General features: G+C 39.5%; 3 protein-coding genes across 3 annotated transcripts in view; 1 reads left to right on the top strand and 2 right to left on the bottom strand.

Moving 5' to 3' along the window:
- The first annotated feature begins 1786 nt into the window (after positions 1-1786).
- LOC140225670 (uncharacterized) lies at positions 1787-2575 on the top strand. Its single transcript, XM_072305288.1, has one exon. It carries the CDS (start codon positions 1787-1789, stop codon positions 2573-2575), a length of 789 nt encoding a protein of 262 aa, XP_072161389.1.
- Positions 2576-10942: 8367 nt separating this feature from the next.
- LOC109038294 (uncharacterized) lies at positions 10943-33886 on the bottom strand. Its single transcript, XM_072305259.1, has 9 exons — positions 33674-33886; positions 24991-25241; positions 23192-23393; positions 21574-21908; positions 19900-20008; positions 16731-16987; positions 15642-15732; positions 13031-13077; positions 10943-12027 (listed from the first exon to the last, which is right to left on the bottom strand). The coding sequence occupies exons 1-9, from the start codon at positions 33729-33731 to the stop codon at positions 11854-11856; spliced, it is 1524 nt and encodes a 507-aa protein (XP_072161360.1). The 5' UTR covers positions 33732-33886; the 3' UTR covers positions 10943-11853.
- Positions 33887-53078: 19192 nt separating this feature from the next.
- LOC109038291 (uncharacterized) overlaps positions 53079-60948 on the bottom strand; it is a 15972-nt gene continuing 8102 nt past the window's right edge. The window contains exon 3 of the mRNA XM_072305260.1: positions 53079-55441. Within this exon, the coding sequence (XP_072161361.1) occupies positions 55090-55441 (352 nt within the window). The 3' untranslated portion in view covers positions 53079-55089. The remainder of the gene's footprint in view (positions 55442-60948) is intronic.

The raw sequence follows: 60948 nt of genomic DNA, 5'->3' as shown, positions 1-60948 counted from the left end.
AGAAACCCCTCGAAAGAAAGACCCGTTTGTATGACCTCCACAAATGCTTCGAAAATAAATATTTGAAGCTTTAAATTGTGAAATACTTGTATTTCAGGAAAGAATAGTTTTAAAGCAATGTTGTGAAAAATATACATGAAAAATGGAATGCTGAGGACAGTGATTGGTAGTGGATCCATATTAAATTTTGAAGAGAGGGGGAAACAGCGGAGAGAAAGAGAGAAAGTTGAAATCTAGTATATATACTGTTTCGTGACGCTGAGCTTTTGTCACACCTGATCACAGAATTATGAAGATTCACACACTATCTCTGCTGTCCACAGGGTAAACGCCGTAACTCCAATCAGGACTTTGCACTGTTGTTCCCCACATTCTGTTCTATTACGAGAAAACCTGATCACTATGATGCCTCCTTTTGTATTCTCAATGGTATGCCACAGTTACTCGGGAATTAAGAAGGATAATGGTCATTGGTTTCTCGTTTGTAAAAATTGGTATGAGTAAACACTGAAATAATCTAGAACGGAGTTATGGCGTTTTTACTGAAGTACGGCAAATCTAGAGTGTCACGTAATTTATGGACATAGTCTCATGAATACTACTCATTTGAGATGCATTTAAATGGGCGAACCCCACTTGCTACATAACGGCGTTGTAAGTCCCCAGCCGCGAATCTAAGTTTGCGACGTTGCAGACTTCCTATGTCATCTCTTATTTTTTAAATGGAAAACTGCTTAATGGCAATTCTTGAAGACTGCCGTGATTATTCTTCTCTGCGCGAAGAAAAATCTGCGAGAAATTCAAGAAATGGCGTTGATTTGTTCTCTTTAAAGCAAATAAAATAGGAGCGTAGATTTTCAAACATCGCCAATGAGATACGTGGTTGCGAACCTACACCGTCAATATACTGTCACCTTCTGGCCAAATTATGTAAGCGTCATGCTACGTCTAAAAAATTCCGCCCCCATTTTACTTTTATTACAGAGAAATTCTTGGCTGAATCTGTTTGAAAATTTCACTGAATTTTCTTTAAACTGCCGATAATATTCGGTGAAATTTTCGAAGAGATTCAACCGACACTTTCTCTGAAAAAATAAAATGACGGCGGAAATATGAAAAGTCACACAGTGAATCGAGTCAGTTAGCGAGGTCGGACATGCAATTTGTAACTAAATCCGCAAATGTTGATGTTTAACTCGTCACATGTTAAATTTTAAGGGGTACTTCTCGATGAAAATTTCACAAGAAAACCAATGAAACCACTTTCAGAACCTCAAAGTATCGTATAAATGGAGTTATAAGCGTCTACAGTTTCGAAATGATGTTCGATCTCCCTCATTGACTAGATCCATTGTGCGTCGCGGCATGTAGCTTGTCATACTTTCGCCGATGGGTGACGATACATGAGCTCACACGGAGAAAAAAACTTCGTACATGAGACCCGAAGTTGAGGTCATATGGATCTCTGAAGTTTTCCGATCACGCATCAGAAAACTGGAGGTTCAGCTGCCGCAGTTCGGGTCAGACATCGAGGCACTCCAGTATGTATCGGAGCACTTCAGATGTGTGACCCGAACACTTCGGTACATATCGAAGTACTTCAGATGTCTGACCCGAACTTCAGCAGCTGGACCAGGGACCTTAAGTTTTTAGATACGTGATCTGAAAACTTCAGAGATCCATATGACCTCAACTTCGGGTCCCACGCTTGAAGTTTTTTTCTCCGTGCACTGATGGCAAAAAGCCTTAAAATTCCTTCATTTCATTTTTATTTATTTCTGTCCTTATGTCCTTCCAGTTAGGATTCCACTGCGGGGAACATGGCGAATCTCCGCTCAGCGGCTCCGGCCACAATATTTGTGCTGGTGGCATGCGTTGTCATGCAGCACAGCTCAGGCGGCCGCCCACGCCCGGTCTCCCAACAAACGACATACTACACGCCGACCACCTCGGTCACTTCGACCACCTCGGTCACTCCGACCACCTCGGTCACTCGACCACCTCGGTCACTTCGACCACCTCGGTCACTTCGACAGTAACCACCACATGCCCATCAGCATCCACCGTTACATCCATAGCAACCTCAACCGTGACAATAACAGCGACGGGAACACCGACCGCCACGGACACCACAACGATTCCACAGACGACAGTAACCTCACCGACAACAGTCACAGACACGGCAACCGTCACAAGTAGCGCCACCGGGACATCGACCGTCACAGCAACCGGGACATCAACTGTGACGAGCACCGTTACGGAGACTATCTCTGATTCCACAACTCCACCTGTCGTCACGACTACTGTCACAGCAACCCCGACCACGGTAACATCAGTCAGCACTAGCACCTCAGTTTCAACATCAGTCACCACTAGGACCACAGTTTCGACATCAACCATCACTAGCACCGTAACATCAACAGCAACACCACCACCACCACCACCGAGAACAGTGACAGTGACAGTAACAAGTAGTCGAGGTGGTGGGCCTCCTTCAGGTCCACCAGGTCCACCAGGTCCACCACCAGGCATGGGAATGATGCCGAACATTGCCGATATATTGAACCCCGCATAGTCTGGTGATGCGTTTAAGGGTGGGCCACCAGAGAAGATTATGAAGTAAAGCACCATGTTATATACGTTTCTTCATGAAAATATCACGTATGAATCATACAGAACCGGAAAGCAGTATACAGGAACCGCCAGCATACTTTTCTGTACAAAAATGACAGTTTTGGTAGGAGTTAAAACTAGAAACTTTAATGGATCTGTTGCAAGCAAAAGATACAGCCAACTAAATACACTTGATGAGGGTTAATTTGCTCAGAAATTACGTTGAGCACATCCAAGGAGGTCTAAAATCTGCTCCTTAGCGCGCAATTTGCGTAGTTTGTAACACGCTTTTTCAAGTCTCCCGCTTCTGATGGCAGTTTTTCTCGGTCATCGCCGACCAGGTTTGCACAGGCAGAGGAGGAAAAAACGACATATCCAAAGTAGACAAACGATTCACTAACTTTTCCTTTCTTTATTTAGCAAAAAACAAAAGCTTTGAATCAATTGAAATCTTCCGTTGGGAGAATTCATGACAGTTTGCGAGATTGTTTGTTTATTTAGGTAAGGCCTCTCCTCCGGGCAAATCTGACTGCCAGCCACCGAGAAAAACTACGCCCGCATACACGGTTTTGAAAAAGCACGTGTCTCAAACCATACAGATTGCGGGCTAAGGAGTGGATTCCAGACTTGTTTGATGTGCCCAACGTAATTTTTGAGCAAATGCTCCCTTAAAACGTGGACTCACTTGGCTGTATCTCTTACTTGCAACAGACCCATTTGTAAAAGTAAACATTAATCGCATGATAATTCAAAAGATCATACGGATCGCATTCAGCAAAAAGTAAGCAGGGCGTTCACAGTGTTGTAAAATAGTTGCTTCCTCATGATTATCTAAAAAATCTCTCAGAATAGCAAATATTTTTTGCTTCCTACCAAAAAATTGTTTATTTTAAAGGAAAATAACTGTGTTAATTTCAATACTGTACCCATATCGAATATTTTTAGAGAGAAAAAAGAAGTTGCAAGATTTTGAAAACACTGTATTTGCACTGGTTCCTTTTTACTGAATAGGATCGTGTAATATTATTATTTTTTTTTTTTTAAAGTTTATTATTTATTACATTTTATTATTTTAATCATATTACCACATTAAGAATTTAAGGTATCTTTCGTCAGGTAGACTTTGATTGATGTACCAACAATTTTCAATGAATTTTAGGGAGTTTCCATGTGAGCAAAGTGTAGTTTAACTTAATTCAAAGAAGGTTGAAGGTGATTTCATCGTATTTGAAATATTATTCTGCATTGAATGGCCATGAAGCTGATTTTAATTTGGACCGAGTTAAGCAGAAAGGATCCAACCCACATTTTGGAAAAAATTGAGTTATGAGTGGTTTTGAACTCAACCACTGCTCTACTATCTATCGCCAAAAATTCAAAGTTTTTGTTGGAGCAAATTTTGCGGAAATTGAACTTGAAGTTTATCTTTTACATTGAGTCTTATGCAGGAGCCGCAAACTTAAAACCTCTTTCTCTCGGTTTGACCCCGATGTGGCTTGGTTCCTTTCTGTATAACTCCGTCCATTTGGCAATCAGGTATCCTCATAGTCGGTTTACATTGAGTAGTACATGGATTTTTTTTACATTTAAGACACACAAAAATCAATTCAGAATGTCTCGGAATATTTTAGTAATTTATGTGGAAAATTTAAAACATGGTTGAATACATTTTGATAAAAATTTTTCAAGAAAATAAATGTCCATGAAACAACATGTAAGACCTTTGCCAATTTCATCTCTTTGTTTCCTTTGCCTTATGCTTTCCTTACTGAGGATTGACTTATCCGTCCAAATCAATTTTCCAGTTTTAATACTAGACGCAGACAAGTAAATTGCATTTGATAACGCTGTACAGGAAACTTAACTTAATTAAAGTATATTGTCAACAGTGGCATGGCGTGCTTTGCGATATATCGATTGATCTGTCATTTAAATCTATGGAAAATAATCGATTATCAAAGTGGTCGCTGCGAACATCTTGATAATCGATTCTTCAATAGAGCTTCAAATGGAGAAATATCGATAATCGATCTTTCACGCCACGCCACTGATTGTCAATTATGCATAGTCTTAGCACAATTTGTTTGCATTATATTGTTAATTTATGTTCCTTTTATCATTTAGTTAAATTACTCCTGCCTCATAATTTTCAATTATTCGGCAAAAATTATCCATTTGCGAGATACAATCCTGGCTTTAGCGCCCTTTATTACGAATTACGACTACGAATTACGGTAACTTAATGCGGTACGAATTTACTGTCGAACCTGCAGTAGCAGCATAGGAAAACCGAAAAACCAAGGGGGGACACTACTTCAATATTAAGATTCCATCGCCTTGCAAAGGCGCAGGGATACAACTATTTGAACTCTCCAGAACGCGTGAGGTATCACGCCTCAATTGAAGGCGTTTTCGAATCATCCGTATTTACATGACGAGATTATCCAAATCGTTTTGCATTATATTGTTGATTTGAGTTCCTTTTATTATTTAGTTACATTACTCCTGCTTCTTAATTTTTAATTATTCTGCATGAATTATCCATTTGCGAAAAACAATCCTGGCTTTAGTGTCCTTTAACTACGAATTTACGGTCGAAACTGCAGTAGTGGCACAGGAAAATCGAAAAACCAAGCGGGGACGCAACTTCAATATTAAGCATCCATCGCCTTAGTAAGGCGCAGGGATACAACTATTTGAACACTCCGGAACGCGTGAGGTATTACGCCTCAATTGAAGGCGTTTTTTAATCTCCTGTAATAATTACATGACGAGATTTTCTGGTCCCATAACATTCGGAGCGTGGCAGAAAGAGAGTGACTGATCTTCCGAGCTTCTCCCACGATTACGCTCGCATTCCCTTGATTAGATTTTTGTGTCTTGCTTTTGATCCACTGAATTATGAGATCCGAATTTAATTAGACGAGCTTTGGCTCAAATTTAAGCTCTACATACACATTTTTTATCGCAGTTCTTTGAATTTTATTGTTCATTTGAGTATCTTTTATTTTGTGAAATTCCTATCGCTTCCTTGCTTTTAATTCCTTTATACAAATTATCCATTTGCGAAAGACTAGCCTACCTTGAGCGCCCTCACACTATGCGGACAAAGCAGCAGGAGCGGCAAAGGAATAACCCGAAAAGGCTAGCGGGAATGCTGCTTCAACATCAATCTTCCATCACCTTGCTAAGGCGCAAGGATACAACTATTTGAACTCTCCGGAACGTGGGAGGCATCTCGCCTCAATTGAATGCGTTTTCGAATCTTCCGCATTTACATGACGAGATTTTCCAAATTGTTTTGCATTATGTTGTTGATTTGAGTTTCCTTTATTATTTAGTTAAATTACTCCTGCTTCTTAATTTTTAATTATTCTGCAAACATTATCCCTTTGCGAAATACAATCCTGACTTTCGCGCATTTTAATTACGAATTGACAGTCGAAACTGCAGTGGCGCCACAGGAAAACCGAAAAACCAAGCGGAGACACTACTTCAATAACAAGCTTCCATCGTCTTGCTAAGGCGCAGGGATACAACTTTTTGAACTCTCCGGAACGCGTGAGGTATGACGCCTCAATTGAAGGCGTTTTTGAATCTACTGTATTTACATGACGAGATTTTCTGGTCCCATAACATTTGGAGCGTCGAAGAAAGGGAAAGACTAATCTTCCGAGCTACTGCCACGGTTACGGGCGCATCCCCTAGCTTTGATTTTTGTGTATGGCTTTTGATCCAGTTAATTAGTGGATCCAGAATTACTGGGACGATCTTTGGCTTAAATTTAAGCTCTACAAGCACATTTTTTATCGCAGTTCTTTGAATTTTATTGTTTATTTGAGTAACTTTCATTTGGTGAAATTCCTACCGCTTCCTTGTTTTTAATTCATTTATACAAATTATCCATTTCCGAAAGACTAGCCTAGCTTAAGCGCCCTTACACTATGCGGTCAAAGCTGCAGTAGCGGCAAAGGAATAATCCGAAAAGGCTAGTGGGATAGCTGCTTCAATATTAATCTTCCATCGCCTTGCTAAGGCGCAGGGATACAACTATTTGAACTCTCCGGAACGCGTGAGGTATCACGCCTCAATTGAAGGCGTTTTCGAATCTTCTGTATTTACATGACGAGATTTACTGGTTCCATAACATTCGGAGCGTGGATGAAAGGGAGTGACTGATCTTCCGAGCTGCTGCCATGGTTATGCGGGCATCTCCATGTTTAAATTCCTGTGTATTACTTTCATTCGAGTTGATAATGAGACCGAAATTCGGTTCTAATTTCAGCTTTATTTTACCATTCGTTACAGCATTTCTTTGCATTGTATTGTTGATTTTAGTTCCTTTTCTTCGTCAAAGTCCTGCCACTTCTTTATTTTTAGTTCTGCTAAGAAAATGTTCAATTAGCGAAATGCCATCCTTGCTTGGGCGCCCCTACACTATACGGTCAAAATTGCAGGATTGGCAAAGGAATAACCCGAAAAAGCTGCTTCAATATTAATCTTCCATCGCTTTGCTAAGGCGCAGGGATACAACTATTTGAACCCTCCGGAACGCGTGAGGTATCACGCCTCGATTGAAGGCGTTTTCGAATCTTCTGTATTTACATGACGAGAGTTTCCAAATTAGTGGTACTTAGTTAAATTCCTCCTTTTAACTATTCCTATATTCTGCATAAAAAAATACGTTTCTCCATTTAAAACTTGAATTTCAACGAAAGGCAAGCTTTTCCTCATTGAATGGATCATTCTCAAAAAGACTACAGTAAATGCAGTTGAAAAGCCTTTCAGTCTTAAATCTGCAGCGAACTAGTGCTTTTTAAACGGGTTTTCACTATAGTGATCAATTCAAATATGTTGGGGCTATATTTCAAAATTTTCGATTCATTTTGTGACTTTTTTAAGTCTAAATGACTATACTTCAGTCTAATTATTTCTAAAATACCTAAACTTTAACTATATTTAATTTGCAGATGAAAAAAAATTAAACACTAAGAAGTGGCCCGAACTGTATGGAACAAGGTGGAGAAATGGTGCTGGGTCCACACCATTTCGCGGGGAAACAAAGCCAAGAAGTACCAAAAATTAAAATTAGAGTCAAAAATAAATTTTTAGAACTCTAATGCGCACCAGTACGTAACTGAGGGGGGAGAGTGTTCAGCTCAGGCAATTTGCATTGGAATATTAAGTTGGAGCCACGCCGAGAGATCTATACCGGTTTGGGCCTTATTACACCTCATCAGCAGATCACACGTACTCGGCAGTGAGCTCAGGCTCATAAGTGCAATTTTTACTCTTTTCATGCATACGTGTTTGAAGTTTCAAAATCACATGGATTCTGTGGCGGAAAGAAAGTTCCACTTGACTTTTTGATGCTTAAAAATTGGAATTTGGGAGCGAATTTTTCACAGAACATGCATTAATATTATTTTTAAATGGAATCATCACTATCTCAATTTTTCAAAAACTGCACGTTTGCGCCTCACCCTCCAAGCCCCTCATATAGTTTTACGAACGATAATCTTTATGTTCACATATTTTTTCTCGACTTTGAATTCTTGTGAAGAGAGAAAAATTTATGCGCAGCTTAATCGAAAACTACCCCTACCTAATTTATTTTCTAACAGCAACTTAATGAGTTTCTGTTACACTCAGAACTAATCATCAGCTGTACAAGAGTAATCAAAGAGAAAAGGAGAAAGAGAGACCATCAATCTTAACTAATAATTAGATAATGATATCAGTGAAATAAATAGATGAAGGAGAATAGATTTGAACAAATAATTTTCTCCTTACCTCACCGCGTAAATATATTAAACACATATTCACGCTGCATTACACAGTAAACCTCGGATTAATCCGAACTAAATCGGCGGTCGATCAGTTTGGATAACGAAAAGTTTGGATAATCCGGTGTCAGTCACTACTTTTCATATTTGAATGGAAAGTCAATGAAATCAATATATACTACTTTATGTTTATAGTTCACTGAAAAAAATAATCGGTGGGATTTACCAGAGTTTGGGTGTTATTTACCATACTGTCTACTTGATTTTTTACACAGTGAAGCTGCAGCATAGTTACCAATATACCGGTATGGTAAATAACACGATACGGCTGACACTATGCGACACAGTGCCAGTGTGGCGTTCCCGACTGACTAGTATGGTAATTTCAAGCATCCAGATGCTGCGACAAACCTTGTAGATTCTAAAATCCACTCATCTTATATTATTAAATGCTTTTGATGAAAGTCGTGGATATTTTACTTATATCTTACTTTTAGAAATTCCGTTACATACACAATCAATGGCAGTTAAAGACAGTTTCAACGAGAAATAGCAGATAATTGCTTCACTGATTTCAAGTAAATGATACCAAAACCATACTTGTTATTCGCGTTAAGGTATCATTTACAGACTAAATCAGATCCACGGAAACTTTAATTGCATATAATAAATAGATAGTTCAAAATATACCCACAAAAAGACACTACATGAAAATCCAATCGCACGGTTCACGGTGGGGCAGAAGCTGCCAAATTTTGCTTAAAGTTACAGTTAAACATCAATCCCACGCACATTTGTCTCTTCATCTGAGTATGTTGAGCTTCGAAAATGTTAACAAGAATATAGATATACCTACGAACGAAGTATTCAAAAATCACTTCTAGTCGATTATTTTCAAATTACTTCCGCACTTTTATGTTTTCGAAATGACTTTACACAGAACCGATATTCACTGGATTGCAGAACAACTTTGCGAAGGTTTTCAAATTTTCAGGATTCCTTCACTTTGCAAGCCAGATTCATTGTAGCAACTCCTAACCTCCAGAAATTGGTCGATACGAATAACGAAAAAATCTCAGAAAATGTATGTGGCAGATCAATATAGATAGATTCGAAGAGAAGACGGTAGCTTTAGGGACAATTCGAACACAAATTTGGGCAAATTACGCGTGGATTCACATGGATTAATATGGATCAATAAAACACAGCCACGGACTCCGACCCTCAACGTGATAAATTTATAACTGACAAACAGACAAACGAAAAATGGCGGACCACAGACCGCAGCGCAGTCAAGCGGGAGCTCTCACCACGCTGACTATACCAGTATGGTAAATTTAACCTACCAACACCATGACCAGTCGCATACAGATGCCTACAGATATCAAACGCAAGTGTTACCATGTTATTCCATACTTTTAACTCATCGTATGGTAAAAAATACCCAGCTGATGGTGAGAAATACCTAAACGATGGACAGACACACCTAACTGATATTTACAATCCGGGTATGGTAATTTTTATATCGAGTATGATTCTCACTTTCATCTAGATGCTTAAATCGACCATTATTTGGCTTTTTATCACCATATTTTTTTTTACTATACCATTATGGTCAATCCCACTTCCACTTTTTTTTCAGTGTTCAGTATGCAAAATTACTATACAAATATCAGAGAAATTGTACAACAAAGTTGTCGGAAAATTACACTGAATTTTCTCTGTGCTGCCGATAAAATTTAGTGAAATTTTCGAACAGATTCAACCAACAGTATCTCTGTAAAAAATTAAAATAGCGGCGAAAATTTTGATACGTCTAATGGCGCATGTGATACTTCGGCCGGAAGGTGACGATATTTCAGTATACTCATTCTGCGGGGCTGAGGAAAAACGCCGTATGAGCCTTCAGACATGGCCAGATCTCCTTTTACAAATCATATATTTTCAGGAGAAGTTGTAAATATGTTTCCTCCAATTTTTCAGAAAATTTTTTCCTATTTTGATGTAAATTCTCTGAAAATTTCAAGGAAATATATTAATAACTTTTTTCAAAAATTAATGTTTTTTGAAAGTAAATTTGACAACATTTAAATGCTGAAACGACGTTTTATCTTCGCACGCTAGCAAACAAAAGTATGTTTGGTCGCCTTTTAAAATAATCCATGACTTTCCTCTGCGTACGGCCAGCCGCCTCTTTTTTAGCTGCTTTTGATTTCCAATTACTTAGTGAAAATGAGTTATTTCCTCCGACAAATGAATTTGGGTACTCCAAGTTTTACGGTTTTGTTTTTGTTCTTTTTTTTTAAATCATAATATCTTGACCCAAAGATACTACACACGCATTAGAATTCGATTCATAAATAGAAACTTCTGAGTGAACACGAGAAATATCAGCTGTACATTTAAATTGAACAATTATTAGAAATTATGACTGGATTATCCGATTTGCTCACATGAAGGGAAATGCCACCGTATGACATCCGAAAGCGGTGAACTAAAGTCAATTTTTCTTCATTTCAATCGATCAGGAATAAATTGTCAGAAACGTTGTAAACGCAGTTCATCAATCACTTTCATACGAAACTAAAATATTTTGTGTAATTGATCAAAGAAAGAGTAGGAGAAAAGTTCATAATTAATGTATAATGTATTGCATTTACTGAATTTGAAGGCGCTTCACATGAAAAAGCATACAGCTACACAGGCAAACCTTGAACTTCGTGCAAGAAAATCTTCGTCGTTACATCACACTCATATTTACGGTAGATAAGTATTTATCAACTATTTTTCTTAGAGACAATACACTTTTTTTATTTTTTCATGCGTTTACAGAAGAACTCCAACCTATCCTTCATTCGGAGTTAGTTGCGTGGCGTGCTTCATGATACATCAATTGTTCTGCCATTTAAACCTTTGAAAAAGAATCGATAAACAGGGTGTTCGCAACGAACACCTTAATAATCGACCCTTTACCAGACTTCCAAATGGGGAAATATCGATAAACGATCATTCACACCACTCTTTAGAGTGGCATAGTAAACTGGATTAATTAGTATTAATTGAACGTATTTCTGTCAAACGGAACTATGTGTATCATGACGTGAGCCCTGTTATGCATGTATTTTTATGGGTCTTGGGGCTCATGTCTTAATGCACATAATTCCGTTTGGCAGAAATACGTCCAATTGTACTGCCATGCTAAGGAAGAACGCTGTATGAGCCTTCAGATGTTGCCAAGTTCCCTTCGATAAAAACCGAATTTACTGGACAAATTGTGAATATTTATTCTCAAAATTATCAGACGGTTTTGTACGCAATTGAATCTAAAATATCAGAAAATTTCAAGAGAAATGTGCATGAATTTCGTCAAAGATACATGGTTTTTCAAGGAAAATTTGACAACTTTCGAATATTCATACGGCTACTTTGACCGTATGACATTCTCTCGTCCAATTCAATACAATCTGAATTTTTGGCTCCCCATTTTCATTGAAGGTTGCTTTTGTGGAGGGCCCATTGTTAACGTTCTCATTTTCCGCACCGGAGCAGATGTCTTCGTAGTTGCTCCGGTAATCTTAAAGTTTCGCAAACCTATGGCACAAATGCCTTTTTTCACCAACATGTGACCCTGCAAAAAATCACATATTTCGGTTGAAATTTAATTAAACTTTGAAGCGTGTGATGAGCATCCAAGATTAGAATATTGGAGAAGAGTGTGTTCTTTCATTGCAACAGTGAAAATTCGGTCAACGGTTAGTGTTACGTCAATGAACTAATGATTCTCGGTCTGTGAACCATACTTTCGTATGCACACCATATCATATGATGCATGTGAATCTAAATTTTCGTATATACACCCATTTTCCAAATTCTCTGTAAAAGACGTTAGTAGCCTGTGACGCTGAATGTCTTAAAATATATTAAATAACTAACTATTATAATACTTATTTCAAGTATGTACTCAAAGTTGGCGTTTTACACTGGGTGATGTGGAAGAAAGAAACTTGAAACCTCTTTCCTTTTGTTAAAAATTAATGAAACTAGATTCTTAGGAAAGTGGTTCAGTTATCTTCACATTAAGGGTCAGGATGATTCTTTAAAAAGAGTCCTATAAGACTCATTATGAAGATAATCATTGGAATTGTTACCATGGATACCTTTACAAGAATAGTTCAGTTCCTCAATCATACCTATTTTAACATTATTTAGAGCAGGACAATTCAATAGAGGTTTTGGTTTTTTGACACTTTGTCGGAAGACATGATGGATTTGGTAGCAACTCACATGTTTTTGTTCATGAGGATGTCCTGAAGATGAAATATTGAGCCCAAAATGGCCATCATATGAAAGAAGAAAATTCCACGTATAGCTCGGGCCCAAAACAGAAACAAGTGAGTTGCTACCAAATTCAATAGAGCTTAGCACGTTTGTCTTCTGTATACGCACTTTTACTTTTTGAAAACTTCATCTGTCTTTAGGCATGAATCGTTATATATTTGTAGCAGAAAGAAAGGTGTCAGCCTTATGAACGTAGAAGTAATTCGATAGTTTCATGTTTGAGTGATCACGAATTTTTAAACTGCTGTATTCTTAAAGTAGATTTCAGATTGATGAAATCATTACTTTCTTACCTGTAAACCCCAACTGCTTGGAGAACTGTCCCGAATAATCCATTCGCCTGAAACCAAAAAATCAAATGAATAACATTCAATTGGACGTATTTCTGCCAAATGGAACGATAGACGAATAGGAAAGATGGGGTGTTCTGTAAACATCTGCATAAGAAAGAATGTTAAACGGCCGTGATTCCCTTTGGAAAAATGGGAAAGCGAGAGAGCGAGATTCTACATTCTGTCAAACAGAACTATGTGCCAACTGAATGCGGCACTCATGAGCCATAGGTATGTAACAAGACGTTGTGGACAGGACTCATGAGTCAGACCCCGAGGTGGAGCCGCGGCGGACGCGTCGCTGACGTCACTAGCGCTTTATAATGGACCACTAGACAAGGTACGAATTTAAGCGATCTGATACATGTTTCTTAACCAGCATTTAGCGTAGAAAACGATTCACACAACGAAAATTACGGAAACCAACTCCTAACGAAGATATTAACGTTTTTATTTCACATTGGTAACGAGGAATTTGAACTGCCCGCTCACAAGAAACTCAAAACTCTACGTGAGTCAAATCGCCCACTACAACGGTTTCAGCAAGCTTCCCAATCGAGCAATGTTCATTTCCCATCATGTGTTGTTCAAACTATTAGCAATTTGCTATAACTGAGCCAAAGCGTCAAGATTGAGGTTGCCAGATTTTTATATCGCAGAGGCTGTCATGATAACGTTTAGCGCGCGTTGTGAATCACGTAGAGCATTGAGTTTTCATGAGCGGGTGGTTTGAATTCACGCATTAAGAATCATTAAATATATTTGTAAAGAGTTAATTTCGGTAATTTTCGTTGTGAGCATCGTGTTTTACGTAAAATTTTGGTTAAGAAACATGTATCAGAATGCTGAAATTCGTACCTTATCTCGTGGTCCATTTCCCTTCATTCGTACGGCCCTCGACTGACGAGCACACCCCTTCGTTCTCACATGTCTCTAGTTCCGTTTGACAGAAATACGTCCAATTAAACAAACCCTTCATAAGAATGGAAGATTTGGTCAATTGAATGTTCCACTTTGACGCAACTAGATCCATTTTCTGATAACTTCATTTTTTCTTTTCGGTAACTCGACAAAAGAGAAAAACTACATCTATTGGGCGGATTAATTTGGAATCATCCTAAATGCATCTTACGTCTCCTAATTTTCTCTCGAGTTTCATTTGCTCACAGAAAACTAAACAACATAACTGGAATTTCCTGCAAATTTCCGCTACCTTGTAAAGAATGAACTACTAAAAGAATTATTACTTTTCGGTCAAAACAGATGAAAAGTAACTTTTGGTGTCATTATGCTCATTCTACTTTCATCTGTACGATTTTCCCGAAAATGCAAGAATTTTTAATCAAGAAAATTGGCATGTAAAAGATGGATGCGGTTGCGAGCACCAAAAAGACAGTTATGAGTACAATTCTGAACATCTGAATGTGATTTCTGTAAAGTGTACGCCGTTAGGAGACCCCTCAGTTCCAACTTGAGATTTCCTCAAAATTCCAGTAAATCGCCCCCTGTCATAAGCATCTCCCAACATATTAACATAAAAAAATTTACATAGAAACACATTACAATCATATTATTCTCATTACATTTTCAGTGTTTTTGTCTAACAAAATGATCAAAGCTTATGAAATGACACTGATAATAGCAAACACCTCAAACTAATTTTTTATGTGCATGGGGAAACTAATGTTGCGTATGCTGTTTCTGAACAGAGCTACGATTTGTAGGGCCTAACAGAAAAGGGTAGTCCAATGGATCACTAGACAGGATACAAATTTTAGCATTCTGATACATGTTTCTCAACCAAATTTCCTGTAAAACGCGATTCGTGCAACGAAAATTACTGAAATAAACTCGTAAATAAGATATTTAATGTTTCTCGACGCGTGAATTCAAAATTCCCGCACATGAAAATACACTGGTTTACGTGAGTCAAATCGTTAAATTGGCGGTCTCTGCGATACGAAAATATGGCTACGTCAATCTTGCCGCTTTGGCTCATCTATATAGTTCCTTTTTTGAATAATATATAGGGTGGGAAAGGAACATTGCTCAATAATTGTGAAGCCTGCCAAAAGCGTTCGAGGTGCGATTTGACTCACGTAGGGTATTGCGTTTCTTGTGCACGGGAAAAATGAAATTGCTGATTTAACAATTTTGTCGTTATAAAAAGTGTCCGACATATTTCAATGTAGATTTTACAGTAGAAAAATGCTATTTTAACCACCCCCGAGATTGAATCAGCTTTCCACTGCTGTAAAATGTACATTTGAAACATTTCGGACATATTTTTTAACAATTCAATTGTTAAATCAGCAATCCATTTTTTTTCCGTGTGAGCGGGGAATTCAAATTTCCCGTCACCAATCTAAAATAAAAACGCTAATATCTTAGTTAGGAGTTGATTTCCGTAATTTTTGATGCAATAATCGTGCTTTATATGAAATTCTGGCCAAGAAACATGTATCAGACTGCTTAAATTCGTACCTTGTCTAGTAGTCCATTAATCTTAAGATTGGGAAACAAATTATTACTGACAAAATTTACGAAGTAAAAGAAGCAAAGCGGGGGATACCTCTGTAATGGCCAACAATAACGACAGCATGACCCCCTGTTCTCCAATTCTTAAGGCAACCGTCTGAATTGAGTACTCCCGAAACGTAGTGCTGAAACGATAAATTGAGTCGAATTAATTTAAATTAAACAATCGACCAAGTCGAATCGATAAACGATTCGACTCAGTCGAATTGAAAATAAGGGTCCGCATTGAATAGGGAAAGTGACAGGCCACCAGATCTTCCCGGGTTTTTTTCAGCCAATCAGACATCAACGACCACTTTCTCATTCCTTTTTGAAAATAACACGGAAAATTGAAAAACTTTCACCAACTGCACTCTATCGTTGGCTTTCTGGAGGTCTACGAACCCCGGATGCAACTCCTGGCCAACCATCATTTTCTCTTAGATTACTTGGGTGAGCGGAAGTAAATTATCAATCGTTGATCTCCCTGATCTGAAACTGTCTCGCTGGCTCCTAATTAGACTAGGCATTTCTGCTACACGGAACCAGAGACAGATGGGAAGAAGGGGTGTGCTCGTTAGTCGAGGACCGTAAGACTGAATAGGAATTATAAAGCGCCAGTGACGTCAGCGGCGACGAAGCCGCCACCGCGCTCGTTCGTCGTCCGATTTAACTCATGAGCCCTGTCCATGACGCTCTTTTTCCATGCCCAATGCTCATGAGTGCTTGGTAGAATGCAAAATCCCGCGTTTCCATTTCCCCAGAGGAAATCATGCCCACTTTTACATTGTCTCTTATACAGATTTCTAGAGCACATCCCATCTCTCCCACTCGTTTACAGTTTTGTGTACTGCCGCGTAATAAGGAAGAACGCCGTATGAATATTCGAGAGTTGCCGAATTTCCCTTGATAAAACATGTATTTTTGACGACATTCGTGCGTATTTTTTCTTGAAATTTTCAGATATTTTGGATTAAATTGCGTAGAAAATTGTCTGAGCATTTTGGAACGAAAATATTCGAAATTTTACCAGTAAATTCGGTTTTTATCGAAGGAAACTTGGCAGCGTCTAAAGGCTCATACGGCGTTTTTCCTTAGCACGGGAGTGTAGCAGAAATACGTTGGAATGTAATTGAATCCTTACTTGGAGCTGCGGGGGCCAGTACATATTCGTCGGGATGGGACTAATCTGCAAAGCATCCTCCACGTCTTCCTCCCTTACTTCAGCAAAACTTCGAATATTTGCGTAGACGGTCTTTGAGCGATCACACACGCCGGTTACTGCCTTGTATGGGTAATCGGCTGCTTTTGGTACTCCAAATTGTTCTAAGTAGGTCAGAGCTTGTTCCACGTCTCCGCCCAAACAGCCCTTGCTCGGCCCCGGAACGCAGTCCACCAACGCTGCAAACATTTCCAAATTTACGTCAGTCCATTCGCCACAGATGGAAAGGCAGATTTCGCAAGGCTCGAGTATATTCCACAAAATTTAAAATAAGTCTGTCGCGCGCAAGAGATACCGCCAAATTAATATTCCGTCGCCTCCCGGCCAAAGTATCACAAGTGCCATGCGACATTTAAAAATTTCCGCCGCCATTTTATTTGTTATAGAGAAATTGTTCAACGAAGCTGTCCTAAAATTTCAATGAATTTTCTTTGAGCTGCTGATGAAATTCAGTGAAATTTTCAAACACATTCAACCAACGATTGCTTTGTAAAAAAAAATGGCGGCGGGAATTTGTAAACGTCGCATGGCGCTTGTGATACTTTGTGCACCATTTTATTTTTTACAGAGAAATTGTTCAACGAAGCTGTCCTAAAATTTCAATGAATTTTCTTTGTGCTGCTGATGAAATTCAGTGAAATTTTCAAACAGATTCAACCAACAATTGCTCTGTAAAAAAAAAAATGAAATGGTGGTGGAAATTATTAATCGTCACATGGCGCTTTTGATACTTCGGCCGGAAGGTGACGGTAAACTTTTTACTGGCGAAATTGCACGAAAATCACGCTGGGCGCATGTGAAACTTCTAAAATCCACTCCTCATCGTGCAATCTACACGTAGTTTATGACACGCTTTTTAAAGTTTCTAGCGTCTGCGGGCAGTTTTTCTTAGTCACCGCTGACCACCGGTTTCCACGGGCGGAGGAGTAAGAGAAACTGACCCAAGGAAACAAACGATCTCACTAACTTTTTCCATTGCCCAAAGTTCATGAAATTTCTTAAAGTTTCACGCAAATATATTTGACATTTTTTCCATCTCTGGATCTGGCTGGAGCATGAGCTAGAACGGATAACTAGATAAGGTTTGAATGTAAGCACTATGATATTACCTCCTCATAATTTTACGTAGAAAACGAACTGTGCGACCCAAATTATTGAAGATAACTCCTAATTAGTGTATGAACGATTTTTCATGCACAAATTCAAACCTCTCGAGAGGCAGCAGGGTATGATTGAAGCCTACGTAAATATCGTCTATTTTCTTAACATGGCGTTAAAGTCTCCACGAATGTCAAGATCTACTAAAGAGTGCAAATGGACCGTCGGATAAGGTGCAAATTTAACCATTATGATATATGTTTCCTGGTCAAAATTTCACATAGAAAACGATTTATACGACGGAAATTACTGAAAGTTACTCATAACAAAAAGATTAACGTATTTCGATGCATAAATTCAAACGTCTCGCTAATTAAAAAAACACACTTCAATTGATTTAAAATACACAGTACACGATACAACGTAGCAGTCTCTGTGGTAGGAAAATGTAGTAACCTCAATCTCGACGCTACGGCTCTGCTTCTGTACGGTTTTTTAAACTTTGAACAACACAAGTTGGGAAACTTTGCTCAATTAAAATGTCTATGCCAATCCGTTGTGCGCAATTTTATTCACCTAGACTCTCGTTTTCCTCGTGACTGCCTGAGAGATGGGCACAGCGGGCTGGTTATTGAACTTGATAGACAAAGCGAGAGACAGAAAAGGCATAGAGGAGTATAGATTGATCCTATTGGTTGAAATGGGCGGTTCCTATAGACTAAGAGAGAAATAGATGGACTATAACTATAGGGTCTCTCGTAGGCATGAGTGAGTTACTCCATTACCTACCTCCTTTGTCCATTGCAACCACCCGCCTCCACCAATAGAATCTCTCCATGTCATCCCTTATGTCTTCTTTGTCTACAGCTTTGTCTATCGATTTCAATAATCGGCCTGCTGAGCTGATGTTCATCCCCGGAGGACTATTAAGTTTCATACTATTTTCTCAAATAAGAAGCTAGGCAAACAGGGTCTCGACCCTAGTCAAAGGTTAGGTCAATTAGCATCATGTACTTAAGCTATGAAAAGATCATGTGGATTGTAACAGATTTCACCATGACTGGAATTCAGCAGTATAAATATCTTTAGACATGAATTTTAAGTGTTTTAAATGATTTGGTAGAGTGAAAATCAAGAAATATAAAAGAAAAAACTCTGTGTTTTGACAATTATCTAATTCGGCACGAAGCTACCTTAATATTTTTTTAAAAAAAAAACACAGTATCTTTTCCTGTAGTGCATCCTTCCCTTTTTAAACAAAAATAATCCATGCAGAGTGCACAGAAATGTCAAAATCATAAGTTGAAAAACGCTGACTCCGCGAGTTCAAATATCAGAGCCAAGTGCAGTGCGGCCAGCGCGACACCTTTATTAGCGCCTACAGGACTGCAAGGATACTTCGTGCATTGCGCGTACACCACAAAGGATACTTCACGCAATGCGCGTACATCATGGTGCGTACGCGCAATGCGCGAAGTATCCATGCAGTCTTGTAGGCGTTATTGCGCGTTTTGCGCTAGCTGCACTGCTCTAGTATATGAACTCTTGGAGTAAGTGTTTTTCAGCTCATGATTTTGAAATTGTGTACACTCTGCATGGATTATAGTCGTTTAAAAAGATACAAATATTACGTAGGTAAAATCCAACTAATTACCTTTCCTTCCTCACATGCTTATCAAGCACGTGAATATTGGAATTATGGGACTTAGGCTCCGAGTATAATATATTTATGCACAATTAATTTAACGACGCCCAATCTATTAGAATATAGAACTATAATGTCTGGCTTGTATGAAAACTTAAATGCATAAGTGAAACTGTACATGAAATATGGCATTTACGTTGTTTTTAAATTGAGCCAGAAAATGTCGTTCCCAGTTACACAATTTAGACCAATTGATTCATGTGGAAAATGGCTCAAAATTTACGCGGAGCCCGTCGGAAAAGAATATGCGTATGTTAGGGTGTGTGTGTTTCTGTTCGGTGCACTCACCTTGCGTCGAAATCTTAATGGGCGTCTTTGCCGCTTGAGACAAAAGGATCTCAACAGCACCAGCTGCCGCAATAGCCCAACATGAATTGCATAGTTTGTTTTGCTGGTTCTGCAAGGAATCGAAAAACACTCAATTTGACACTGTATCTGCTGAAGTATATACATGTTGCACGTAAATGTTGTTCCAAAACACGAGGACTATTGTATAAGAGATATTCAGACAGTATCAACGAATTAAGCTGTGAATTCATCGACGGGTGGATGTTCTATTAATGTCTTCGACAGCCAGCCCAGTAACGTCAATAACTGTCGTCCCGATTAAAACATCAATGAGTGGCGTCATCAAAGGGTGTCCCATATTACGGCACCAGAGGGTATCCCGATAACATCGTTAACGAGTGTACCGATGACATAATTAACAAGTGTCTCAATGAAGTCATTAACGAGTCTCGGTGATGTAATTAACGGATGTTTTAAGAAATACATTTAAAATACTAAAAATAGCTAATCACAAATAATTTAATTATTAATGAATTGTGATTGAGTGGTGAATTAAATTTTTAATAAACCTTCAATTGCTCAAGCCTACGGTCAGATTGACTCGAGGTTTCCGTTTAGCAGAAATACGTCCGATTGCACGTATTTCTGCCAAACGGAATTGTGGACGAGTGGGGAAGATGAGGTGAGCTCTAGAAATCTGCATAAGAAACAATATAGATGTGGGCGTGATCCCCTTTGGAGAAATGGAAAAGTATGAAAAAGTATGTGCAAACTGAAAGCGTTATTATGTGCCGTGGGCATATGACAAGAGCATTGTGGGCAGGGTTCATGAGCGAAAGAGTCCCACCACCAATTTCCTCATCGTCACCTAGCTCGGTCGTTGCCGCTGACGTCACTGGCGCTGTATAATTCTCACTCATTCCACGGCCCACGACTAACAAGCACACCCCTTCTTTCCCACCTGTCTACAGTTCCGTTTGGCAGAAATGCGTCCAATGTGCCATCCAGTTGCGCTGGGCACGGAATCGTGTTTTAATGCTTGATTCTTGTAGATTAGCTGGAAATTAGGAGATCGGTCCAAACAGCAACTTTCTACGTTGAATATTAATCGAGATATTGTCCTTCGAAAAGTCGGGTTTTTGACGTCTTCCACCGCGGTAGTGTATAACATGCTATGTACTACCGCGGTGGATGACATCATCGAGTTTTTCAAGGCGCGATATATCGGTTAATTTTCACCGCGGAAAGTTGCTGTTCGGACAGATCTTTTTATTTTTAGTTGCTCTGCAAGGATGAAGCATCAAAGACGATTTTGTGAGCAGCGCAACTGACTCGTTTCAATAACGAGCCCGGAGATGGAGAAGTGGTCACAGAATATATGGATTTCATTTTGCAAAAAGGAACCATTAGCATTGCAATGATGCTAAGATTGTGCAACCTCATCCTTTGCAATAAAATTGCGGAAATTATGAAAAGCTATGAAATTTAGATGGTAATTTTTGTCTTAAATTTACAGTTTTTAGCGAGTGAAATAGAAACTTATGAGGGATAATCGGGTTTTTCCTCCAAGACAAAAGAAGTTGCACAATCTTAGCAACATTGCAATGCTAATGGTTCCTTTTTGCAAAATGCAATCCATATCATGTTCTGTGAGGTGGTAGAAGTGGCCCTTACTTGGGAATCTGTCGGTGGATAGCTGGCAGCTGGAACTCGCCAGTCCTTAATAGGTCTCCCTGACGGGGCATTTTGGTCGATCCAATATGTGAAGTAACTCGGCTTCCAGTTGGGCGAGAGTGAGCGGCGCCCCGGACGGGAGCGTTTTCTCGGGGACGGAGGGGCTGAACGTGAACGTCCTCTGACGTCGTCGTCAGAAGAAGACGCGGCGTCGGAGGAGGACGTGGAAGGCTGACGGAACAGCATCCGCGGTCGCAGCCGTGGGCTCTGGCTCTCGCCGGGTTCTTCGTCAGATTCTGCCTCGACTATTCCCTTAATATTCAGGTACTCCTCACCTGCACAAGATTCCAAGCATGTGGGCATGTAAGGATCAGTGGGCTGATTCTTAATTTTGATAGACAAAGGGATAGACAAAGAAGCAGTTGGAAGTATGGAGAGATGCTATTGGTTGAAATGATTAGAGTTGGCTACTTTCTCTCGGAAAAAATGAAAAAGGGCGGAGATTTGGAAACGCCGCAATGGAGATACCTGGTTTTGCACTTTAGCCATAGCAATATAACCGAGAGGAAAACTAGCCAAACATATTTAACACTATAGCAAACTGCCTGAGCTGAACACCCCCCCCCCCTCAGTTTCATACTCGTGCGCATTAGAGCTCAAAAAATTAATTTTGACTCTAATTTTAATTTTTGGAACTCCTTGGCTTTGATTTCCCCGCGAAATGGTGTGGACCCAGCACCATTTCTCTACCTTGTTACATACAGTTTCGGGCCACTTTTAAGTGTTTTTTTTCGTCATTTAACAATATATAATATTTATATTTTTTCCAGGTTTTTTTATGTTTTGGTCACTTCATTTTCTAATTTCTATATTAACAAGCAAAAGAAACTGTGTCTAATGTGGCATGAGCCCTGTCATGTACGTATTCTTGCGGATCTCAGGCCTCATATCTGATAGAATTCTATAGTTCCTTTTGATTTAAATACATCCAACTGTCGGTTACTGTTTCTTACCGTGTGCGCCCATCTGCGGGCTGATTGTTAATATTGATAGACAAAGCTGTAGACAAAGAAGAAATAGGGCGTATGGAGCGATTGTATTAGTTGAAATGGCTGGTCCCCATAGACTAAGGGCGAAAATGATGGACTAAGTATAGGGTCTCTCGTGGGTTGCTGTTAGTTAGTCTATACCTAGCTCCTTTGTCCATTGCAAAAACTTCTTCCACCAATAGGACCCCTCCATAACCCTCTTATATTAGACGTCTATAACTTTGTCTATCGATTTAGCAATCAGCCTGCAGAAGGGCATTCACGGTAAAAAACAGTAACCGACATTTGGACGTTATTGAAATCATTTATTGGTTTTAATTTTAATCGAACTATATTCGCGCCTCACTTTGTATCTTGTCTACTCGTTCAAGTTTTTTTCAACACGGAAATGACAGCGCAAAGTCTATTCAAAATTTTCCTGATTTTTGCTGACAATGCATGGAATGATGATTGAAATTTTCAATTGAAAATGCTCAATTGTTTCCGAGTACAAACAAAAATTGTGAATTTGAATGTGCGTTAACGTTCCCTCGTCCTGAAAAGGGCGTTGTAAGTGGTGTTGTACTTACGAGTAAAATCTGTGAATGGGCCGACGCCGTAAACAACAGATCCTCCCGACCCTTCAGACGCCATTAGTTCCTTGATTTCGACTAAGTTTTTCTTGAAAATTTTGAACCGTTTCTTCCTTTCCTCCTCTGAGCCGTAATTTTTATTATATGTCTCTTGAAATATTGCGAATTGTTTGTCTACACTCATTTTCGAGATTTTATTCTACAAATCAATAGAAACATATTTTTTAGAGGCCAAAAAACCACTCATATGATTAATCCTAGTAATGACGTATTAAAATAATATGGTTATTACGTCTCGTATGGGAATATTTGGATTTTTTTTATTTACTCCCAGAAATGCATAAATTGCATCTAAGGGTCATTTTATTATCATGAAAGTTACCATTTTGAATACTTTGCAGCTCAGAATTTTTAAAACTATATTGTTTTTAAAATTCAAATGGATCATTTCTTTGGAGATTGGAAGAAATATTTCACGGGTAATTCAGAAAATCGTGTTTTATCCACGAAAATTTGTCAAAAGCCGAAGATATATTCGGCGTTCCTCCTTAGCACGACAATTTACTTAAGGTGATTCGACGGACGCCATTTTTTATGTCAGAGCGACGTGCGATATATCGCATCGATTCGTCCCATAATTTCAGCTCCTCGTCATTTTTTCAAATTTTGAGATCGCTCTTTTGTTGTCATGAGACGAAGAATTATTCATGCACCAAATTTTACAAAGAAATTCAAAGTAGTAAATGCGTCGTATTTTTTGCAGTTCCGATCATGGCAGTATCAAATGCGATATTTTTCCTACATACACGCAAAACACATACATTGCGCAAAAGCGCATGCGACCAACGTTGAGCGGTCATATCTCGGAAACTAAACGTTTCCCCGGGATGATCTTGTGCTCGTTAGAAAGGTAAGAATCTGAACTTTTATTTAGACTGGTTTTTGTTTAGATTCCGTCGATTCCACGATCGTGGTAAAATAAAAACTACATTTTTGTGTCTATCAATAAGTGCTAAAACCGCGTAAGTTCCACTTAAAGCCAAGTAAACCCCAGAAAACTATATACCACTAGAAAGCTCTATTTAAGAGGAACATTTTAAAAAAAAGTTCATTGAAATCGGTTGAGATGCGGCGGAGATATGAATTTTTAAAGGTTTCCACTTTAAAAAATGGCAACGTCGCAACCCGGCGCTTCTAAGCAAAACGGCGACCGGTTTTGGGCGTCTGGGAAGCTACTGTATCACCCCAAGTGATCAAAATTCGAAAATGCCTTGAGGCATTTTTGGCCGTTTTTTCACACACCTCTTTGATACATGAATTCTTCAGTCTCATGACGACAGAAGTGCGATCTCAAAATTCGAAAAAAATGACGAGGAGCTGAAATTATGGGACGAATCGATGCGATATATAGCACGTCGTTCTGACATACAAAATGGCGTCCGTCGAATCACCTTAAGGTCTGGATACACGATGAAATTCCGAACTAATTCTGATCAAAGTAGATCAGTTGATGACTGATGGTCACCATGCAACAGTCCTGTTTGATGAAACTTGGACGGGCCTCAAATTTTGATCAGAATAGAGTGCCAGCATTCATCTTTCCTTGCCGCACGAAACATTCCTGCAAAAGTTTTCATTTTAAAATTAAGCAAACCAATGATTTTAAGATTGATGACTCCCGACGCTTTGATGGTAATTGGTTCGGGAATTTGATCGTTTATCGAGGCCTTTAAGCGGTCTCTTTCCAGAACTCTGCATAGTTATGATCTTTTTTTAAAAAAAATGGGGATTCCTACCTTAAGTTCTTGTCTGGCAATCTTTACTTTGCCTTTGAGAGATCTTGTCCAAAGAGTCCTGTAATAGTTGTAGCGACCCATGAATGGGCGCACATCCTCTAGGTTGAATTGGCAAACGCAATCGCCCTTCGAGCAGCTTGCACGAGTCCACGGGAGGTTGTACAAAGAGTCCCTGCCCCAGGCGGAGTTACACTGGACCTCACAACTAGGCAAGTCCGGAGTGCCTCGACCACACGCCCCATCAGAATATACTGAGCAACAAACACATCTAAGAACTTATCCACGGGGAATCGAACAATTTTGTCGAGAGGAAACAAATAGATCGTATTCGATACATCAAACGGGTGAGATTATTACCAAGTTGAACATGGCAATTTAATTTGTTACGACAGAACGTTCAAGTGGATTCTTTAGATAATTTAAAGAAACTAGGGGTCTGCCCCCTGGCTGCTACGCGGCCCGACCCCCGGGGCGCAGCGCCCCCCCCCCCTCCCCCCCAAAAGCCGCGGCTAGAGAAATCATCGAAATCGCCTGTTGGCGGTTAATGAACAAATCATATTAATTGAATAACAAAACGATGTTTCAAAGAAGAATTTCCCGCCAAACAATACTCTTAATGACTTTCTCCTTACTCTGAATGTTGATTCCTTTCTTGGAAGTCGACCTTGACAGGGCTAGAGTCCCTTTATTCTGAGAGTTAAGACAATGTGAATCCATTTCTGATTGCTTACCGTATTTTAGGCCTCCACAGTGTCATAAACGGGAATAAAGATTACAGTTTCACCAATTGCAAAGATTATAATCTGGAATGGACCGAGGAATTACGGGCTCGACAGTAAGGAACAAACGGAATGAGAGACTGAACGGAGAAAGGAATTTGAGAATGAGCCGATCAAACATTACAAAAAAACGTTCGATTTGTGTTGTGTAACTTTTATTCCCGTTTGTGACTCCATGAGGGGGTGTTGTTTTAGCTCTCAGTATAAAGGGACTCTGCACAGGGCCGGATATACCTGTCTATGTCTAAACAAAGGCCTTTGAAAGTAAAGACTCACTCCATTAAAACTCGGAGCTGTTTTTTTTTTAAATGACAGCTAATTTGTTATTTTTAAATCTCAAATGTGCAGAGCCCCGAAAACAGTGGCGTGGCGTACTTTGCGATATACCGATTGATATGCCATTTAAAACCATGGAAAAGGATCAATATACAGGGTGTTCTCAACGAACACCTAAATAATCGAGTCTTTACCACAGCTTCAAACGGTGAAATGTCGATGGTCGATCATTCACGCCTTGCCACTGACCATGAAGCCATTCTATAATGCAATTTGTCAACAATGACGTTTATGATACTTTGATCTAAAGGTGAAATGCCTAACAAAAGTGTTTTTAGGACATTTTCACAAAAATACGCTCCTGCTCATTTAAGTCTCCAACGTCATATCGAGAAGCATTCAAATACACATTCCGTCAGAGCAAGGCGCAGATCTAAAAATTGACTGACACGAAATGAAAAAATTGTATGGAGAAAAATATGGTGCTCATTTGCTAATGCGTAAAACAAGTATTTTTAGAACTTATTTTACAAAAATGTGCACATGCCACTTATCTTCAACATGTCATCCACATGCCATTCGACCAAACATCATGTCTGCAGAATACACGTAATAAGACTGAATAGCGGATTAAAGTTCCTGGGAAAAGCGAGTGGAGCTCATCTCCTCATGCCTGGAATTGTCTTTTTTTGAAAATTTCAACGGTGAAACTGCACAAACGCGTATCTCATTTACGATGTTGCAAAATCTTTGATCTCCGTTTATTTCAACATAGTAGAAAGAACCAACATCACTGTTTGAAACTATGTTCACAGAACCTATTGGACGTACTTCTGCCAAACGGAACCATGTGCATTATGACGTGAGCCCTGTTGTGGACATACTCTTATGGGTCGCAGGGCTCATGTCTTAATGCACATAATTCTGTTTGGGAGAAATATGTCCTACTCTTCTCTACATGTGGAGAGAAAGTCAGACAAGTTTTCAAGAGTTAACGTTGTGGATGCTTTTCCATCTGAACGATAAAGTATGATAAGAGTCTTGTACCATCGCCAACCGGGGCTCAATTTTTTGCTGTTTTATCCTCGATTCGTAAAAAAATAAGTACAGACCCTCTCAAATCACTGTATTTTTGACAGACAGGCTTACTAAAAGCTGAAACTCATCTGTCTTGCACTTCGTCAACTGATTTTTTTGTAAGATTTTAGAGAGTCTCTAATGCGTAATGGACTCATAAAAAAAATGACGTCGATATATCAGCTTTTTTTCATCAACTTCGTTCAAAAATCCCCCCTAGAAAAACGGACGAGAGGAGCGACAATTTGACAAAAAAAAAAAAAAAAAAAAACATGTACAACATGAACATTGAAAACATGTACATTGATCCACGTCAGTAAAATTCCCTGAAAAAACTTGATTTTGGGCATGTAAGTCAGTACAACTCTGTTTCATCTGCCTCTGCTAGATTTTTTCTTGTCACCAGAAAAAGAAAGAGAGGCGATTTCAAGAGCAATAAGCTATTTCCGACATTTTCTTGGCAGTTTGAATCAACATCGAGTTCAAACCTCGCGACCAAACATTAGATTCGAGAATGATAGAATTAATCGAAATCATATTAAAATCAGTGGTGTGGCGTGCTTTGGGATATATCGATTTTCATGCCATTTAAACCTATGGAAAAAGATCGATTATCAGGGTGTTCGTGCAAACACCTTAATAATCAATTATTACCATAAGTTTAAATGGCAGAATTTGTTTTTCAAAATTGGCACGTGAATTCTTTGGTCTTTCTGACGATCGAAATGGAGCCAATCGATGCAATATATCGCATGTCGCTCTGACATAAAATATGGCGTCCATCGAATCACCTCGAATAGTTACGATGATCATTTCAAACGCCAGATTTGAACCCGGTAAACGTAATGACGGCCTAAAGTTTCCCAAAACTCAATAAGCTCGAACAAAAATTTCTTTTTGATTGAGGGAAAGATAGATTGTCTCATCTCGTATACTAAAACAAAAAATAATGAGTGCTGTGATGCTGCTGCTGTCCAGCCGCCGAAATTTGCTCGAAAATGGGAGTTAATCGGAAATGACACGCAACTCGACCACAAGCACAACATATATATCACTTCTTGCACAACGGAAAGAGCAAATGTTTGCTTTTAGCATAAGATATACTAATTTTAGAGTATGTTGAAACCGTATTCCATCTCAATAGCCCATCAGTTTGAAAATATATTCATAAATTAACTGTTGAACTTGAGAACCTCGCCTGACCACAGGATACGGTACTGATAAATTCAGTATTTTACGGAAAATGCTAGTCGGAAAAATAGATAAAATCGGATGACTAATCACGGATTCGAATGCAGCGTAAAACTTCGGCTGGGAAAATAATATAAATTTTCCGCGTATACGCTCTTCAATGGGACGGGGGGAGGAGGGGTTCAGCCGCAATTCGATTGGAGTTTGCCTGCAATTGATTTGATTAACCACATGGAGCAACCGGACTAAATAATATAAGTGCTACTCTGCAGTGCTGAAAAAAAAAAACGTTGTATAAACATTCGGACATTACCAAATTTCTCCAGATAAAATACAAATTTTCAGAGAGCTTGTTTGCTGTTCGATGTGAAATATCTGATAATTTAAATGTAAAGTATTCATAATTTTCGTCGCAAATTGACATTTTGTTCGGGGAAGTTTGGCTATATTCAAATGCTCTTGCGGCGTTCTTCCTCAGCACAGTCTGCCGTGCCAAGGCAGAACGTCGTATGAGCCATCAGACGTCGACAAATTTCCTTCGATTTATACCAAATTTGCAGAGGAAATAGTGAATATTCTCCCCCCCCCCCAAAATTTTTAGACAATTTTGTACGCAATTTAATCTAAAATATCTGAAAATTTCAAAGAAAAATGTGCATGAATGTGGTCAAAAATAAATTTTTATCAAGGGAAATTTGGCAACTTTTGAATGTTTATACAGCGTTCTCCCTCAGCATAGCAGCGCGGTAGCACTGTTTGCTGAAGCATTAAAAGTGTAAGAAACCATGGTATTCATTTTCACGGTGGACTTCATCGTGAACCGTATTTTTCGATAAGCAATATCTTCGTTAATTTTGAACATGTAGACTTGGCGTTCGGACGGATCTTATTATTTGTTGATGATCATAATCGGCAAAACACGCTTCTGCGCATAGCACATTTAACCCATTATGGCGACTTGTGCACCAGTGGCGTGGCGTGAATAGTCGATTATCGATACTTCCCCAGTTGAAGCTACGGTAAAGACTCGATTATTAGTATGGTGCTCGTTGCGAGCACCCTGTATATCGATCATTTTCCATACGTTTAAATGGCAGATCAATCGATATATTGCAAAGCACGCCACGCCACTGTCGTGCACAAGGTGAAGTTTTCAACCTGTTGAGGCAGCTAATTGATGTTCTACAATTCCCAGACTTCTTGAAATTTTGCGTCAAATGCACGCGCGTAGGTTGATTTTTAAAGTGCTGTTCATGTTCTCTTTTTTTTCTATACAGCGCCTCACTTCAAACGCATAAAAAGATATAAATGCTGTTTTTGCTGTATTAGCGGGAAGCGGATTTTTTCTTCTTTCCACTGAAAACGAGACAAATTCGCAGGAAAAATGGCAAATTCCTACTAATTTATAGCATAACTGAGTGATATAAAAGTTCTTCCATTGAATTCAATTTTTTGTTTTTAGTACTAGGGGCCACCGGAGGCCAATAGAGGGAAAACATCCAAGAAGAACGCAATCTTTAGTTCTGAACCATTTGTACATCGATCTTTTAGAGTCAAATACGACCAATTTGGAGCATTTAGTTACGCGTATACCATGCTGCAGCACAGTAAAAGCACAAATTATAAAAGAAAAAATTGAAGTGCTTTGGAAATCGTTGAATTTGACACGGAACCAACTTATCAATAACAAATCACACATATTGCATTTTCCTGTAATAATTATTATTATTATTTTTTTTTCATTAATTTAAATCAGAATAATCCATGCAGATTGTGCAAACATGTCAAAATCATAAGCTGAGAAAATGCGAGTTTAAATATTAGAGCCAAACACAAAGCGGAACGGCGCGCGGCGTGCTGCCAGCGCGGAATGCGCATTGACGCCTACAAACCTAAGGGGATACTTCAAGCATTGCGCAATGCGTGAGGTGTCTCCTTAGGTTTGGAGGCGCCAATGCGCGTTTCAAGCTGGCCGCCCGCCGCGCCTCGCACTGCGGCGTGCCACTGCGCCTCATGCGACTATTTCGCAACAGAGGTGTTGCACAGTATCATACGAAATTAAAGGCGCTCCAATATATTAAGGATGGCAGGCATCCTTTAATAGCACGGAGCTTTCCTCGCAAAATAAATCAAGATACTACGGCACAAAAAGAGAGCGGTAGTCCAAAAGCTCATCAAGTCCTAGCATCCGTATTTAATAACGTTTAGCTTAATTTTTAATTTCATTAGAGAAAAAAGTGACTCGATTTAGGCAGAAACATTCTTGGGTATGCTGTCAAGAAGATTTTGTTTTAAATCAAGGTTATAATAGCTGAATAAAAGCGGGTTTCTGCTCGATGCAAGTGACATCCTTTCTATATAAACATTTTTTCCTCTTTAAACAAGCATTATTTTCTCTATTGATGCATAAGGGAATCATCTCGGTGGTAAAAGTGAGCATATTCCCGCTTAAACCAAGTCACTATTTCCTCTAATGAAATTTAAAAGTCATGCGAAACGTTATTGAATATAGATACTAGGACTTAGTAAGTTTTTCGATTACCGCTCTCTTTTTGTCGTCGTCACTATCGTCACTAGATTTAATTTGCGAGGGACTATCGTGTTTTTGAAAGATACCATCAATCATGATACGTTGGAGTGCCGTCAATCCTGTATGAAACTGTGCAACACCGTCGCGCCGTGGCGAAATAGTCAATCAAAGCACCGCGGCACGCCGCACAGTGCGGCATCCCAATGGACGATGCGGACAAAAATCGGTAAAAGACACTTAACTTTAAATAATGAAGATAGTAGCACCGAAATGGGAAAACCCTTTGGCACTATCAAAGTAAACGCAGGCCTGACTCTTTACCCAATTTTGTTCCGTCCAAAGTTTTTGTGGTCCATTTTTAAGTTTATCCTATAGTTTTTTTGTGCAATGTTATTTGAAATAGGAGTTTAATTGGTACTTGATAATTTATTAAAATTAGTTTACTTAGTTCAGTTACAAGCGACAACATTGGTGCTAAGATTTCGCCAAATAATGAAATTGAACCCTTAGATGCCCAATTGCCCAAGTCGGGTCAAACTGACCCAAGGATCACTGACAACCCGTGCCCCGCAGGTTTTATGGGGCCGGTGCATCCGAACTTGAGATTAAGGTCAACAAATACAACTTGAAAAAAGAATAAGACATCAAATTGAAAAAAATCTTATATCAACACAGCCGAAGATATGAGATACGTTTTTGAGTTTGGTTTTTTAAAACTTGACTCCCGAACCAGAGCGACAGTTCATTGGCAGCCAAGAGCGGAGCATCGCGAGCTTACGCCTCATGCCCTAGCGCCTTCAATTTTGCAGATGCAACACGGACATCCATCAAGCACAAATAGTTGTATCTCTGCGCCGTCATCAAAACTAGTCTTTTCTCTTACTCTATTTTCATGTTGTGATGGCTCCGTTGTGTATTTGTAGTGGTGTTTAAAAGGCTACGTGAGAAACAGTTTAATTTGGATTGCATTTGTTGGCCAAACTAAGCATAGGATAAAAATGATTGGTTGAAGTGTCTAGTAACAAGTATAACACTCGAAGAATAAGAAAATGTTATAACTCAGGATTTTTTCGTATTTTTCGAAAAAAGTTCATTTGCAGTTAGCAGCCTTGAATTAGCCCCATGTTAATGCCCAATGTAAAAGCAACGTGAAACACCCACACTTTAACTTCAAGTATCTCTGATAGTCGCGAAAAGTCGAAAGATCTTTTTGGTAGAATTGAAGTTGAATAACTGAGGATTAAGAAAATGTCAACCACCCAGAGTATTTTACGTTTCAAGAAAGAAATCTTCATTTGAAGTTGACGTCTTTTCCCTGTGTGTTTTTTATAGACCAGTGATTCTCGACCCATTTCCTGGCCACTTCTATCCAAATTTGGAGTAGTTTTGAGAGAAAAATTTGAAAATGAGCCATCACTGTGAGTCAAAAATGTCTTGAATATGAGAAATTAAAAAAAAAAAAAAATCAAATATCGAGTTTAATCAATCGATATATCGCAAAGCACGCCATGCCACTGCCAATTTAATTCAATCATTTACACCGAGTGAACATTTTGTGAAAGATTATGCGAAATAAATTATATCAACTGTGTAATAATGGTGGACGCCCATTCTAGCAGTGGCCCCATTTAGAAGTTATTTCATTGCAAACACAATTATATAAATCGGAACCTACGAGGTAGAGGAAAAGATCCGTGGAATTTGCACACTACAGAAAAAAATTAATCTAAATTGAAGCGAAGATAATTGGTAATTTGAGTATGAAAAAACGAACTTTATCTCATAGTATTCTTAATTCCACATCTTAAAAAGTGTTTAGGATTACATAGAAAACACGGGAGGAAAAAAAATATAAGAGATATGAGAGAGGGATGACGAAACAACTGAAATACAATAAAATCACCAGAGGTGACTTTAATATTTAAGGTTTCTCAGTCAGGGAAGGCCGATGTTCGAGGATCGAGAGAAGCATAGAGTTAAAATCCAGATTTTTGAACTAATCATGAAAAGGAAAAAGGAGGAAACATCCAATAAATGAACATCTGATATTCCCAAATTAAGGAATGTTCGGAACGAAATTCATTAGCAATAATGGTAAAAATTGGCAGTCAAATGAAATTAAAAAACCGCAATACCTGATTCGTGTATAAGAAATGCCAACCTAAAACGAGGACGTAATTTGGTTTGATGAAAAATAATTTCCGATTAAAGGACAAAATCCCGCCTAAAATGAAGAATAGGACGGGCCGGCGAGGAAGGGGGCGAAAAGGGCAAAATGGGCATTATTTTACAATTTGGAACTATCACTCTGGCTCATATGTAAAATCACTCAACTGCTTAGAGGCACTAATGGAACCAGAGTTATCCGTAAAATGAGGCAAACTTAGTAGTTCTTTTTGCAATAATATTTCTTTTTTGGGGCGGGGGGGGGGGGTACAATAACTCTTGATTCAAATTTACCAATTAGAATGAAAAAGTGACAGATTAGCCGTCGAAGGACTGCAAAGTCATGCTAACTAACTGGAAGACAAGTAAACATAAGTAGTGAAAGAAAGTTGTGGTAGTAGTTTCTATCGTGCAATTTTGTCCAAATTGCCCAACCAGTTGGACATATTTATGCGAAAAAGAACTATGTTGCACACAAACCGCACATAGTTCCTTTTAGCATAAATACGTTCAGTTTTATTGGCAACTCGTCTCAATTGAAATGAAAGTATATAAAAGCAACCATGCAGTGGCCCCAAGGCAAATGATCGTCTATTCCTTAATTATCATTAATGGATTGGAAACGTGATGATTTCTACGTAATCTCAAAAGTCATGGTACTCACCTTCATTAGGCAACACGATCGACACATTTATGATGACGCAGTAGATCCGGAATCTCATCGTGCAGAACAATTTTGCTAATGTTGACCACTATGGTGTGAGGTGCAAAATGAACGTACTTCAACGGCATGAATTCACGGAATATCTGGCGCAAAGTCATGAACGCATGAACATTGCACGTTAGGTTAACCCTCGATGATCGGGCATAGATGCTAGTCGTGGAAAATGTACCCGCAACACAAAAAATTGTAAAAAATGGGTCTAAAAATTGCTGCGTCAATCTTGAGCCTATAAAAGTAGTGGATATTTACGGTGCTTTTGCGCAGTGGAATAATCGCTACAGAAATAATGTGCCGTTAGCTGATTGGTTCGCTGTTTTTCTACTTGTAAAGCTCGATGCAGGCGGCACGGTCCTTATTTTGATATTTTCCGATTTTTTTTTTTTTTTTTTTTTTTTTTTTTTTTTTTTTTTGCGAAATATTAATGAGGCACACGTGCAATCGGTGCCTACTGGTGATTGTTGCAAAGAGTATAAAACTTTTTCTGAGAAAAAGTCAATTTTCAGTTCTACCTGAGCCCCTCGGAAGTTGGGCTGTGTTTGGTGGGGGTGAATTTGTGGCGCATTTTAGCGCCAAATGAAATGGAGGCGTCAGCATAAAGAAGACTATTGAAACCTTGCAGGTGGCAAGTCCTCCTTTTGATATTCTCCGAATTTTATAATGGTTTTTTTTTGGGGGGGGGAGGGGGAGGGGTAAACTTTTAACGAGGCACACGTGCATCGTGCAATTGGTGCCTACTGGTGGTTATTGCAAAGAGCATAAAACTGTTTTTGAGAAAAACTTAATTTTCAGTTCTACCTGAGCCCCTTGGAAACTAAGCTGTGTCGGGTCGGAGTGAATCTATGACGCATTTTTGCGGCAAATTAAATCGAGGTCTCAGCATAGGTAAAGCAGGCTATTGGAACCTTCAAAATTTAACATTTGAGTACACTCTAATGTGTATATTTTCTTGATGTTGGCGCTTTTCTGTAGAATGTTCTTAAAGTTTCGTTCCGGTACTTTAAAATCGACCAAAAAATCTATGTCCGGTCGGTTTTACTATTATTTTATCGTTACGGCCCGTTTAATGAAAAGCGTATTTCCTTTGGAAGAACCTGTGTGATTTACATTGTTATTAATGAGACCACTAACATAGCATCACGCATAAAAGGTGTATGCGTTGCTGTGCATCCTTTGACACTGGGGACTAATACTGAAATATATACTGTTCTAGGCTACTATTAACCCCGCCTCCTTTCTCTTTGGATGCATCTATGATGCAAATAGAACCTCCCCAAGGTTTTTGGTGTCACATAAGACTGCACTGCTATGACTTTAAAAAATACTGGCCTGCAAATAGAGTGGTGCCTACTTATCAAATCATCATCAGATTTCAGAAGGTGTATTCAGCGCAGTTAGAGAGAAGTAGACTTATCTAATATTATTTACCGAACTACAATCGTTTGTATGTACGATCTAACTTCAAAAATGTGTTTCTCTGGAGAAAATATATTTTCAGAATTTTAAAGTCAAGTCACAGCCTCTAATTTTTTCAATTTTATTTTTTGCTTAATGTTTTAACCGTTCGTGCGATTAACACGTTGATATAAAAAATGAAAAATATGACGGTTTACTGCTGTCGTTTTTGCTACTCAACTAATTTTCACCATAAATATTAATATCGCCCTCGTGCGACGTAGAAGGGAAAACAAGCGAGCGATTAGCAAATGCTTCAACTCGAATCTCCCTAATGCCTCATTAGATCATGTCTCTCGGTGAAATCGATTTTGACGTCACTCTTTCTGATTATCACGTCAATTTCGCAAAATATGATTCCAGGATATTTTTTTCTGTCAAATTAATCTGGTACGCACAAAAAATCTAAGTACTTTTCTCGAGCGTAAAATGGACCGTGTTTGGCAGAAAGGATCCAAGCCACATCAGCTATCGTCAAATTTAACGGGGCAATTTAATTTTTTACTAGAGAACGTTTGTGCGGATTCCTTTGAAAAAATTTCAGGAATCTGCTTCGCACTATGCATTAAATTCACTAAAATTTGCGCAAAAATCCGCACGACCGTTTTCGTGTAAAAAATTGAATTGCCCGATTAAATTTGGCAATGGCTGCTGTGGCTTGGTTTCTTTCTGCTTAACGCGATCCAGACAGGACGATACGGACGCTAGGGTGTCCCTTATTTTTCAAAGTTGAGAAATTTTCGTGGACAGTTTTTTCAAAACGTGATGCGGCCCAAAAAAATAATAAATCGTTTTGAAAAAAAAATTTAAAAAACATTTTAGGGGTCTCTCAAGCGCCCTAAGGGTGCAGGTGTAAAAATGGATAAATTAGAAGGATTAGATTTTATGGATCAAAAGTATAGTCATTTCCCATGGAAATCCTAGAATTGCGGCCCTTTATGCACTCTCAAATGCATGACAGCGGTCGATCGTGTAAGAAAAATCTCTTCATAAAAATCGGAAAAAATCTCCGACGTACAAAGTTTTCCATTTTTGCAGGATATTTTCAATCTATAATGAGCCCCTTGTTATTCTCCATGAAGACCCCAGAAACAGGGCAGCAGACGAATCAGCCAATCAGAGACGGCTTGTAAAAGTATGGGTTGCAACTCAACCCGTAATTCAAATTGCAACTCTTGTTTTCCCTTTGAATGCTCAATGACGCATACAACTCGATAAACGACACAACTCGATTAAAAATGCAAAAAATAACTCCGTAGCGCGAGAATACGCAGTTCAAAAGGCGCAACTTTAAAACGCCCTGGTATCGTGCCAAGCCGAATGGCGTCATTCATCATTATATTTGTGACGTCATTTATCATTACATTTATAATTTCATTTATCATTACATTTAAGACGTCATTTTATCACCTTTATCACCTTCATTCGAATGACGTCATCCGGCACCGAACAGAAACGAGAGTGGGATTCCACGACTTCCATCAAATGTCTTTCAGAATTTCAAGAGAAATTCCTAAAATCAAACAACAAAAAATCGGGAAGACTAGGTGAACCAATCATTTTTCATAATAACGCACCTCGATGAGGGAAAACTGGACGTATTCCTGCCAAACGTAACTATGTGCATAAAGACATGAGCCCTGAGACCCATAAGAATATATGCATAACAGGGCTCACGTCATAATGCACATAGTTCCGTTTGACAGAAACACGTCCAACTCTCGAGCGGTTCTCCAGTGAAAGTTCAATTTGCGAGTAGATGTTCTGTAACATCGAAATTTAGTTGGGATCCTCCGTCTAACAATAAGGAACGAAGACATGGCACGCATTGTCCATTTCCTTTTTTGAAAGGAGCAGTAATGCATCGAGAACGAAGACATACATTAACTCGCCGAGTTTTCGATTTTCTGCCTTTGCCGCTCTTTTTTTCATCGCTAAACCGAGCTATTCTACAAGTATTCTGAGTTCGCCCTTGAAATTTCATGTGAAATTTCAGTGAAATTTCAAAAGGCCTCATAAATTTCAATTTTTTTGAAAAATTGATTTATTTGCCCCTTAATTCCTTTTCTTCACTCATGTTCCTAAATTTAATAATATTACATTTTCTTATTGTTCCTAACGCCTGTTTTTTCTTTCTTTCCGGTTAGCTAGTCTTGTTACTCTCCTTTAAATAATATGGCATCGTAAAACAATTGTGTCCCTCAAAAAATAGTCATCATGATTGTGCTATTCTTTTTAGTAGGTAAAATTCTTCTCTAAGATTAGAATAAATAGTATGTACCTAAGTACCTTTCTTTTCTATTGCTCTAAACTTTATTTGCATTTAAATGATTAATTTCAAGAATCATAGATGAAGAGCCCAGTACTCAGTGCATTGTATGTAACGTTGGAGTACATATTTCTGCTGTTTTTTATTTTTTTGGTTTTTTCTACCGTTTTTTTTTTTTATTTATTATTTTTTTTTTTACTGAAAATCATTTTCTTTGCAGTGAATACATGGAGTTCAGAGCCAAAAGAATACGAACAACGAAAAGTAAAGGTAGGAATTTAATAATCATTTTGTCTTAGTTGATCGGCAAAAATATACAGTACCAAAAATCTATGGCACGAATGCGGACAAAACAAACAACGACGGTTGAATCATTTCGATTTTAGCCGCCATTTTGTTGCGTGACGGCAAGAGGGCAAGAGGGCACAAGATACGACTCCCTAATACTCCCTATGCATATTCGTCTTGTTGTGGCAAGCAGTTGGGCAGAAAAAATTACTAGAATCAAAAAATTACTGAAAATCAAGCTTAGATTTTAATTTTTCACGGTTTCATTGAAATTTCATGAAATTTCAAGTGAAATTTCAAAATCTTATTTTTCATGAAATTTTCCATCTCAGCATGACCTTTCTTTTTGCTTAGTAATGCGTCAACCCATGTGCAACACTAAACTGCAAAAACTAAATTCGAAAAAACCCAGGCTAACGTGACTTTATGTTCCTCAACTTTCAATGCTCGACTAATGAGAAGGGTTTTTTCCTTGTCGTGTATTCCACGTATCAAACATGCTCATGAATTCTTTTTTCTTGCCAACTTCGTGAACGTCTGATAGAAAAATGTGATTTTTTGCCTTTTACGGTGCGCCTAAACTACGGTAAATAGCATGACGCATCGCAAGAAAAAATTCTTCAGATTCTTGAAGTACAGGTTCACCGAGTCATTTAAGGTGATTATACGTGTGTGAGGAGATGCGAAAGTTTCCATAGTCAGGATCGGTCATGATCGGAAATGACCGGTCAAGTTCGCTGGATGACGATTGCAGCGTCGAATCAGAGCGGCCAGGAAGTGCGCACTTCCTGGCCGCTCTGATTCGACGCTGCAATCGTCATCCAGCGAACTTGACACGTGACAACATTACACGTGATCAATGACGAGGTTCACCACTGCGATGCGCTGCGTTGCGGTTTGCGTCTTTGAGAAGGAATACTTTCCGTTACGTACAAGTAAATGCAAGAAACTGAACCAATATGAGTAGCAGAATTAATATTGAGTCGCATGATATCAAATTTGTGAAGATTCATTGAAAATGTATATTAAAAACTACGATAATAGACGTTGCCCATTGATTCAATGTGTAAGAGAGAGACGGCGGTATAATAGCTCTTTCTCAAGCATTGACTCCTTGGGCCACGTCCGTTATCGTAGTTTTCAATATAAAATTTCAATGAATCTTCACAAATGCGTAATGTCACTCTACTCAGTATTAACGTTGCTACACGTTATGGATTAGTATCACTATTATCTTGTACATGACGATAAGTATTGCTCCTTAAAGACGCAAAGCGCCCGGATCACATAGAATCACCTTAAGCCAAAAAGAAAAACATTCTGTTAAGCCCCCGGGGGAAAAAATTAAATTTGTAGCTTTTTGGGGGACTTAAACCGGCAAATTACCGGTAGTAAGTCTCGTTATATTATAAAAGAGAAATTTCCTCGATCGTTATAATGTCTAGGCTTCTAGAATATGGTTATTTTAAGCTTTCGAACACTTATACCACCAATTTTAGCCAAATGATAATTTCAGAGACCTAAGATTACCATTCCTTCCTGGGTGACTTTTACAATTGTCTGGTCAAATTCCACAGGTCTAAAGCTATGATTTAAGTTTTAGCTCAAAAGATTTTTCATGCCGAAAATAAATTTTAGTTTTTTGTGATTCTCTGAAAATTTGAAACAGTGACTTTGTGCCTTATGCTCATAATCCAATTATCCATAATTCACAACATCCAAAATCAATCAATCCAAATATCCAATTATCCACAATCAAGTTATCCAAATATCTCACAATGTCCAATTATCTGACATGTATCTCGATTAAATTTAGGACAACGATATTTTTCCATTTGAGATAAGATCGATGTTAATTTAAAAAATTAAAAAGCTTGATTATGATTGATGATGTGCTCAAGTTTTTACATGTTTGAAAACATATTATGACAGACTTGAGAGACGGACATGAATTAAACGTTTGAAAAGCTTTAATAATCAATTCTGGAACTTCCTTGTGTTGGTTATTATTGTGCACAGCGACGATAGTGACCTTGAATCACCCGGAAAATTGAAGAAAAATCCACAGCGTGCACCTTCTTATTTCCCGAAATAAGTATTTTTGAATCGACCATTCGTACATTTCGCCCTTATCCGTCTTTTTTCTCACCAATACAAGAAATATATTACAAAACTGTTATTTATTTCTCGCAACTTGAAGCGCCTCCTTGAATGTAGGTCACTATAATGGAAAACATGTGGGCCAAAGCTTTCTTCTACTTTTTTCTTTCGCTGAAAATCATAATTTATTTCAAGTTGTGTGATGCATGCGCACTGTTACATTGAAATTCCACAGAATTAGTGTGGATGACGCATCTTACATTAATTTATGTGACGCAGCTCCGGCCAACTATTATTTTACTAATTGTGCGGGCACTCTATTTTTTTTAAATTCGAGTTTAGCATCGAACTTCATCGATGCCCACTTCCAGATTTGGAGGCATAGCTTTTAAGTCTGATTTTCAGGTTTTGGATACACCAGAAAGAGAACAATTCCCCCAAAAAGTAGTATTTTTTGTGTAAAAACTTATTATACTCGCAGCGACCAAATGTATTCTTCAAAAATGAAACGTTTTCAAGTTACCAGTAAAATAATTATTTCAGTTGATAACTTAGTATTCCTTTTAGCGAAGGATATCCTCCAAATAAATTAATTGTATGAAATAATGTTTTAAATGTAGATCAACGTTACTCAAATGATAGGATTGCACGAATCTCCGCTTAAGTATACTTACCAATGAAAAATAGTGCCTTCTCCGACAAAACTCGTGTAGGATTCAGCGACTTGCACATTGCACAACTCAAGAATCGACGGGTGTAGTTTCTGAGCACATCAGCTCTACTTCACCGAAAAACTCTCCTTAGAAATTGAAATGAGTTCCAAATTATATTTGTTCGGTTTTCCGCTAATGATTTACATATCCCTCTCGTTTGCAGCTCTTCAGATATCTCATAGTAAGAGACGGGCACATCTCTCTACATCCGCTCTAACAGTATGCAAAAAAACGGCAGAAATATCTGGGCAGGATCTCATTTACGTCGTGAGTATAAGCTCCGAATTCCCAGTACCGACTTTCATCCAAAGACTACACGAAAATTGGATCGAGACGGTTTCCATCACCCACCAACATTGTCTAAAACGCACGATTACTGGAAGCCAGACGAAAAACATAATAATATTTCTCAAGCATCTGGACGAAATTTCAAGTTTCATTCTAGGCTCCACATCAGAGTCAACATTTGTGAAAAGCGATGACGCGACGTTGAAGAAAACGTCGCGGTTGAAGAATTACTGTCTCAAAAACGACTTTCATGATTCGGACTTGATGGACGTCAACAGGACATGCGATTTGGAATTGAGAATCAGCCAACCCGAGATGGACGGGCAAGCATTGTTAACGGACCCCGTGTGCAAGCGCACGAAAGCTCTTTTCGCGAACAGCGTTTGGAACTCGGAAAACTACGTGACGTTCATGCTGGAACACGGTGATCACTCTGCTATTAAAATCACCGCTCGACGGCTGAGGTTCCTCTTTCATTTTTTCTGGCGCTTTTTCAGAGGACTCCGGACGGTCGTCTGTCGCGAATCCATTTGCTTCAAGCGCGACCCTTTCAGCGATGTCATTCAGCAAATTGACGTTGATGAGGATGACTACTTCGACTTCGCTCCAGTCGTCGGAGGGAATGTCAGAATCGGTTTTGTATCCAAGAAAGACGTGTTCGGGACGGACGAAGATGTTTCTCCTGAATCAACTGCCATCGTGTATGTGGTCGCCTCCGACATCCAGTCGGATCTTCAGTTTGAGGAGGTGAACGTGCTCGGGCAAGCACGCGGCGAGAGCGATTATTTTGGAAACGCCGTGGCGCAAAATTTCGACATGCTCATTTTCGATGGCACTTTTTCTCCTAACGCAGACTTCTCCATGTTTGAATTCTCGGCTGCCATCCAATCTTTCTCCTACTGCTACGCCACCCCCCGCAGCAATTTCATACCACTCTCGTTCCTCCCGTTCAAGTGTTTTCCACCGGAGACGTGGATGGCCATTGTTGTGGTGGTCGTGGCACTGTACATATCACTCTACGCCTTCCATCGTTCCCAGTGGATGCTCTACGGCCGGCTCTATTCGGAAGAAGAGAAAAAAAGAAAAAAAATGCCTTTGAAAATACATCAGTGCTCTTTTACCTCTATTCATACTTGGTGGTTGGAAGTCCATCCAGGTTGCTTCTCGGTCGAATTTCCACCGGCAAGATCCTCTTCCTCCTGGTTTCTCTCTTCGTCTTGATCGTTATCACGACGTTTCAAAGCGAATTGACGACCCTCCTGTCGAAGCAGGTTCGGTACCCAGAGATAGACACGCTGGAGGAGTTGAAAAACTCGGACTTGTTGATACAGACACCGGATTTGGAGGCATCCCTGGAACTCCTCAAGGATTATCCTTTTCACGCAGAGATCAAGCGTAAACTAACCGAAGGACACTATTACTTTCTACAGGTTGTGGCAGAGTATGCAGGTGAAAATAAGCTAAACTTTTTAGACTACTTCGGAAACCTTACTCACAAACCTCAAATTGTTGGATTGAATCAATTGGAAACCAACTTCCGATCAATCATCGAATCAAGCGCTTTTGAGTTGGCGGTCTCAAACTTGCGCTACAAGTACCAGGGTAATATTCAAGTAGAAGATATAGGGTTGACGGGGATCCGTGGAGAATTTCATCTCGCCAAAGAGTGCGTGCTGACTTATCCGATGACCCTCCAAGTCCAAAAAAGCTCGTACCCATCCGACTTTTTCATCAGGAAAATCTCTACGTACGTAGAGATGGGTCTAACCCAAAAATTGATCGATGATTGTATCTCTTGTCGAGGGAAAAGCTCCAATCCTGTTTTCATCGATGACGTCACTGATGAGGATAACTCTCCGGCAAGCGCCTTCACCGTCTCGAATTTGCAGCCAGCGTTTATCAGTCTTATTATCGGTTGGATTCTAAGCATCATCGTGTTTTTTTTTTTTGGAACTCATGGTTGACATTTCGAAAGGAAGTAGTTCGTCAATGCTGACTAAACGGATGGAGGAACTCATTCGGCCCTCGAGTTTTTGGAATTGATTCGTATGAAAGTTGTCGAACAGGCGTTGAAGACAAAGAATGCGATGCTCTAAATTTTTATTTCTATGTTTTTCTTCTTTTTTTTATTCCTTAGTTTGAAAACTTGGACATCATCACTATTTAAAAGAAATCAATTTTCTTCAAACGACATACTTCGGTATTGCCGTACTAAAGAAAAACGCCGTATGAACATTCGAGAGTTGCTAAATATCCTCCGATAAAATGCTTATTCTTGAGGAGAATTATGAATATTTTCTCATGAAATTTTCAGATGACGTAGTACAAAGAAAATTCTCTGACAAATTGAACACGAAATATTCGCAAGTATTCCTGCAAATTTATATTTGATCAAAGGAAACTTGGCAACTGACGAAGGCTCATATGGCGTTTTTTCTCAACACGGCATCAAAGTATTTCTTGACTCTTTTTTTTCTTCGTTGATTGCAACTGACCGCCGGTACAAAAAGGTGACCCAACCGCACTCGCATTTTGCTGCAGGTCTCTTTTAATTGGTTTACCTTCATTTTCGGGGTAGGAACAATGTACATACATGAGCAGCAATGGCGGGGGAAGAAAATTCAGGGTTACCTCCCGCCCATCAAAGTAACGGCCGGCGTGCGGCAGCGACTATTTTAACATTACGGTATATCATATTGCCTATCCACTTAGAGTAAGGCGTTTCAAACGGCTACGCATTAAGTTGACCCTTGCAGCGCGCAATTCCGTCTCGAGATTCCGTGTGTCGATGTGTCCGATTCAATCTCAAGACTGGTTCTGGATATCTCATTTTATTATCTCATGGAAGAGATTCTCTCAAATTCATGGCCAAAGTGCGGAACCACGTATCTCTGTTTGCGACGTTGCATATTTTCATATAAACTCTGTTTATTTTCATCGGAGACTAGACAACATAATTTCTTGAAAACTTCCTTGCTTTTTTCCACTCGGTAGAATATTCCGTATAAATTAGAAGCTAGGGGTTGGCTTATTTCACGTCGAAAAAAATTAAATAGTACGAGACTTCTGAAACGCCATTACAAAGGTACGTGGTTTTGCATTTTTACCATCAAAAGGTCATGCAAAAACATTATTTCGAACTCAGTGTAAACACACCTAATATTGTGATTTGAATAAAGTTCATAGTCTTGCAAGCCAACGAAAAACCTCATCAAGTGAAATCATTTGAATCGTCTGCATGCAATGTTCATCTTTTTTTATCTGGAGGGTTCCTTGAAACCTGAGATGGCCTATCAGAAAAGAGATCCTCAAGTGATCATGCTTTCCCTATAAAGGTGCTCTAGGGTAAAATAACGAAAATTTCAAACGTTGATGCATTTTAGTTCCCAGTTTCAAGAAAACTTGAGCGGAAAGTCGACAGCATAAAATGCATTTCATCTATTACCCGTGAAGGCCTCTCATTTGAGTTATGGGATTCAAAGGTGGGTAAAGTAAGCCTTCAATACTACCGTGGTAAGGAAGAACGTCGTATGAGTATTCGAGAGTTGCCATATATTCCCGGAAAAGCCTGTATTTATGACGACATCCACGCATATTTTTCTGTGCAATTTTCAGATATTTTAGATTAAAGTGCGTGCGAAATTTCTGAAAATGTGGGGGGGAGGAGTATTCACAATTTTCCCAGTAAGTTCGGCTTTTATCGAAGGAAACTTGGCAACGTCTGAAGGCTCTTGCGGCGTTCTTCTTAAGCACGGCAGAAAACAACTCGTAGCGATGATGAAAGTCGGAAAATGAATTGCTGGATTTGCGACGTTACGGTTTCTTGTCTCATTGAATTTTTCCACTAGAGGCCTATCGAAAATGATTTTGCGGAATTTGTACTGATTTTCTGAATTCTGCACAGAATATTCTGTGGAAATGAAGGTAATGACGTTCATTTGTCACGTCCAAGACAAAGAGCAGAAATTGTGAAACGTCCCATTACCGAGGTGAAATTTCACCTTTTTCCTCGTTGAACTGCGACTTTTAATTTCTAGTTTTTTAGCTCCAGTTTTTAAATCAATAGATCATGGATGTCAGATGAATAGAGGCTGATGCGTTCAGACTTATGCTGTGTTCTTATTAAATCCAGACTGTATCTTCAATTCCTAACGCAACTCGTCATTCTAAAGTGCCCTACGTATTTTCCTGTCATCTAGAGGCAGCCTACCGAGACAAAAGCTTATCAGCAAAATTTCAAATTTGCTCTCCTTTGAAATCTTTGAATTCATGTGATGTCATTTCGTTGATTTTCTATCGCGTAGGGTGACTAAAGTGGATTAAAAATGGGGAAAAAATGCATTATTACGTGAGTAGTGTACTGCTGACGCATTAGAGAAGTTTTCTGAGAAAGCTGCCTGAAGGAGTCCTATAATTTTTTTTTTTTTTTGGGTGAATTTAATTTTTTCTTTTCTTACAGTGCCTGCGTTTGATGTCATGCTGCATTGTACATGCTATCTATTTTTGCCTAACTTTTCCTCTTCAAAACAGTATCATTAATTCATGTATTGAATTTTCTTCATTATTTTATTTTTTTACAGATAAATCGTTCAACAGAGCTGTCCGAAAATGTCATTGAATTCTTTTCTTTTGTGATGCTGGCTAAATACAGTGAAATTTTCAAACATATTTAACCAACAATTTCTCTGTGAAAAAAATAAAATGGCGGCGGAAATTTTGAAACGTCGCATGGAGCTTTGTGATACTTTGGCCGGAAGGTGCCAATTTGTTGAGATGCAACTAGGTTGGATTCAAGATAGGAAAAAGTTTAAAATATCATCATTCAATGTTTCAGCATAATTTTCAAGCACCCCCTTTTGTCAGCCCCGCGATCACTTGTTCTGTATTAGAATCTCTAGTCTTCAATACTCAAAAGCCCCTAGTTAGTGTGAAGCCAAATCACCACTCCGCTTCATCATTTTATCGAGAACAACAAAATTTTCCGTTGGGATGAAACATGGAAAGATTCAGAAAATCAACTTCTCATTTGTTGAAGTGAGGACAAAAGTTGCCAACAGCTCAGAAATTAGAGCTTCAATAACTTCAAATTCGTGATACCGACTGTTTGACACTATGTGTAGTTTTTACTTCTCAAACATTGCGTTATGAGGTGATGTGGATATGGGTAATTGGACCACATTTCGCAACTATGAACTGCAATTTCTGGCTCATTCTAGAAACAACATATGTGTCAGTAGTTTCGCTGTGCAGATGGGTGTTATCTATGGGCCGGATTTTGTAGTTCCTTATCGGAAAGTGCACTCTGATGAGGATCGCGCTGTGCAGCAGCATCGCGGCACGTCTCCTTACACTCTCTCACGCCCACCGCACCTTACAAATGAGTGCCTTGTACAATGTACAAGAGTTGCAGAGCGCCTTCATTTTACGTGTAAACAACAAGCACTGTCATCAGGCACGAATAATTGCATCATGCCATGTTTATCACGAGATCCAAGATTTTACTCAGGGTGATTCGTCCCGAGTTTTATGCGTGGTTGAACGGACAGTCGGGAAAGCTCCTCGAGTCCCTCGCTACGAGTTATCCGCTGTAAACGCTCCGAAGAAAGAGACAAAAAGTGGTCAGAAAAGCTAGTTGTGGACGAATTTTTGACTGTTTCTTAGCTCAGGGAGCCTCGCCGAGAGTCGAGGACCGTGCGGAATCGATTCTACGCCTCCAACTACTAAGATGCGACTGAAATCTAGAAATTTTTTTCTCAGTCCCAAATCGAGAAAAATCGACAGGGGTTACATGGACTAAATTTTTAACATCAAAATCGAAAATTCCCTGATCGGGCAGAAAAAAAGTAAGCTCGCTTGGAATTGACCCGCCGAGTGCGATTTTCCAGTCGGAATAGCTCCGCAAGTCTCTCGCTTCGAGCTATTCGCTGAATACGCTCCAGAGAAAGAGTCAAAAAGTGGTCAGAAAAGCTCGTTTTTGACCAGTTTTTTACTGTTTCTCGGCTCAGGAAGCCTCGCCGAGAGTCGGGACCGTGCTGAATCGATTCTACGCTTCCAGCAACGTAGAATGCGACTGAAATCTCGAATATTTTTCTCCGTCCCAAATCGAGAAAAATCGACACGGATAACATGGACTAAATTTTTCGGGTCAAAATGGAAATTTCGCCGATAGGGTCGGAACCAAGTAAGCTCGCTTGGAATCGACCCTTGACCGATTTCTGTATCGAATGTGAGGTTTTTTTCCAAACACTATTCTGCTTTCATTTCTCTTAATTTTGCCGATTTTTGGGTTTAGAATGATCCTTTAGACTCATGCGCAGGGGCGATCGTCCTTTTTTTGCTGAAAACTCAAAATCCGCCGAGATTTTTTATCTAAAAGATAAAAAAAAGGCGACAAAATTGTATCCAAAAATGGTTTGCAGGGGGCGAGTCTATGGTACGTGTACACGTAAAATTGCTAAAAATCAAAATCTTGACTGATCCTTTTTTCGAAATACGCGATTTGAGATTTTCATAGTAAATGCAAATTTTTCACTGATTTTGATCCGATTTTTTATTTATTTGTACACTGAATCGGTGTTGATCGGTTAACGTTTTCATTTTTCGTTCGATTCATGTCGCTCGTACAGACCCTCTCGTTACACGCACACTTCCTTTCATACCCTTTTTTTTTAACTGAAAAATTCGTCTTCAGCTGCGTCTGCGGCAATTGTTGTTACGAATATGTTGTGCGTGCTGGTTTCAGGTCATTACTTACACGAATCTCTGAAGGCGTTTTATGTGCGAGAGCAATTCGCCTTCAGCTGCGTCTGCAGCAATTGTTGTTACGAATATGTTGTGCGTGCTGGTTTCAGGTCATTACATACTCGACTCTCTGAAGGCGTTTTATGTGCGCAAGTGGCGTACCCTGTTGGAGAACTGGCGAATTGCTCTCGCACATAAAACGCCATCAAAGAGTCGAGTATGTAACTACCTGAAACCTTACACCTACATGTAACCAGCACGCACCGCATACTCGTAACAACAATTGCCGCAGACGCAGCAGAAGGCGAATTTTTCGGTTAAAAAAAAGAGTATGAAAGGAAGTGTGCGTGTAAAGAGAGGGCATGTATTCGATCGACTTGATTCGAACAAAAAATAAAAACGTGAACCGATCAACACCGATTCAATGTACAAATAAATAAAAAGTGGATCAAGATCAGTAGAAAAGTTCCATTTACTATGAAAATTTCAAAGCGCGTATTTCGAAAATAGCACTAGCCAAGATTTTGATTGTTTCGCGATTTTAAGTGTGCACGTACCATGGACTCACCCCGAGCAAACCATTTTATGGTACATTTTTGTCGCATTTTTTTTTTTTTTTTTTTTGCTTCAAAACCAATGTGCCGGGACTCATGCGGAATTTGAGATACACCCTTACGCCATAGGAGCAACGAATTGGACCAAGTTCAGCAGGAACTTACCAGTTACTATGCCGCATTTTGAAAAGAGAAGAGTTTGAAGTAGTTTAATGCAAATAGTCTTACATCGTGTCCTGGCTAAAATTCAAAGTCGAGAAAACATTTTTAAGCCTGAAAGCACGTTAAACTTCACATTTAACATTACCTAAGTTTTATGAATAAATGAAACTTCAAACCTGAAACCTGGTCCAAACTGAAAGCGACTAGATGTATCTCTATTAAACGTGGTTGATTTTATGCGTAACGGCAAAACATGGGCTGCCAACAAGTAACCTATCTGTAACAACAAAAATTGGATGGTAAATGTTTTTTTTTTTTTTTTTCTTCGATTTCATGGATTAAAAAGATGGAAAAACGACGCACACAAAGTGAAAATTTGTTCATCTCTCATAGTTATCGCAGGTTGACATTAACATCGATCTGTGTAGTAATGAACCCAAATAGACGGTGAAACGACGAGGCCACGTATCTCAGTTTGTAACGTTGCAGACTTCCTGTCATACATTATTTTATCATGAAAACCACTCAACGTCAATTTTTTAAAACCCCGGGATTTTTCGTCTGCGTGAAGAAAACTGTGTGGAAAATCCAAGGAATGAAATTGCTTTGCTCTCCGCCAAAAAGTAAGATGGGAGCGGAGATTTTTGAATACCGCAAACGCACAGTTCCGATTCTCGGCGAGACTTCCGAAGCCGAGAAACAGTCAAAATCTGGTCAAAAACGAGCTTTTCTGACCACTTTTTGACTCGTTCTCTAAAGCGTTTTAAGCGGATAGCTCTAAGCGAGGTACTCGCGGAGCTTTTCCGACTGGAAAATCGCACTGAGCGGGTCAATTCCAAGCGAGCTTCCTTGGTTTCGGCCCGATCCGCGAACATTCGCCTTTGACCCGAAAAATTTAGTCGATGTAATCCATATGTCGATTTTTCTCTTTTTTGGACTGAGAAAAAATTTCGGGATTTCAGTCGCATCCTTCGTATTTGGAGGCGTAGAATCGATTCCGCACGGTCCCGACTCTTGGCGAGACTTCCTGAGCCGGGAAAAGGTCATAAACTGGTCAAAAACGAGTTTTTCAGCCCAATTTTTGACTCTTTCTCTGGAGCGTTTCAGCGGATAGCTCAAAGCGAGGGACTTGCGGAGCTTTTCCGACTGGAAAATCGCACTCAGCGGTTCATTTCCAAGCGGCCTAAGTTGCTTTCGGCTCGATCGGCGAACTTTCGATTTTGACGCTAAAAATTTAGTCCCTGTAACGCCTGTCGATTTTTCTCGATTTTGGACTGAGAAAAAAAATTCGAGATTTCAGTCGCACCCTACGTATTTGGAGGCGTAGAATCGATTTCGCTCGGTCCCGACTCTCGGCGAGACTTCCTGAGCCGAGAAACAGTCAATAACTGGTCAAACACGAGCTTTCAGACCAATTTTTGACTCTTTCTCTGGAGCGTGTTCAGCGGATAGCTCGAAGCGAGGGACTCGCGGAGCTTTTCCGACTGGAAAATCGCACTCAGCGGGTCATTTCAAATCGGCCAAGCTTGCTCTCGGCTCGATTGGCGAACTTTCGATTTTGACGCTAAAAATTTAGTCCATGTACCGCCAGTTTTAATTTCAAGTAAAACTAGTCTTGATGCACGTTCCGTGAAATATTCGCTCCTAAATTCCAATTTTTAAGCATCAAAATGTCAGTTTGAACTTTTATTCCGCCATAAGGATTCATGTATAATTTCGAAACTTCAAACGCGTATTTCTTGAAATAGGAGAAACTGAACTTGTGCGCCATGTGCGCCTTGTCCTCCAAGCCTATCGATTATCTCGTGACGTTGACTCCTTTGGATCTGAGCTCGCTTGGAATTGACCCGCTGAGTTCGATTTTCGAGTTGGAATAGCTCCGCGAGTCCCTCGCTTCGAGCTATCCGCTGAAAACGATCCAGAGAAACAGGCAAAAAGTAGTCAGAAAAGCTCCTTTTTGACCAGCTTTTGACTGTTTCTCGACTCAGGAAGCCTCGCCGAGTGTCGGGAGCGTGCGGAATCGATTTTACGGCACCGACTACATAGGATGCGACTGAAATCTTGACATTTTTTTCTCAGTCCCAAATCGAGAGAATCTACAGGGGTTACCATGGACTAAATTTTCGGCGTCAAAATCGAAAGTTCGCAGATTGGGCCGAAACCAAGAAAGCTCGCTTGTAATTGACACGCTGAGTGCGATTTTCCAGTCTGAAAAGCTCCGCGAGTCCCTCGCTTCGAGCTGTCCGCTGAAAACGCTGCAGAGAAAGAGTCAAAAAGTGGTCAGAAAAGCTCGTTTTTGACCAGTTTTTTACTGTTTCTCGGCTCAGGAAGCCTCGCCGAGAGTCGGGACCGTGCTGAATCGATTCTACGCTTCCAGCAACGTAGAATGCGACTGAAATCTCGAATCTTTTTTCTCAGTCCAAAATCGAGTAAAATGAACAGGCATTACATTAACTAAATATTAAGCGTCAAAATCGAAAGTTCGCCGATCGGGTCGGAACCAAGTAAGCTCGCTTGGAATTGACCCGCTGAGTGGATTTTCTAGTCGGGAAAGCTCCTCGAGTCCCTCGCAACGAGTTATCCGTTGAAAACGCTCCGAAGAAAGAGACAAAAAGTGGTCAGAAATGCTAGTTTTGGACGAATTTTTGACTGTTTCTTAGCTCAGGAGCCTCGCCGAGTGTCGGGACCGTGCGGAATCGATTCTTCGCCTTCAACTACGTAGGATGCGACTGAAATCTCGAAATTTTTTTCTCAGTCCCAAATCGAGACAAATCGACAGGGGTTACATGGACTAAATTTTTAGCATCAAAATCGAAAATTCGCTGGTCGGACCGACACCAAGTAAGGTAACTTTGAATTGACCCGCTGAGTGCGATTTTCGAGTTGGAAAAGTTCCGCGACTCCCTCGCTTCGAGCTATCCGCTGAAAACGCTCCAGAGAAAGAGTCAAAAAGTGGTCGGAAATGCTCGTTTTTGACCAGTTTCTGACTGTTTCTCGGCTCAGAGAGCCTCGCCGAGAGTCGGGACCGTGCGGAATTGATTCTACGCCTCAAAATGCGTAGGATGCGACTGATATCTCGACATTTCTTTCTCAGTCCCAAATCGAGGAAAATCGACTAGGATTACTTGGACTAAATTTTTAGCGTCAAAATAGATAGTTCCCCGATCGGGTCGGAACAAAGTAAGCTCGCTTGGTATTGACCCGCTGAGTGCGATTTTCGAGTCCGGAAAGGTCCGCGAGTCCCTCGCTTCGAGCTATCCGCGGAAGACGATCCAGAGAGAAACTCAAAAAGTGGCCAGAAACACTCGTTTTTGACCAGTTTGCCTGAAGTCAACGAGACGCCTTCAAATGGCCGGGTATGCAAATGACTGCCGTGACGCACGAATAGTGGTATCAGAATTTTACATTAAGTTTACGGATTGATTTGAAGGCGCTCTTCTGTATCCATTATGAGTGGCCCCGTACAACGATGTTGACCAAAAAGTTCATAATTTTGGGTGTTTAAATCGAGTTGCATATTGGGAAAATGCCGAGGAATATTATTTTGAAATAATATTAAGATTGTTTTTGGTATCTGCGTCCTTTTTAAATGAAGAGGGCGCAGGCGGCTGGACCAGATTGTGTATTTTAAGTCCCTTGGTTCGGTCATCGTATTCTGAAGTGAAACTGAAAGAGTCACCGTTTACAAGAACGCAACTCACTCAAAAGTGGTCGTGAATTTAAATAGTTTCGCACGGATAAAATGAGTTTTCTTTGATTAACTGTGAATAATCATAATTGAAGAAAAAGTACTCTGTCCACTCGTCTATTAGGAAAGCGTAAAGCATGAATTAATGGAGCATCGATGACCAACTAAATCTTATCCGATAAGGAAATTTAAGTGTGAAACCCTTTTTTCCGTCTTTAAATGATACAAATCCACCAACAAAGAATTCAAAGAATCGACGATTGAGTAGAGGGAAATAATGTATCGTTCACGCAACGATTCAGAAACTCGAACCACTAAAAATTGACCTGGGTTCAATAAAAAGAAAAAAGGACGAACAAAAATATCGCTTAGAAATTTTCGATGATTTCATTTGAAATCATCCCGAAAAATCCTCGGAAACTCTTCAGTATGCCTTTTTCAGCTTGCCTACATATAATTATGTAAATCACGCTAAAAATGGGTATTCAAATGTTTGAAGATGTTGTTGACGAACTTGAAAAAATTGCCTGCCGATAGCCCAAAAGTCGTTAAAAGTAGGCGGTGCATCTATGAAAATAACTTGGACAAAAAGTACTTTAACTAGTCAAAGAGCGAATTGTGATGAGAATAATCTTTGACGCTGAAATATGTGTTTGTCATTCCAACTAAATTAATAGAAAAGGCAAAAAAACATTGAAAATGTGGATTACTTTTGAATTGAGGGACCGTATCTGCAAAAGCTATAGATCTAGTAATTCAAATTTTAAAAAAATGTAATAATTTGAACTAAAAATTTGGCCCATACTGTGAGTAACAGGGTGGTAGAATACTACTTGGCCCACACTGGTCTGTGGAGAAATCAAGGACAAAAATTTTCATTGAACTTTAATCCATTTTACTTCATAGATGAGAGTCTGGACAAACAGGGCTCTGTTCCTAATAAAATAACTAGGAGAGAAAGAAGAAAAGAGAAAGGAGAAAAAGAAAGAACGTAGTTAAATTGTATTTTAGCCTTTACTCTGTTCTCCTCCTTCTTTTTTTTCGCCTCGTCACTATTATTGGGGGCAGTAAAAAGTTAACAACCAATTATGTAAATATTTTATTAAGTCTATCTCTCTTGTATGCACATTATTCATAGTTACTCCAACCGTAATGTTTGAGAATTTTTTTTTCAAGATTTACGGAAAATCGATGATTTTTCGAGATTGATATTGTTTATTTTCAATTCGCGAATGAATAAATGCGCCTAGGATGACTGTAGCACACCGATTCTTGGAGTCACTACCCTTTTTCGTTATACCCTTTCCCATTCATCGCAGCAATATTTCTGGCCGAGACTGGTCAATCAAGAAGACTCAGCAAAATACCCCATAGCCTCTTCATTTTTGTGGATATGCTAGACGCATTACCACTGAGCACGAATAGTTTTATTAAGATATTTGGACGTATTTCTGTCAAACGGAACTAAGTGCATTGTGACGTGAGCCCTGTTATGCATATATTCTTATGGGTCTCAGGGCTCATGTCTTCATGCACATAGTTCCGTTTGACAGAAAGACGTTCATTTTTCAATCTCCGCTAAGACGTCAAGTAAAACACACGGGGGTATTGCTGATCGTTAGATAGGTCGGTTAAGGTGATTTGATGGGCTGTGAATAGAAATAAAATCAGATTACGTTACATCACGTCACATGTTACAAAAAATAAGCAATACAATATAGAACATAGAAATAAACTTTTGCAAAACTCGGATAAGAGAATTATGATATTCGATGTACGTTCCTAAATATATTGCAATTGGAGTATTTACATGGAGGTAACTAATAATTGTTTTCGAAAGAATGACAGCCGTAGTAAAAATACAAGAAGCTAAGAAATTAGGTAACGGACATAAAAGGTGTATGGAGACCCACTGTTGTAAAATTATGAAAGATCAGCACATTTGAAAGTTTTGCACACGTCAAAAGCCAGGAATAAAGTCAAGCAAGAGCCTCGGAAAATCATGAATAATCAATCGTTAATTCAAACTGAAATTCTAGGTAAACTAGAAAAAGTCTTTTGGAGTTCAGACTCATAAAAAATTTGACAAGTAAAAATTATCTTGATTCAATCGGATTTTTGCTGGAATCAAGAGGAAATCAAGAGGCTTGACTCTCAATTCAAACAAAAATCCGATTGAATCAAGAATTCAAGAGTATTTTCTCTTGTGTTTTTAAGAGTCTGGACTGTGAATACAATACACTTTTTTCCATAAAGGTTTCCTATGTGGAAAAATTCCAACAAAGTAGTTAGTACACGTGATGAATTGTGGATGAGCTCTTTTTTGCAGATAAATCCAAATTTCAACAGATGTCGCATTAAAAATGTTCGTGGGAACTCACATCAAAATGATTGTACGACTAAATACTTTTAGGACCATTAAAATAATTTCCAACACTTAATTTAACATTTCAGTTATTTGCAGAAATTGGTAACGTACAGTGTATTTACAATTTTTACAATCAATGTCGATCATTATGTTGATTAATAAATCTTACAAAAATTCATGCTCGATTGACTTAAATCATCAATAAATTGAAAAATCTGAAGCTTCACGTCATCACCTCGGACACCTTCAAATTCCCTCAACAAAAAACAAAAGTCACAGTTTGACAAAATGTCAGATTTGAGGATGATCTTTTTCAAAGAAAAACAATTAATTTTCCTCTGCCAAATAAGCAACCACCGAACTTTCTCTAATATTACCACCTACTTAGAGAAAGTATGATCACCATGGAATGCATCTCTGATTGGCTCAGCCGCATTGAGCTTTCTCTTATTGTTTCTCCTGTTCTTATATTCCCTCTCCTTTATTATTCACTCCATGTCTTAACCGTCCATGTACGCACCTACCTCAAAAAATCATATAGTCAAAACCACATAACTTTTTCTTCCGTGTTTTGTAATTTTTGCGGTGACACATCATTGATACCCCTTGCAAGGATCCATTTCGAAAACGGCACCGCTGAAAAAGAGATATGGAGGTCTCTTTTGTCCTCTTTGTCTACGGCTTTGTCTATAAATTTCAATGATCGGCCCGGAGATGAGAGTTGGAAATACGCTCAGACGTCATCCTTCTTCCTGGCGAGCCAGGAGGGCTCCTCATTCTTGAGGACGATGGCGCCGGACTCGTCCTCGATCTTGACGGCGGTCGTGAGGACGGAGAGACTCCTCAGGGCGGAGGGGTGTGCGGGGGGCTCGCGGGGACAGGGCCCCGGGGCCGGGGGCATGGAGTACGGGCCCGGGAAGCGCCGTTTGGGGCGGCGCACCCCGTTGCTGCCCGGGCGCGCCGCCAGAGAGGGCGCCGAGCAGCTCCGGTACGGGTTGCAGACCGAGTCGTCGTTGTTGTTGTTCTGGATCGACGCCTCCTGCGCCTTCTGCCACTCCAGCACGCCCGTCAACAGCCGGATGTACCTGCCAACAGGATGAGAGATCGTATCAGTGGCCAAGCGACAATGATTCATCATCGATATGAATTATGAGAACTTATCTGTAACAATAGCGGATGTGAAAAATTACCTTTTCGAAACACATTAAAAAAACTGTTTTGGCATCGAGAAAATTTTGAGAAAATACTTGAGATGTGATCTTCGAGATCTGTACATTATGCCAGAGCCAAACATATTAAATTTTTGGGTGAACAAAACAGTTTCTTAAGCGTGTTTCGAAAAGGTAATTTTTCACATCCGCTATTGTTACAGATAAGTCCTCATATATCCTCATTTGAAGCTTGTAAAACATCGATTATTAAGGTTTCGCACGCACGTCAAAAGCCAAGAATAGAGTCAAGAAAGAGCCTCGGAAAATCATGAGTAATCAATCGTTAATGCAAACTGAAACTCTAAGTATACTAGAAAGTGTCTCTTGGACCAGAGTTCAGACTCAAGAAAAAATACTCTTGATTCAATCGGATTTTTGCTGGTATCAAAAGGAAATCAAGAGGCTTGTCTCTCAATTCAAGCAAAAATCTGATTGAATCAAGAGTATTTTGCTTGTCTTTTTTAAGAGTCTGGACTCTGATTACAATACACTTTTTTCCAAAGGTTTTCTAGGTGGAAAAATTCCGGCACAGCAGTTTATTTATGATCAATCATCGATATTTCCCCATTCGAAACATGTAAAAATCGATTATAGAGGTGTTCGTTGCGAACACTCCTTTAATCGATCCTTTTTCGTAGGTTCAAATGGCAGATCAATCGATAAATCGCAAACCACGCCACGCCACACAGTGAATCGAGTCAATAGGAGAGGTCGGACAGAATTTGGAAACTTTAAACGCTTCTAACTCTGTGTACAAAACTTTGAGATTCTAAAAGTGATACATTGGTTTCCTCATGAAATTTTCTACCAGGAGCACCCCTTGAACTTTAAAATGTGACGAAATAAACATCAAAATTTATAGTCAAAAATTTCATGTCCGACCTCTCAGATTGACTCGATCCACTGTGCGCCACTGGATGATATAAATACAATGAGTCCGATGTGGGTGGAATACTAAGCAAGGTAAGAACGGGCCGTCAAACCGTAAGCGAATTTTGACTTGCGAGTACATTTTCCCGGAGGAAATAACGCGATTTCCTCGAAAAAACGAGGAAAATAGAAAGAATAGCGATACGTGTCTGGCATTCTTTGTACGTTTTTAAATTCTTGCAGAGAGGGTGTACATTAACATACAGGGTTATCCAAAAGTCACTGACACTGGCATTGGTTTTCCAGAAAAGTCAGTCCTTTTCAAAATGGCGGCGGTCAAAATGGTTGCCTCGAGCGGGAAGTGGATATTTGGGCTGCATATCGTTGGATTTGCATGAAACTTGGTATCTGGGGGTATTTCGGCACGAAAAGAACGAATCTTTCATTGGATATCCGAAATTTTGACAAATTCCAAAATGGCGGCGGAAAAATTGCGGTAAATCAGTTTTACGGCTCTTTACCGATGGATTAGCATGAAATTATTTGATATTTCAAGAATCTAATGAAAGATTGCTTTTTATCCAGCCAAAAACCGCCAGGATATCGAATTCCATGCAAATCCATCGGTAAAGAGCCGTAAAACTGATTTACCGCAATTTTTCCGCCGCCATTTTGGAATTTGTCAAAATTTCGGATATCCAATGAAAGATTCGTTCTTTTCGTGCCGAAATACCCCCAGATACCAAGTTTCATGCAAATCCAACGATATGCAGCCCAAATATCCACTTCCCGCTCGAGGCAACCATTTTGACCGCCGCCATTTTGAAAAGGACTGACTTTTCTGGAAAACCAATGCCAGAATCGTTTTTCTCATCCCGAAAAACCCTGGATTCCGAGTTTCACACCAATCCGTCTATAAACAACAGAGATGCCAAATTTCCGCCATTTTGAACTTTGACCGGCCGCCATTTTGTCAAAAATGAACATTTTTACCTGCGGTTTGCGCCAAAAATTTTCTTTTTTTATTATCTTTCGAATGAGGTATCACAAAGGGGGGGTTGCCATTTGAAAAAAAAAAGTTAGCCCCCGCCCCCCTTAAGGGGGGCCGCCCCCCAAAATTTTGGGGGGACCAAAAAGTTGCTGCCTTAGACCGAGGAACATTCCCAAAGTTTCAAACTTCTATCTCAATTTGGAAAAAAGTTACAGGGGTGGTCAGTGACTTTTGGATAACCCTGTATGTATTTGTAACAACCTAAGAACACTTGACATAAAATTTAAATCGTTTTAAAGATTGCATGAAACTCATAGCATTATACGCTTAAACTAAAACTGCCGTGCTAATCAAGAAAGCCGTGAATCCATCAAGATTTTCCCGCGTTTTTGGGAACTTAACCTTCATAAAATAAAAAGTGTTTTACCCATGCACCTCAAATTTTCAGGTTAAATTCTTGATGGTGTTTGCAAAAAAATGCTGTAAAAACATTGTCCCAAGGTATACAAGTTTTTGTGCTATAATACATTAATTGTTCCCATAAAATTTAAAATGGCGTTCAGGGCATTTTTGGGTTGCACGGCAGAAAACTGAAGATCGGCGTTCAATCATCCCTAAATGTTGTCTGATAAATGTTTTTTAACATTTCTCAGTTCTCAAACTATAAAGTATCCAGCCTACCCAGACCCCTAACCAGTACCCTACCAGTACCCTAACCAGATTAGCTATTTGTAAATCCTTCATCTTAGAATTAGATAGCTCATTTTCGAATTGATATATTCAATGAAAATTATAATCAAATATAAACTGGAACATAATTATTTCATTTGCGGAACATTATTGCACCCACGCGGAAGTTAATTCCGTAATTATTTCGGAGTGGTCGGCATTTCCTGCGTAAAATTTAATAGTAAAAACATGCGTCAAATGGATTACATTTTGCAATAAGGAGCCACTTTCTCTTGCTCCTCCATTAAAGTACCTTTCTGCTTACGGAAACCAATGTCACATATGTTTTTTCTAAAATGAGTAATAAAAAGTGGTTCCTTATTGCAAAATGTGGTCCAAATATAGTGCTTCAATTTAACCACTCCGACGCATCGTCGAAATTTCAGATCTGTTTTCCTAATTTTTTGCCTCGGATAGCGTATTTTTAAAACCCAATAATCGGATACAAGGTGAGTCAGAAGTGAGTGCAAATATTCCAGGGATCGATTCCCCATGGCGAAATAATTTTTTTTTTCGCTTTAAAATCTATTTTTCAATTTTTTGAGGTAAACTGAGTTTTCCAACACAACCTTTTTCCTTTAACCAACTCACATTTGAAAAAAAAACACATTGGATCTAGAGTCCAGACTCTTAAAAACATCGACAAGAAAAAGTACTCTTGATTCGATCAGAATCTATCTTAAATCAAGAACAAACCCTCTTAATCTAAGCGGATTTTGTTTTTATTCAAGCAAACATCCGAATGAATCAAGAGTATTTTTCTTGTCAATGTTTTCAAGAGTCTGGACTCTAGATCCAATGTGTTTTTTTCTTCTTTTTTTTCCAGTGCACCAGGTTTAAAACTCTGGTTATAACTCAGAATCACCCTATACACTTTCCATTAAGTTTGGGGGGTAAAAAAACCAAGGTTTTTCCTCTTTTATCGATAAAAAAAAGCTTTTACAATGTTCCTCAAGCTAGTTCTCTCGCGATGTAAATTATCGAGTATGCAGAGCTCATTGACGTGCCAGTATGCGCGGAAGTCGGGTGAAACTTTTGCTCTGTGCAGTGATTTTCCTCGCGCTTATCTGTGAAATTGAGGGTCCCTCGTCGCGGGGGCGCGGGAGGGAGAGGAGGAAATCGAAGACCCTTCGTTCTATCGAGGAGACTATAGGGACGGCGACGACTGGTATTTTGAAATCGGTGCGCGCGCTGAGCCCGTCCGCGTCGCGGGCCAGCCGACAAGAGGCAACACCCTCCAGGTCAGGGTCCAGGGGGTTACGATCCTTGTCCGGGTTGGGCTCCAGATTAGGGTATTTCTCCCGGAGCAGAAGGAGTAATAAGAGTCCAAGTTCGTCGCCTCAGCGCTCACCACCGCAACCCCAACCGGCCCAACCCCAACCTGAGTTTTTCAACCCGCCCCTCCCATGGATTCCAGTCTCGATCACGGTTACACCGCAGGATATGCTCCCGACACTCGAGCAGAATCGCGAGTTCGAAGGAAAACACTTGGTGGTGGTAACGTAGCTTCTTTTTCATATCCGATATTTTAAGTAAGGAACTACGTTTAATGGGCCTGTAGGGCGAGGTGCATACATGGCAGGATTTACCTACCTGCCGCCCATGGGCCGCCTGTATTTTGCCGTCCCCTTCTCATTCGTTTTGAAACATCAATAAAAACCATCAAGTGACCGTGCCAGAGGGAGAAGGGTGCATAAGACGCGTTCACTCGTGTTGGACACATTTTTTGCGTAAGCCCTGTCAACACTACTAGCAAAAGTTCACGGAACTTCGCGCGATAGTTCAGTTCCGTAATCCTATCTCTGTGGGGACAAGGCCTTTTATTTGTAAGAAATGAACTAAAAAATTAAGAAAGAACAAACATAAATGTGGTTTAATAATTTTAACTTCCACCGCCGTGTCTAGCTGACCACACTGTGTATGGCGCAATGCGTGAAGTATTCATGTAGTCTTGTAGGCACTGTGCGCTTCACGCCGCGCCGCGCCGACCGCTGTCGACCATACTGTTTGACGCAATGCGTGAAGTATTCGTGCAGTCTCGAAGGCGCTAATATGTGTTACATGCCGACCGCCGCGTCGAGAGCTTCTTCTTTTCATCTCAAGTCCTTATCATTATTTCTCTTTGCGCCGCGCCGCTCCAGGCCAAATTACGTGTTTGGTTTCTCTCTAACTCAACTAATTAAAGGTGCGCAGTCTTTTGTATCACCGAAATACGACAAAATTAGAAATTAATGAACGCTCAGGAAATGAGAGATTTTGTCACCTTTTCTTATTTGTAATTTTTTTCTGAATCCGATTTTTGTGTACCTGCATTTAAAAAAAATTGCAAAATTTGCCGCCCACGTGGCCACCCCCTTAATACGGCCTTGGGTGCATAAGTGCAATTTTCGCTATTTCAAGGAATATTAAAGTTTCAAATTTACATGGAGCATTATGGCAGAAAGGAAGTTTAAACTCACTTTTTGATGCTTTGAAGTTGGATTTTAGCCGTGAATTTTTCACAGATCGTACTTTCAAACTAGTTTTAGTTGAGTTCGCAAATATCTCAATGTTTTCAAAAACTGCATTTATGCGCCTTGTCCTCCGAGCCCCTTGTATCTCCATTGCAGTGTTTCAAAATCTCTACCTCCATCATGGGCGGAAAAAATGCTTCGAACGCGGGGGGGGGGGGGGCTGTCCCCAAAGATGTTTTCGAAATTTTAAAGCATATTTTAACTGTGCAGCTGGCGTCAATTTCATTATGAATTATCACCAAATATAATCATCCCTCCTTCTTTCCTCCGCCCCTTAC

The sequence above is a fragment of the Bemisia tabaci genome, chromosome 10 (genome assembly GCF_918797505.1).
Source record: "Bemisia tabaci chromosome 10, PGI_BMITA_v3".
NCBI classification, from domain to species: Eukaryota; Metazoa; Arthropoda; class Insecta; order Hemiptera; family Aleyrodidae; genus Bemisia; species Bemisia tabaci.
This window is presented reverse-complemented; position numbering and strand designations above follow the sequence as displayed.

Coding starts and splice junctions, on each gene's coding strand:
- LOC140225670 (XM_072305288.1), top strand. CDS start 1,787: ATGTCCTTCCAGTTAGGATTCCACTGCGGGGAACATGGCGAATCTCCG.
- LOC109038294 (XM_072305259.1), bottom strand. CDS start 33,731: ATGAGATTCCGGATCTACTGCGTCATCATAAATGTGTCGATCGTGTTG. Junction 21,909..23,191: donor CCCATTCACAGATTTTACTC/GTAAGTACAACA, acceptor AATCTTGTGCAG/GTGAGGAGTACCTGAATATT. Junction 12,028..13,030: donor CAAGCAGTTGGGGTTTACAG/GTAAGAAAGTAA, acceptor GATTTTTTGCAG/GGTCACATGTTGGTGAAAAA.